Genomic DNA, 72,089 nt, shown 5'->3' with positions numbered 1-72,089 from the left:
TTGGACTCCCTTATAGTTGGTGGGTGGGGCAATTCTAGAATGACCTTGATTTTACTGTTGTTAGTGGAAATCCCATTTTTGGACACTATATGCCCTAAGATAACTCCGTGTTTAACCCAGAATTGGCATTTGAAAGGATTCAAGGAGATGCGATATAATCTACACCTTTCAAATATTTTTCGTAAACACATCAAGTGCTCATTCCAAGAGGAATGAACACAAAGATCATCTAAGAAAGCTTCACAAAAGTCCCTTAGATATTCCTTAAAGGCTGTGTTTATCAATCGTTGGAATGCTGCAGGTGCATTGGTCAAGCCAAAAGCCATGACGCGAAAGGCAAACACTCCAAACTCCATGATAAATGCTGTTTTAGCTTGGTCCTCTACTGCAATTGTGATCTAATTGTAACCAGAGTACCCATCTAAAAAGCTATATGCCTCCTTGCCTGGAACTCTTTCAAGCACATGTTCAGAATACGGCAAGGGGTAATGATCCCTTCTGGCGGCTGCATTAACCTTTTTGAGATCAACACACACTCTGAGTTTCCCATTCTTCTTTGGTACGATGACTATCGAAGAAACCCATTCTGAGTGCTCAATAGGGTATATGAATCCACATTTTATAAGCTTTTCAATTTTCTCTTGTACAATCTTTGCGTACTTAGGATTCATTGGGTAGGGATGTTGTTGGACTGATTTAGCAGTGCTAATCATTGGAATCGTGTGTTGCACCACCGAGGGTGGAACACCCTTCATATCATGATATGTCCAAGCAAATATGTCTTTGAATTCCTTAAGAAGCTTCTTGAGTGTAGCTTCCTCCGTCTGGGTGAGGTCTTCAGCAATAAAAACTGGGTTAGACTTCTCACCTGGATCTGCTAGTTCTATCTCCTTAACTATTGCCGGGCCATCGTAGACACCGCTACTCCCATTGGTAGGCGTTCATTGGGCTTTTGTGTAGACGACTTTACGTTCCCCTGTGGTAAATGATTTGAAATGCTCGGGTGCGGGGTGTAAGTCTATCGGTTCCTGTTGTGCCAGGTTTTTTTCTTTTAATTCCGCATCCTTTTGTTGCTGAGCCAACTCTTGGTTTTGCGCCTTCTGGAAGTACGACTTAGTTTTGGTTTCTCTTCGATTTCTAATTGGGCGACGTCATGAGGTTGCGGAATACACCACATGACACTTTGGAGGTATTGTCCCCAATTATCCGCCAACTTTCGATGAGCATCAATAGCTCCTACATAACTAAGCCATTATGTGCAGTGGATCTCTCTTTGTTTATTTTGCAGTTCGTACATTAGCTCGATAGCGTTGTTGCTTATGTCTCATTTTCTTCTTACCAAGTTTTTGATTTTTGTTTCTGTCAGATTCGGACTCACTTGGTCGATCTTCACTTGTGTCCCCCTCACTTTCGAATGAACTGCAGGAGGTCACTGTCCTAGGCCTTGAGCACATTGCTTCCACACTTGGGTGAATATTTTATTCATCCCCCCCATTAGGCTGAGAGTCAGTTTCTTCTTGAGATTCAGACGACTCAGAGTTGCATTGGTCAGAGTCTTTGCTACTATCAGTGTTAAGGGAGTTTGCCACTTTCATGTTTATTGGCACTAATGGTGGCATATCTTGCCCCTCAGGCGTTACCCAACTTGTGCCTCTATTTCCCCATGTGTCTATGGTTGCCGCTAGGTGTACCCAATCCACGTTATCCGACTCAGTCATACCCCGTAGGACATCCATATAAGGAGAATCTTTCACATCATCAGTCTCTTTTTTGCATGTATAGCGATACCTTAATGGGGCGGAGTGAATAGTGGTATCCGATTGATTATCGATGATAACCTTGCTTCCTAAAGGATGCGTGCGACCATTCTCAAGATCCTTGAATGACAGAGTCTTGGAATTGTAGGTAGACATGGTTTTTCGACCAATCATGTACCATTTGTGCTTCCCTCATGAAAGGACATCCTAAGATCATTTGATATGACATAGGATGCTTGGAGAAATCCATTACAATGAAGGTATGTCTTACCTTGTATCCCAGAACCTTGATCTTAAGGTCCCTTAACATCCCAATAGGTTTAGCAATAGTTCCGTTTGCCATCTTAACCACTATGTTTGTGACTTCGAGGTGAGGTCTCCCCATCGATTCCCAACAGTTTTTAGTCACAATGCTCACTCCAGCACCACCATCGAGGATTCCCTTTAGAGTTAATCCCTTGGTAGTAATGGGGAGGGTTGCATTAGATTCGTCACCTTCAAAGTATTGTCCCAACTTGTTAACATGTATTTCAATGACCGAGTCTTCATCTAGGTTGGGTTGTAGATCCTAATGTTCCCCATCATCTTGAAGCGTGTCGGGTCTATCCATATTTGCAAATTGTGGTAACCCCACCTTCAGTTCTCCATTGAGAAATGCCCGAAGAGCTGAGAATAGCTCAGGATCTCCGTATAACTTGGAGATGATCATGGTTCTTATTTCAGAGGGCATGAAATCCATTATCTTGGACACATTCAACGGTACTTTTTGAGATATCGCCCCTTGACTAGGGATTGGTGAAGATGGAATCACTTTCTCTTCGACGGGGTCAGGCATTCCCTCACTAAACATTCCTTCCAGCAAGGAGGGTGTTTGCCCACTTCCTGATGTCCTATCCTCACTTTCTTCCCGAATGATACTAGATATAGCTAACGGTTTATAGCTCCTGTGAGGCTGAACTTGTGTAGGAAACACTGTGTCTGGAATAATGATTCTTCTAGGGTCTGCTGGCTCCAGTTCTCTTTGTGTTTCTTCCACCAAACCCCTTAAGTGTTGCACTTGTTCAATCTCCTCAACTGGGTTTGGGTAAGTTCCAATCTTTTTCTTGAGGATTTTTGGCCCACGTGGCTTGTCTTGGGGAGTCTCAGTCAGTTTGGGTGGCCGAGAGGGCATTAGCTGACTTGGTTGTGGGGTCGAGGAAGTTTCCTTTTGTTTCCCCTGATTTATGTATTCGCCTGATTCTCCTTCATTGAGCTCCCGAGTGGGGTCTTCCCTTAAGGTAGTGGCTTTGGTCCCCATGGTTTCTATTGAATCAGAATCATCTTCAAGATCATTCATATACATGGGGTCGTCTCCTATTCCTATGTTAGTCTTTGAACTAGGCTTGGAGCTCATGGCATTCAGTGATCTCTTCGGCCGCGTTTTCTTTTTCTTTGCTCGAGCAATTGATGCAGTATCCCTCTCTTTGAGAATGTAGTTTTGATTTTGAAGCATTGACCGTGTAACTACATTCGTGGGTACAACAAGTGTGGTTCCTTGTGCCTGGTTGGTGACCTCAACCAAATTCAATGGCGTAATCTTGGGTGCACTAGGATTATGTGGACATTGAGCAATCAAATGATCTATGCCGCCACAACAATTACATGTAAGTACTGGCATTCTCGATGTGCTCCCTTGATTTGGTTGCATTTGAGTAGCGATCTTCTGTAGCCTATTAGGGCACTCCGCTACACGATGCGGTCCACCACAATCGTAGCATTGAAGAGGTGGTCTCCTTGCCAAGGTATTAAGGTTTTGCCCTCTTGTGGCGAGAGCAGCCGCATAATATACAGGCTTGACTTGCCCGAAATGATTCTCCATGTAGTATTGGGGAGTCATTTCAAACGTATCAATCCCATATGAAATAGTGGGGTCTATCTCCTCTTCATAATCCCCACACGCACTATGTGACTCACAACCCATCCGGTTTACAGGGGTAATCCTTGGATGTGGAGGTTGTGGTCCTAGCATTGGCGGTGGTAACGGCACAGACTGGACTACATTAGGGTTCCTTGGAACTATGTGCTGTGACGGTTGCTCAACAGGTGGTGCAGGCATCAGCGCGGGTACTTGAGGTGTGTTTGACCAGGCTAGTGGTGCCTGATTCGCCAACATACGCTTAAGTACTAGGCAATCCTTAGACTGATGGCCATACTTACCACATGCATTACAATTCCCATTGAATTTAACTCTGAATGTGGGACATTCACTCGTACTATGTGGTCCTAAGCAAACCGAACACCATTGTTGCTCTCTTCTTGGGTACATATGGCTATTTTGAGGAGCTCTATTACCCCTAAAGTATTCTTGGAGAGCCTTAGTAAGGTCGGTCATAGACATTTCGGATATCTTGGGCTCCTTGGCAATAGGTTTTACCGTCATTGGCTCGTGCCCAGATACTTGCGAACTAACGAATTTTGTCTCCGAAGACACCTTTTTACCTGCAATCATCAAGTTGTCTTCTAATTGGATTGCATTGGCAGTGACTGCTTCCCACGTCGTAAGACCTCTAATGACTAGGCCATTGTATATGTCCTCGTGGCGCAATCCTCGGATGAATCTATCAAGCAGTTGGTTGTTATTGAAGCGCTCATCGGGAGTGCAGCGAGAATTTAGATGCTTTAATCAACTAATAAAGTCTCTCATTGACTCCTCTTTCTCACGTTCAGCTTTTTGGAGTTGAGATGCTACTCCCCAAAGCACACCCTCATGTATGTATTCTTTCAAGAATAATCTCTTGAGAGTGGGATAGTGAGTACGCTCTTCAACCCTTAAGGTTCGATACCAATCTCTGGCTTTTCCACTCAAGGTTAAGCCTAAGGCTTTACATTTATGTAGCTCATTGTGCTCTTCCAAGGAATCACACACGTGCTCAAAAACTTCAATGTGCTTCCTAACATCCTCGTTACCCCACTGAAGTTTTGAGTGAGCTTAGGCACTTGTACCGCCTTGCTTCTGGGTTCTCTCTCAGGCATGCCCCACATGTTTTCCGCAATAGATTGTCCGATCGTCTGAGCAAACGCTGCAAGATCACCTAGGTGAGCACGCATAGCCGGTGGAGGCACTTCTGGGATAGCCTGGTTGATAGGAGTTGGCGTTTGTCTTGGTATGTATGCACCTGACGTAGGATATGATATGTGACTAGGCCTAGCTCCTCTTGGATAAGGGTTGTGATAAGGCGGTCGTGGAGCATACGCCATTGGCATACTAAGAGGCGTAGGAGCTACATGAGCATAAGTAGCGATAGGTACATATGGTCGATAGGCACTGGCACGCACTGTTGTAGGTACTGTTCCACTAAATAGCGGTGTCATACTAACTACCGTGGTAACAGGTGCGCTTTCTGTCATGCTAATCATCGGAGTGGGCATTGTGGATTCCCTAATGGAAAGTTGAGCCAAGGTTGGAAAGCTAAAGTTATTGCTCGTGGGCTCAACCTGCATTGAAACTCCAGGCGAAACAACATACGAAGGATCTATGGGACTCACCGAGGGAGTCTCCAATTGTGACAGGGTTGGTTGTTTGGCCTTGCCTGTATCCAAAAATTTCATAGGGCCAGTGGAAACTAGGTTCACTCCCCTATTTTGCCTCTCGAATTGGATAATTCTATGAATAACCTCACATATCATTTGTTGTTGCTCCTCTAGATTAGTGGCACTAGATGTAGATCATATGACTTCTAACCAACCTACATGGTATGTGTAACCCGTGTATAGGTCAGTCAGAGTCTCCATGTGTAGATCATATTCCGAATTTTCATTGAGAAATATCCCATCTAGACTTGGAGTCCCAACGGTTCTCTTGAAGTGGATGCAATGTCACTTCTTATGGATTGGCTTCTAGGGACCTCTACTTTAGGAAGCGCGTCAGAAGGTGGTAGCTCCGTAGGGCCTTCATTAAACGAAGTGGGTAGAATATCCACATGGACACTCTTTGGGAAGGTAGGGTCTACATGAGATGTGAATGGCGAATCCACAACCCCTTCTTCTTCATTTACTTCGCTTGTCGCATGTTCAAAGCGTGTAGCTCTACTAAAGGTCTCTATTAGGCGACTAAACATGCTAGATCCGGGTTGTGGAGCCCAAACTGGCATGTTTTGGCTTGCCTCCTCAGGGTTCTTGGTAAGGTGCCCCTCCATGGCTTCTGAGTCAGAGGACGAGTCACTATCCGCTATTCGTGGATCTTGGGTCGCATTTCCTTGGGTTCCAGCTGAAGGCCAAGATGCTAACGTGGAGGGATGGTGTGAGCCTACGTAAACTAAAACGCTTTCTAGTGGCTCAGACTCTAGCACCCAACCAGAGCATAGATGCATGTGACGGGTGTACCTTACAGGCGTTGGTAACTACCCTTGAAGCCCACCCAAGTGGTTTCTCGGGTGTTTCGCACCCTGTTTTTACTTATTTTTATATTGTTTTCAACCCGTTTTTAATCCCCTTACTTATGGTCGAACTTGGACTAGGGCATGTGATAGCTCGAGACGAGCGTATCGTTCAAGGGGTCCTAGCGTGCTTTACAGCACAGTGTTTGCCTATCCGGAGCTCCTATGGTCCTCAGAACAGTCTATTTGCTTGTAGGGGGAGGGTGACTTAGATCTAAGTGACGATGGCGACGGTGCACGTAGAGGGCGATGTAGATTTGAGCGGCGACGGTGCACACAAAGGCGGCTGAGGGCGGTAGCGGACAAGGGCGGTGATGGATCTAAAGGCAACTGCAGAGGTGGATGAGGGTGGTGGCGGCGACGAACAGTTGAGGGCGACGGTAGGGTGGCTGAGGGCGAAACCCTAACCCTAAACAGCAAAACCCTAATGCATTAAAACCCTAATACCAATACGTTGAAGCTCAAGCGCTGAAGGGCAGCATGGGGCAAACCCTAACAGGCTCTATGATACCAATGTTGGGTAGGAGGAAAGCTAGCCTGCACACACACACACACACAACCTCAAGCACAGAGAAACGTGAGAGTGCTGGAAAAGATGTACTCAATAATGATATGAAATGAAAGTACAAGTGAGTACTAAAAGGCCTAGGGCTAGGTGCCCAACACATATAAGTGTGTTCACATGGGGAAAAAAACCTATGTCTAGTCCACAGGGAAAAAGTGCCCGTGAGTAAGCTGGGTTCACACGCCGAGAGTGGACATGACCATGTGCCACATCCCAAATTCATCTTGCGAGTTGGAAAGCCAAAGTCTAGTCAAATTTACCAACAAATCTAGCAGCCATGACAGCTAAAGTATCATCATGGATGAGTAAGTAATTTAATGCTTAGGTTTCTTAAAACTCTAAACCTAGCAACAATGTACATATGTAATGTAAAAATAAAAAACAATTGTCTAGAAAATTAATACTAGGGATTGAAATAATGTCTTTAAAAAAAATTTCATTCTTCTATGAATTTTATTACAAGCCGTGAAGATGGACTTCTCATGGGTAGATTATGCGAGTGCCCCAATCATTGACTCCAATTGTACAGAGTGGTTCTACCAAGGGGAGATAAGTATTCCTCCATTCCAAACCCATTCTTGTTCCTTTTATGCATCATTAGGAGGAAGGTGTTATAGAACTTTTTTGTTCAAAGTTTCATCCTTTTGCCCCATGTTTAGTTTGTGAGATTCCCGTAGATTCCTTATTATGCTAGCAATGTAGAACTTACTTTAGATGCTACGGAACAAGACTCCTTCAATCACATTGGAAGGAGAAACCCCACAAAGACAAGATTACATGAATGTACTCTACTGAGTGGGAGGACTCTATTAGGTAAGAACTAAACAAGAAGAACTTGTAGAACAAATAGAAGATATGCAATAACTCCAATGTTTTATGAAATAATGCTACCACCTATATGTCATTTTAGGAGCATATTGCAATAATTCCTTGAATAGTTAACTGAAGGTGTCCCCGTGCCATTCTATAGACAAGAACTCACACCATTGACTCGTACTACAAATGAAGAAACCTATGCAGTAGAGATCAATGGTGATGAAGAGGATGCACATAGTGAAGTTGATTCGGAACCCACATATTGATTATAGCTATATGATAATGAATTGTTGTGGTGAGGGTGTTTTTTTTATAGGTTCAGCATAGACCACGACGAGTGGACTACATAAAAAATTCAACACTTCAAAACCTACCAGGTGCATTCGAAACAAAAACTCTCAAAATAAAAAAACATGTTTTAATCATTTTTCAAGTGCCTGCATTATATCATTTTATGATTGGTAATATTCCTCTAGTTATTAGTTTAATGAGCACAAAAAATGTATATTATTCCTAGAGAAAAGGTCCCAGTCCAATACTTACATAATTATGCCAAAGGAGTATGCCAAGTACTTCCCTCATCTTTAGTGTGCCATCTCTAACTAGAGTAAAGACTTCTTAGGTAATTTGCATGGGTGAAAATACACTTATTGTTGGTAGGCTTGGGCAGCATGAATTAAGACATTTAATGGGGTTGATATTCATCCAAGTTGTACACTAATCATGCATAGGCTTGTTAAAGGATAGGTTGAAATTGAAGTCTCTCCACATTGATTTGTGTATATTTTCCTTGATTAGATGGTCTAATCCACACCTTGAATATGTAAAAGGTGTGCATGTGGTGGATTTGGCACAATATTCTAGAGAGGGAATTCTACTAGTCAATGGGGTCCATGACATTGGAAACATTATATGAAGCCCTCCTTGATGTAGAGTTAATATCCCTTCCTTTATATTACGCCATGGTTGCACCTTGTACGACATAGAAATCTGGCAAAATATCTTGTGGTCCTCATAAAAGTCATTGTTTATCTCTAACTTGTAAAACTCTTCTCCTTCTTTGGGTGGCTCCTCAATTAAAACCTAATTAACTGAAGTCGGCTTTGGTGTAGGTGGCTATGGTGGTAAGACCAATGGTGGCATCAATAAATTAGGATGGTTTTGCACATTCTATTTTAGCGGAACCCAGTGGTGCTGGTAAAGCTAAAGGTTGCCTTGGAGATGGCAATTGAGCATTAGCAATTGAGCAAGTGATTGAGGTCAAGGATACTGGCACATGGTGTTATCATGATCATCCCAAAAAATGCATATAATGAGCACAATAAAGCAACTACATGGGCTGCACAAATGTGGGCATTCAATACTTGTATGGTTTTGTCTACATATTAAGCACTAGATTAACTCTCTTTGGGGATAAAGATGTGCATTGCTTGGTGGTTCTCTCACCTCTTTTAGCTTTAACTTTTCTAATATGGTTGTGCTTAGCTCATCTACAATCATGCTTCTCATGAGATCCTAAGTTATGACGATAGACCCAAGATGGTGCAACCAAAGATTAAGATTGGCTTAGGAAATTCTAGCATATTTTCTTCAAAGTCTATGACCATTTTGCAACCAACATCCCACATTGCCAACCTGGAGCACATAAATCAAAATCTTTGAGTCACAAGATCTTTTTAAAAGACATGACAATAATTGATTATCAATTAACCTCACTCAAAGTTTGGACCAAGAGTTCAGATGTTTTAATCATAAGACATAATCTTGTAACTCATGCTCTTATTGCTTAATATTATGGAGCTCAAAGTTTGCACCAAGTGTTTAGATGTTTTAACATAGGACATAATCAAGAGTTGAGATGTTTTAATCATAAGACATAATATTGTAGCTCATGCTCTTATTGCTTAATGTTATGGAGCTACTCCATTTATTACCAATACGTGTAAAACTTGGCATAAATACATTTTTTCAAAGCCAATGCTTGGAGAGGTCCACAAATTTTGCAAGTTGACTCAAAACGATAACCCATAAACTTTCATAATAAGTTATGGATTCATGTGTATTTATCTTGGTGGACTCCCTCACAAACCCCCTACCTCTTTCTTTATCCATTTTCAACAAATAAGGTGGGGTTGCCACCGCTAGTTCCAGGGTCTATCTATGATGGTTGTCTTGGAATTGGTCTTATCAGGGCCAATACACCTCTTTCCCCTTACAAGCTTAGGATTGCATTAAGGTGTATTCAAAAGATTTGAAACAATAGGGGTGTGGTCACTTGTATCCCTATGTTAGTGAGACTCGAGACTCTTCTTAAACTTGCAATAGCCTTGCTTGCATGTGTGCAGTAATCTTTGGGATATCCAACAAGTTATTGATGTCAGTTTTGGTCTATAATTGCTTTGTGGTTTCCTTTATTTTTTTAGAATTGAGCTTCCCATTATCAAGTTGAGTAAATGTATCCCAACCATCTCTTGAATCTTATAAGACTAAGGTGGCAACCATCATCAAGTTGAGTAAATGTATCCCAACTATCTCTTGAATCTTATAGGACTAAGGAAACATCCCTTCATCAAAAGCTTGAGCCAAAACTTGAGCTTCGGTGCATGCAGCCGCATCAAATTCAAATCCAACATTATTAAGGGATCATATAGATTCTAAATGCTTCTATTTTTCCATTGCTCATCAAATGCTTGAGCCAAAACTTGAGCTTTGGTGCATGCAGCCGTATCAAATTCAAATCCAACATTATTAAGGGATCATGTAGATTCTAAATGCTTCTATTTTTCCCTTGCTCATTTCTAGGCTTTTCCTTTTGCTTTGATTTCTTCTTCCAAATCTTTTTCCTCCATGGTAGGGAAAAAAGCTTTACCACTCCTTAAAAAAGCATTGGCGACATCCCACCTCTAATCCTAGGAGTCATTTGGAATGTGTCAGAGGCATTATCAAGGGTTGGACCTTATGCTATCATTGTTGGGCCCTACACTATCATTGTTAGGAGGGGGTTTAGTTGGGGTTCCTGACCCATTTGTAACATTTGGTAGACCATCGCTCATTTCTTGACCATAGGTAGGATCATAATCATTTGTCATACTTCTACACTACTTTGTGATAGGAGGATTCGAGATGATGAGATGCAATGTTGTCTGGAGTGGGATTGTCATCAATCACTATCTTGGATCTAAGAATAGATATTATTTTCTTAGCAAGCAAAATGACACCCAAATTCCACAAGAAGTTTAGAAGTATTGACACTACTTTTTTGGGCTCTCTAGAATGTTTTTCTCATGAGCATGAGAATCTTACGTACATGATTCTCATGTGTGAAAATTCAGGTATAGATTCTTACGTACATGAGAATTAAGATCACTCAATGTTATAAGCCAATTTGATGGTTTGTTTAAGTCAAAACCTTATTAAACAAGGGACTACTTATTTTGGGGCTCCTTTTGTATGTCATTATCATCACTTTAATAATAGCTAATATGTGAGCGTTTCTTCTCCTTTGCTAATATGTCAACACTTTTTGTCCTTTCATGTTAGCATTAAACCATGATGGTTGCCTCCCATACCTATTTTGATAAACATTAATGCCAATTCCTTGGAAATCTACTTCTTGGTTGATGTTTTTTGTTCCTTTCTTATCTAAAATGGTATAACCTAGCCATTCCCTTGGAAATCTACTGCCTTAGGTTCATGCTAATTTGTTCCTTTCTTTTCTAAAATGGTGTACCCATAGCCATTATAATGATTGATTTTATAGTGTCATACTCACTTGTTTGCCATAGTGTTAAATTAATATCACATTGGTGCATTTTTTAGCAGCCATCTAATCAATATAATTTATAACCTTAGAAGAATTACATTTGGTTATAATGTAAACTATGGCTCTAAGACCTTGAGCCATCGACCTATGCAAGGAAAATCTCGTCCTCGTCATACTTATAGCTCATTGCCTCGATCTCCCCCTCTATCTACCTCCCCTTCTCCACTTGTTGTGGACCTTATAGCCTCCACCCCCCTTTTGTGTGTGTGTGTGTGTGTGTGTGTGTGTGTGTGTGTGTGTGTGTGTGTGTGCGTGCTTGCTTGTGTGTGTAAGATTATAAAACCTTCCGATTTATAAGACCATAAAGTCTTCCTATGTTGGAGGATTCAAATTGTGCACAATCTTGTGAAGGAGCAACACTTTCTCTTTAAAGCTCATGGGACTGTAATCTTCATAGCTTCTTCCTTAAAAGATCATATATGCAAGAAAATTGAAAGAGAGAATATGCCATACAGTGGCCTTTAAGTTGTCACCAATCCCCTTACATGAAATTCCTTTTACAACTTTACCATTATGCCTTGAAGAATTTAAGAATTGCTTGTGAGGACAACATATTCATTTAATTTTTGAGTGCCTTGCCAAGTTACCAATGCAAAAAACACAGCCATAGCATGGTTTTATTAAATCCCTTAGATGCACTTCCTGGCCTACACTTTACATGCTAAAGTAAGGTATCCATTCCTAATCCTAGTTAATATCCACTTCATGCCCAAAGTTTATTGCTAGAATTTCAATGCAATTTCATTGTAAATTTTGATGATGAAGGAATTTTCTAATTGTGATAGCCAAAGTGTGTGTTTTTAGATGGGTTGGAAATGTGTGTGCAGCCCTTGTAGCTACAACCACCACCAATTTATTATTCTACCTAGATATATCCTAGCTTTCTTCTTGGGTAATTCTTGATGTTAACTAATTTGGTGTGCAACTAGCTATAGCATAGATTTTTTCTACCTTTTAAGATGGTTCAAAATAGAGACTTTCCAAATTTAAAACAAGATGCAAATTCCATGGTGCCCTACCAATAGTAAATTTATCTTGAATAATTTTACATGATGTGCATGAATCTATTCATAAATTAGCATGAGCTTATTAAGAAAATTATGTCAAATTGAAAATGCTCCTTACCTCCTTCAACAAGGAAATTATAAGCATAGAAATATAAAGTCAAAATTACTTATGAAACTCATGAGTCACAAGGTAGGCCAATTCAAAGTATAAGTGAACGCCACAATGTTGTATACTTTAAAACTAATTCTATTGAAGAAGCCTAAAAATTGCATTTGTCGCATTGATGTGTAAAATTTGTTGCTTGTCAAATCCCATTCCCAATGGGGATGAACAATGAATAGGCAAAAATGAAACCTACTGATGATCTATTAGTTGCATATTGGCTCTCCTTGAGAAGATTAGCCATCGACAAAGCATATCCTCCTATATCCCTTTTTCTTGAATTGATTTTTATTCTACGATCATTGATGCCCTTATAATGATGGATTCTAACGCTATTTTTCAACAAGCATTACCTTAGCTAGATCTACTAGCAAAAGAGAACCCTAGCTCAATCTCCATGTAGAAGAAAGCTTTACTCTAGCTCAATCGGCCTGTAAAACCCTCGATACAAAAGAAAACTCTAGATTCAAAAGTAGTTAACTCAGCTTTTCTATAGAAATCTAAGTATATTCATACAAGAAATCCCAGTTTCTTCAATGCAAAAGCACTTATGCTTTCTAGCGTGCACCTCAATACTAGCCTTAAGGCCATAATCGCCTTTGATAAGACCATCTGCCAAAGCCTTTTTCCAGCTTCGTAATGATGCTTACCTCCTCCACCATTGTCACCATGCTACTCTTTAAATTATCCTCTAGCATTTCAAATCACACAAAACTCTTTGTGTTAACAACCAGTGGGCTCTAGCATGCTAGATGGAGGCCTTGGTATAAAGACCTTGTAAGGCAAAGGCCTTTTTCACTTACAGAGTTATAAGCTGAGCAGTCTCAACTATAGTATTTATTTCACTAGCATAGTTGTAAGAAGGAGTCTCGATAATCGTGTGTGTAGGTGCCAAGTGGATATTGCAACCCACCTTGTTTGTGAAGGCCGTTATTTTCTTTTTCACAACTTATTGGGCTTTCCATTTTTCTTGTATTTCCTTTAAATTCTAATCGATTCCTTTCATGTGCTATTATATTATATTTAGGTGAAGTGACAATCTATTACCTACAAATGTGGTAGAGGACAAAACAAAACAAAAAATGCAAATGCTACAAAATCTTTTATGAAGACTCGTGCTTGCCTTCTTATTGAAACAACTTCTCTCCTTGGCAACCCGCCAGTTCAAAATTCAAGTGTTAGGCACTTTTTTTTTGAAACTTGAAATTATATTAAAGAAAAGTTTGTTCTACCAGTATGACTATGCTTATTACAAAATGAAGCTTTTTGACTTGAGAAGCTCAACTCAGCACTATGCCTAGATTCAGAGTGTAGCTTGCAGCTTGATGAGGTCCAGGATGTAACGGGATAGCTCTTCATCCTGTGTCACTATAGCCATGACTTCCCTCTTTTTAAGCACTATCTCATCTTCTATTTCCCTAATGACCTCAACAGTGTCTTCATCCACATCATCCATTTTATCACCAGAAGTTCATTTAGCTCTTCAATCTCAGCCATATGGAGTCTTGGGGTAGGAGGCTTCCATCGCCCTTATTTGCTTAGCTCCTTACATGAAGGATGATGGGAAGGGAATGCCATGGGGCCAGAGAAGATTGCACATTGAGATGATTTTCCTCAAGAAAGGCTGTTGTTTAATAGATGGGGTTCTATTGCATGGTGGGAAAAGGGGGCTCCTCCACCACATCCCACACCTGCCCCTGCATGCCAGGAGTCTTGTCCATTGCACACTTGGGAGAGGTGGCATTGATGTCGAGCGCGCGATGACAGAGTATGGCAGCGGAGGCGAATCTGCAAGACCGCCACTAGGGCATCGATTCAAAGGCATTAACACAAGGGGAGCGCCTAACGACCTCCCCCACGTTTGGTTCCGTAGAAGGCTAATGGGATAGATAGTGAGTAACGAGGGAGACTCCAGCCATTTTTGAGAGGGGTCGAAACCCTAACTCCCCCCGTCATCGCTCTTTCCTTCTCCCCCCAAACACTCTTTTTTTGTGTTAGGCACTTTCAATGCCCTCCAATTCCTTAAAATGAGTGAAACGTGAAAAAGGATAAAATCGAGCATTGAGAAAAGAGAGAGAAAAAAAGAAAAAAATTACATTAATCAACACTCATTTTCAATTGCCACCACTTTGAGAGATGACAAAAAATGCAATTAATCCAACTAAAGGCATGTGATTTAGCTTTTATAATCTAATCTTAATCTTTTAAAATGTAACAAAGAAAAATTAAACGGTCCAGATTAATTAATGTTGACCAAAAAACACTTTGACTAAACCATGAACCCAACTTCTTAGAATGTCTTACTTTGGCCTTCTCTTATGAAAAATTACTTTTTTTTGGCTCTCTCTCTCTCTCTCTCTCTCTCTTTGCTTGCTCCTAAAGGTAGTGTATGGTGATCCATTCACTTGTTTGTGATAGTTTTGTAATCATTTCATTATTTTTGTTTATTTATAGTGTCATTTACCTTTTTGTGATGTTTTGGTATTTAGTATCTTTTTTTTAATAGGCAGTATAGATTTGTGGGAGTCACATTAAAACTTCATCATTTACATGCATTGGGAGTTTGACTTTTCTTGTGCAACGTATGGTGACCCATTTCCTTGTTTGTGATAGTTTTATAATCATTTCACTATTTGAAATGTCATTCACTTGCTTGTGATAGTTTGAAATGTCATTCACTTGCTCGTGATAGTTTTGTATGTAATACCTTTGTTTTATTTACATGCATTGTAGATTTGTAGGAACAACATTCTAGTGATTTGTACTGGCAAAAATTAAGAAAAACTGGCTGAGATTTTAAGTAGATCTTATTTTAAGGAATGATTTTTCATATATAGCATAGAGTAGAGATTTAGGAAACAAAAATGGGATAGATTTAGGAGTTGTCCTTGTTTTGATTAGTTGAAAATTATGCTTTTTTTCGAGCACTACGAGTCAAAGGGTGATTTTGAGTTATTTGCACCCAAAATTGTGGAAGGGAAGCAAGTATGGGAGATGAAAAGAGGAGTTTTATTTTTGAATTTTAAGAGAGAGAGAGAGAGAGAGAGAGAGAGAGAGAGAGAGAGAGAGAGAGAATATTGCATAAACAATGCATTAATAACATTAATTGGAAATTCAGCAGCAATAAATAATAAAAGCCAAAATCAAATTAATTGGAAATTCAGCAACAATAAACTTAAATTGGCCAAAATCACACTACATTGCTGTCACAGCCAGCTCGGTCTATGAGCTAGTTATTTGCGAACATGGGATCTGGCGAAGGAGCCACAGTCATCGATGGCAAGGCCATAGCCAACACGATCCACCAAGAAGTAGCTCAGGAGGTCACGTATCTATGGAACAATTATGGCAGGGTAAGGGTCTTATCTCTCCACACAGCTTCTCTCAGCAAATTGTTTTATGGGATGAATGGATTTGGCAACAGCAACATGGACTATAAGAGAAATGGATTTTGGATTTTACAGATGTCTGCTTTTTTTGTTTGAAGAGCAGGTGCCCGGGCTTGCAGTGGTGATTGTTGGGGACAGGAAGGACTCCCAGACCTATGTCCGCATGAAGAGGAAAGCTTGCACTGAGGTGGGCATGAAGTCCATCTCAGTGGACCTGCCTCCTGATGCATCGGAAGAGATGATCCTGGATCATGTCATGGAGCTCAATGCAGACCCTGAAGTGCATGGTACAGTCTTCTCACCCATTCTCAACTGCAATCTTTCTGCATTTTGCTTCTTTTCACCCACATATTTCCCCATCGTTGTGGTAAATCTTCTTGTGCATTTTGATCCCATACTTATACACCAACACATGCCATAGGGTCGAAACATCAGGCTGCCAATTCACAGCCTGAAATAAACGGTGTGTGGGTATTGTAAGCATATGGACAAAAATCAAAGTCATGCCATGGGAATGGGTTTGTCGGTGAGCTTGTAGGGTGGGGTAGAACCTTGGATGCCTTCACCTGCCGGCACTCCCATTCCAGCATTTCATGCTAGGTCTAGTTCATGGCAAAAAAAGCTGATTTTGCATGCTGTTGTGGGCTGAATTTTGGATTTGTGCTCTTAAATTGGTTCCTTGGTGCTATTCCTATTCCTATTCACAGATCAACATTTTCAAAGTTCTTATCTAGGTATTTTTTTGACCATACCCTGACTGGATAGTCTTATTTTGAATTAGACATTCATAGAGCTGGAAACAAAAATGCACCATGCTACTGTACAGACTTATTTGCATTTTGTTTATTTTTAGTTTGATCGAGCCCAAAACAAAAATGCACTATGTTAGTATACAGACCCATTTACATCATATTTATTTTTACTCTTGAATCATCTCTAGCTCTTTGCTGAAGACCTTAAAGCTGTGATATTGATAGTGATTCCTCCTAAATCAATTACCTTAGTTGACACACATTTCATTGTGACATTTAGACAACATGATGCACATGCTGATGGGCTCCCCCGTCACTGCCTGTCGTCCCCCCCTTTTCTTGCCTTGATTCGCCCTCCTGCCAGCACGCAATGCGCCTCAGCCCCCAGCCCCTCCACGCTGCCTTCGCCATTTTCTAGCCTGCTGCCCTCCCTTTTCAGAGCCTCCCGCAGCTGTCTTCCTGCCGTTGCGTCTTCTTCCCGATTTTGGCCAGCCCTCCGGCGTCTGGTCTCTTTCCGGCCGCCTCCTGCCATCTTGCTGCTCCCCTCGCCTGTCCTTATCCCGCCAGCAACTGTTTCATTGGCCCGCCCGCCCGCCCGCCCACCCTCCTTCCATTGGCCTTTCTCCACAATCCTCCTCTCTGCCTAGCCCTTTCTTGTTTTCCTCCCCCTAGCCTTTGTTACGTCCCAAGTAAGACCTTCAAGTTGTCAAAGTCACGCAGCAGCAACACGCACACCACCTTAGGGCACTGAGCAACGTTGGTGGCTGGGCTCCCATCTCCTAGCCATTGCTCCCCCCCCAAAAACCCGGTCAGAGGAGATATCTATGACAAGGTGCCACCACACCCTATATATGGCTCTTTGACTTCCCATGCTCTTGCATATGGGATAATCCAAGTTAGGTTAACCTTAGCCTAGGGGTAGGCATCTTAAGTAGGGGTTAGTAGCTTTTATAAAACATGCTATATTTGGCTCCTGGTTTATAGGAGGCCTATAATCATGCTTAGTTCCGTACGTCGCACGGATCTGGCCGTACGCACGAATCGCACCGTACGGTACCATACGGATCCGTACGATCAGGTACGAATTTTTCCTGTTTCTGGCCGTTGGAAGTAGCCATTTTTTGCCCGTTTTTTCTGGCCGTTTTCCTTTCATCTCTCCTGAGTCCTTCTATAAAAGCCTCAAGGACCAAGCCTCTCCTCCATCTACTCCAAGCCTCTCCTCCACCACCCTCCATCTACTCCAAGCCTCAAGGACCAAGCCTCTACTCCAAGCCTCTCCTCCACCCTCCTCCACCCTCCTCCAAGCTCCTTCCATCCCACTTGAGCCTCTACTCCAAGTTCTCTTCCTCCAAGCTCTTCCCATACTTCATCTTCTCTACGCTCTCTCCTCTACTCCACGCTTTAGCCCTTCTCTTATCCATCATGCCTCGGGAGAAGCATGAGGCTTTTGATTTGCATTGCCTCAATGTGGAGAAGGACACCAAGAAGTCCAACTCCCATCATTGGACATGCCGATATTGCGGCAAGTCATACACCAGTGGAACAACAAGGCTTCTCCAGCACCTTTTAAAGATTGGGGGACAAGTTGCCCCATGCAAGGAGATTCCGCAAAGCATTGCCGATGACATTTCGTGGAAGATGAGCGGCGGCTCAAATTCAAGTAGAGGAGCATCATCAACACACGCACCGGCACCACCAGCAGCACCACCATTGGCACATGATGAAGTAGCCACCGGCTCTTTCATTGGTGTATCCTCCACTGCCACTTCCACGGCGGATGCACGGTCCGCCTCCGCACCGGGCAAAAGGCAAAGGGTGGTGGAGCGTGAAGGCGTGCAACCCTCTCTCCACCAAGTCACAGGTAGTGTGAGAGGTTCGGTTGCATTCCTTAAGGAGCGACAACGCCTTGGGGAGATAGAGATTGCTCGCACCATTATTGAATGCAATCTTGCCTTCAATGTACTCCAAAAGGAGCAATGGAAGAAGATGGTGACGGCGATTGCAAATGTGGGCCCATGTGAGGGGTGGACGGGGGTCTCTTACACGGCTATGCGCACGAGGAAGATTGATGAAGAGAAGGAGAGAATTGATCAAGCCCTTGACCCGATTCGAGCTGCATGGACGAACTATGGATGTTCTATTCTCACAGATGGATGGAGTGATCAAAGGAAGCGTGGCATTATCAACATCCTTGTGTCTTGCCCGCTTGGCACATACTTCTTGCGTGCGGTTGACACCGGGAGAAGGGGGAGAAAGACTACCGGGAGTTTCATCTACCGCCATATTAGGCAAGCGATCATAGAGGTAAGCATTATTTTACTTAAGTGTGGCTGATTTTGTCATTTGTGCAAAGCCCTTAACTCATATGATTTATCTACCATGTAGGTTGGGGCTCAAAACGTGGTGCAAGTCATCACCGACAATGCATCAAATTGTCGACGCATGGGCCGCTTGCTTGAGGAGGAATTCCCCACCATTGTGTGGACTCCATGTGCGAGTCATTGCATTGACTTACTCATGGAGGATGTGGCGAAGCTCGGGTGGGTGAAGAGGATTGTGCAACAAGCTACATCTATTGTCAACTTCTTCATGCTAAAGGTGAAGGTGCTTGCTATGTTTCGTGAGCATAGCAGGCTTGACTTGAAGAAGCTATGGGCCACCCGCTTTGCCTACATGTGGCTGGTTTTGGAGCGTCTATACGATGTGAGGCCCACCCTTCGCCAGACAGTTGTTTCCACCATGTGTGATGGGGAGAAACCTGAATTAGGGTTAGAGTTCATTCATGGGAGACATACACAGAGAAGCAAGGGAGAGAGAGAGAGAGAGAGAGTTGTGGGGATAAGTCAACTCAAAAAAAAGCATGAGTGTGTGACTCCCCTATCACACATGTATATTGCACTAGTACACATAGTGCACTTAGTACATTAAAAGTACTAAGTGTACTATGTACTATAACTTATGGGCTTGTACACACTATAAGGGTGGGCATAACGCCTTTACCCCAACAACCTCCCACTTAAAGGCAAAGTGCCCTTAAATGAAGGAAAAGAAAAATCAGCATGTACATGATAATATACAAGGCCATATCAAGGCTGAAAATGGCCTCATCCAATGCCCATCAAGTGTCTGCAATGAGCAAACCGCTCAGGAGGCAAACTCTTCGTCAACAGATCAGCCGGGTTGTCATCCGTATGAATCTTAACAAGCTGAATTTGCTTGTTCTCTATCACCTCTCTGATGAAGTGATACTTCACATCCACATGCTTCGTCTTTGCATGAAAAACAGGGTTCTTTGCCAACTGAATGGCACTCTGACTGTCACAATGCAACAATGGAATATCCCCTGTATAGCCCAAATCAACCACTAACCGAGATAGCCATAATGCCTCCTTGCAAGCCTCTGTGGCTGCAATATACTCGGCCTCTGTAGTAGATAAGGCAGTGCACTTCTGCATCCTGGATATCCATGACACAGCACCTCCTGTGAATGTAAACACATAACCGGTAGTAGACTTCCGGTTATCTGGATGACCGGCATAATCCGAATCCGTGTAACCATGCACTAATGCATCCTGTTTGCCAAAGCAAATGCACAAATCCTGTGTGCCCTTCAGGTATCTCATGACACCTTTCACTGCTTCCCAATGCTTCTTGCCAGGGTTGGCCATGTATCTAGAAACCACTCCCACTGCAAATGCAATGTCCGGCCTAGTAGCAACCATGGCATACATGAGACTGCCACAAGCTGAAGCATACGGAATCTTGGCCATATCAGCCCTGTCTCTATCTGACTGTGGGCTGTCCATAGCACTGAGTTTCACATATGGAGGCAAGGGAGTACTAGCTTTCTTCCCCTCGTCCATATTGAACCTCTGCAAGACCTTGCCAATGTATTCCTTCTGAGACAAATACAACACATGCTGATTTCTGTCCCGAAGTATCCGCATACCCAAGATGTGATTTGCATCACCCAAATCCTTCATATCAAAGGTTTGATGCAGCCTCTGCTTCAAGGCATCCATCTCTTTACGAGATTTCCCGGCAATCAACATATCATCAACATACAAAATGAGGATCAATAGACTGCCATCCAAAGATTTCTTGGTGTACAAGCAGTGATCTATGTCACTTCTCCTGAATTTCTGAGATTTCATGAATGTATCAAATTTATGATACCATTCTCTTGGTGCCTGTTTGAGCCCATAAAGACTCTTTTTCAGCTTGCATACAAGCTTCTCCTTTCCACTTACTGCATAACCCTCTGGCTGCTGCATATATATCTCCTCATGGAGATCACCGTGAAGAAAAGCAGTCTTCACATCCATCTGAATCAAGTCCAGATCATCATGTGCAACCAAAGCCAACACAGCTCTAAGTGTGGTCATTTTGACCACTGGAGAGAAGATCTCCTCAAAGTCCACACCATATTCCTGCTTGAAGCCCTTAGCCACTAACCTGGCTTTGTATATTGGCTTTGCATCTGGTGCAACTTTGAGCCTGTAAACCCACTTGCATGGCAAAACCTTCTTGCCTGCAGGCAAAGGCACCAACTTCCATGTTCCATTTTTGTGCAGAGAATCCATCTCTGACTTCATGGCACGCTCCCATAGAGCTTTGTCTGCCCTCTGTAAAGCCTCTTTATAACATGAGGGCTCCCCACAGTCAGTGAGCATCAAGTAGTCAACCCCTGGAACAAACCTGTCAGGGGCTCTGGAGGGTCTAGTGGACCTCCGTACCCAATGACCATCATTTGCAGGTTGCTGTCCAGCCTGCATATCACCCATTGGTGGCTCCTGTTCCATGCCATAAGGCTGAAAAATCATGCCCGGTATCTCCTCTAACTGTGGTATATCCATAGGGATATCTTCTGCCATATCTGGCTGTCCATTTGGACCATTTTCAGCACCATTTAAGGGCTGGTTTTCCTGCTGTAATGGCTGATTTACAGCCCTTTGTTGTTGTCCATGATGTCCATCATCATCAAAGATGACTCTGCCAGGCTCCTGTTGCCTTGCAGGCTCCTTATACATGCATGTTTCATCAAAAATGACATCATTGCTGCGTATGATCTTTCTATTCATGGGATCCCAAAGTCTATACCCCATTTCACCTCTGTCACCATATCCTAGGAATATGCATTTGTGAGACTTAGGATCAAGTTTGGTGCGCATTTCCCTGCGTATGTGCACGTACGCAACGCAACCAAACACTCTCAAGTGCTTGTATGACGGAGGCTTCCCTGTCCATACTTCTTCTGGCACTTTTCCACCAAGCCTCGTGTTAGGTGACCTGTTTATAAGGTGAACGGCTGTCATAACAGCTTCAGCCCAAAAACCATGAGGTAATGCAGCATGTGACAACATAGAACGGACCTTCTCCTGAATGGTCCTGTTCATCCTCTCTGCTGTCCCGTTTTGTGGAGGATCATAAGGAGTAGAGAGCTCCCTCTTGATGCCTTTAGCATCACAAAAGTCCTGAAACTGTATGGACATATACTCTCCACCATTGTCGGAACGCAAAGCCTTCAGTGTTTTGCCAGTTTGATTCTCAACATGAGCAACAAACTTCTGAAACACTGAAAATGTATCACTCTTCAAACGAAGAGGATAAACCCACACCTTGCGTGTGGCATCATCAATAAAAGACACGAAGTATTTTGCCCCTCCCAAAGAAAGCTGAGGCATCTCACATACATCTGTATGCACAAGCTCTAACTGAGCATCTTTCTGTCCAAGAGCTTTCTTGTGGGGGCACTGTAGTTGCCTACCATATATACAATGCTCACAAAACTGAAAACTTGAAAACTTTAGAGAAGGCAAGTAACCCAAACGAGACAATTGCTCCATTCCTTTGACACTCATGTGTCCCAACCGGCTATGCCACATAGAGATTTCCGGCAGCTCGGTTGCATTTACATTAGCATGGTGACAAACACCTGCATGCATAAAGTAAAGAGTGTCCACCTTAGAGCCTCTGGCAACAACCAGTGAGCCCTTACAAATCTTCCACTTTCCACTACCAAATGTGGTAACATAACCAGCATCATCAAGCTGTCCAGTAGAAAGCAGATTCTTCTTGATCTCAGGCACATGCCTGACATCATGGAGCATAAGCTGTGAGCCATCTGAAAATACAAGCCTTACATCACCTCTGCCAAGAATCTTGCATGCATGGTTATCACCCAAATAAACCACTCCTTCATTGCCAGCAGTATACCTGACAAACAAGTCTCTGCAACCTGTGACATGAAAGGAGGCACCTGAATCAATGATCCATAAGTGCATACCATGACCACCTGTAAGAAGTGAATGGGCATCAAGTGAAGACGTAAAGAGGACCTCATCCTCACTGCCACCTGCATGTGACACATTGATTTCTTCAATCTTGACTCCACTTTTGCCCTTTGGCTTTACATCTTTGGCTTCATCCTTCTCTTTGTCTTTGCCTTTTCCCTTTTCCTTTTGATCATTTTTCCATTTGTAGCATTGCTTTTTGATGTGTCCCTTCTTGCCACAATAATGGCATTCCAAATCCTTTTTGGAGCGAGACTTGCTCCTTCCCCTTTCTTGGCTTTTCCCCCTTTGCTGGGATCTCCCACGTGCATTCATTGCATTGGACTTGCCAACAGAGTTGTTTTTCCTGTTCATCTCTTCTTGAAGAAGAGCACCCTCAACATCTGCATATGACAGCATAGCATTCGAATTGCTAGTGGCTGTCCTGAATGTGTCCCAACTCTCTGGCAAAGTGCATAAGAGAAAGGTGGCTTTGAACTCATCGTCCATTGCCAACTTTTGATTTATAACTTGGCTGACAATACCATTAAACTCATTGAGATGGGCTGTCATAGACGCCCCTTCCTTCATCTGAAGACCTATGAGTTTCTTCAACCAATACACTTTGCTTGAGGCACTTTGCTGGGCATACAAGTCCTGCAATCTCTGCCACATTCCCCAAGCTGTCTTCTCTTCACGAATGCTGAAAAGTAATGAGTCTGACACAGACAACATGATAGTAGATCTTGCCAGCTCATCCATATCTTCCCACTCTTCAGCTGTAAGAGAAGCGGGCATCACACCCCTTTCTTTGATAGGCTTGTGCTGCTTTTTCTGGAGCAACACATTGTAGCACTGGGTTTGCCAAATATCATAATTATGCGAGCCTTCAAGCTTCTTGATGTGAAGCAATGAAGAGCTCTCACCTGTGGTTGCCATAGCAAAATGCAACCTGTAATGCCTGACTCCCTGCAAATGTGCAAACACTGCACCCAAGATGTGCAAACACTGCACCAAAAGCACACAAAGTGCTCACAGTTTTTCTCCCAAGTTTTATCTCCCACTGCGGAAGCAAGAATGCAACTTTTCTCCCACTTTATGTGATGAAAACACCAAAATCTGGTTGCTGCAGATTTTGGACAGCACCTCAAATGTGCTCTTTTGCCCTTCCAAAGTACTGTACAGCAGTACTAAGCGCTCACCAATGATGTACCAAACCTGTACCGGCAATTTCAGCAGCTGAAATTGAACCTTTTGGTCACTCAAAACAGTGTACAGCCTTGCCAAAACATGCACAAAGCTGTGCCAAATCTGTACCAGCAGGTACAGTAGCAATAAATGCTTTCCTGGCTGTCCAAATGAGTGAAAATCAGACTTTTACAGTCCTGTACACTGCATAAAACAGTCCCGAACAGAAATTGGGCAAAAGCCCCTTGACTGCAAGCTGATTTCTGAGGATTCAAGGCATAAATGTCTTGCCTGCTGCTTTGCCAAGCTCAACAAGCATGAAAAATTTGAAAAGCCCCTTGATTTTGAGATCAATTTCTGATCATGCATGGTACATTGGCGCACATGAAGGCATCCAGAGTGTTCACGATGCTTCCCCTTGGCCACATATACATCAAATACATGAAAGCCCCTTGATTTACAGGCACATTGAGTGCTTGTAAGGCATCAGCACATTATCCATAGCATCAAATGCGATTGCCTGCATGCAAATCAACCAAATCGGCACAAAAGCCCCTTGATTTGCACTGCAATTTGCTGCAATTTGCTGCAATTTTGCCCAAATGTGCGATTTTTCACATCATACAGCATGTATGAGTGCTTAATTGCACAATTACATCAAAAGCCCCAAATTTCGACATCCAATTTCCTGCAAATTGATCTTGATTTGACCAATTTCCTGCAAATTTATCCTGATTGTGACCAATGTCACCCAATTTTGCCAATTTTGCTCAAAAATTGAGCAATTCGACACCTGTACCTGCTCAATTGTTGATTGTACTTGCTCAATTGCAAATCCCAAAAAAAAAATGAGGAAAATACCTTGTTGTTTTCTGATTTTTTCTCTGATTTGCAGGCGGGTTTTGTTGTTGCAGAAAAAAAAAAAAGGTTGAAGAATTTGGTGCTGCTATTGATGCTGATGCTGATGCTTCTGCAGCTGTAGCCGATGCACGGGCTTATGAATGCTCTCAGTGCCAGCTTCAAACCCAAGAGCTCTCATGGCAACTTGAAGCTCTTTTCAAAGCAGTATGCTTCCAGCTACCAGTGTATCTAAGTAATCCCTCGTGACCTTGCAAGCACAGCTTCATCCATAATGGATCTTCATTGCAAAATATGTAGAAGACGCTGCTGACACAAGAGAGAATTGCCAAGTATTTAGCTGCGAGGAGCTCCAGGACGTAGCTGATGAGCTCATCAGAGAGCGTATGAATACGGCCAAGGGCGAGCGACCTGCGATCGCCAGGCTTCTCCAGTTGTGTGAGACTTTGCCTGTTTGTGTGCGCTGGTACGCAATCTATCTAGCCTATGCGCTCGCTGCTGAACGCCACTCGCTTCGCCTAGCGCTATTGTTGACGCAGCCTCCGACCGGTAGCCAGCCAACACGTCGCCTTCGCCCAACGCTTGTGTATTCGCCTTCGCTCACGCCTAGCGCCAGTGTATTCGCCTAGCGCCTTCTATGCCCAGCAGCCAGTTGACGGCTTGATTCAACGCCCGCCACCAAGATAGAACTCCACGCTTCAGTTCGCTCGCCTATCTTCTTCGCTTGATTGGCTGCGCCTGAGTGGATGGGCAGCCCACGCTACTGGCTGGATGGCCTTGACTTGGGTGATGGGGCAGCACTATCTGGCCACAGTGCAGCCTATGCAGCAGAGAGATTCAAAAGGGCAAAGGCTGTGTGAAACGAGAGCTATGCAGCAGAGAGATTCAAAGGGCAGAGGCTCTGATACCAGTTGATGGGGAGAAACCTGAATTAGGGTTAGAGTTCATTCATGGGAGACATACACAGAGAAGCAAGGGAGAGAGAGAGAGAGAGAGAGTTGTGGGGATAAGTCAACTCAAAAAAAAGCATGAGTGTGTGACTCCCCTATCACACATGTATATTGCACTAGTACACATAGTGCACTTAGTACATTAAAAGTACTAAGTGTACTATGTACTATAACTTATGGGCTTGTACACACTATAAGGGTGGGCATAACGCCTTTACCCCAACAATGTGGAACGAATGGGATGAGCACGTCACTGAAGAGGCCAAAGCCATGCAACGCTTTTGCCTAGAGGAGAGATTTTGGACTAGAGTTCGAGTAATTGTCATTGCTATGACTCCATTCTATAGGCTCTTGCGGATGACAGATTGCGAGGGGTCCACCATGGGCCTTCTTGTCCACCTCTTTAGAGCTGCCCTTGTGGAGTTGGAGGCTTGCACAGACATTACATTTGACGAGCGAGCACAAATCATGGAGATTGCAAAGAAGAGATGGAGGTGGATGCACAAACCAATCCACGGGTTTGCAGCATTGGTACATCCAGCCTACAAGTCTCCAGTAGTTTGCACCGATAGGGAGCTTCGACAAGATCGGGATGCATATATGCTTCGAGCTGTGCTAGTTGATGAGCACAATGCCTTTCTAGAGGAGTTGGGCTGTTATGTTGATCAGAGAGGTCAAACCTCCTTTTCGTCTCCCACTTGCTAGAGGAGGGAGTCACTTGTGAAGCCCCTTTTTTGGTGGGACAATTTTGGGTATGGACTAGAGCATCTCCAACACATAGCCTTAAGGGTCCTAGCCCAGGATTGTTCTACAGGTGCATGTGAGAGGAACTGGAGTTCCTATTCTCTCATACACACGAGGATACGCAATCGACTGAGCACACGACAGTTGGAGCGGTTGGTCTACTGCCGCACTAACTTGCGCATGATGCAGGGCATTCTTAGTATGGGTAGTCCCAAGCTAGACTCTAACTTGTCATGACTCATAACTTTTAAGTTTTGTGTACACTGTACAGACTCTAACTTTTGTGCCTTAATGTGTGGGTCAATGTTGACACTTTCACGTTGACAAGTGAAAACTTTGCAAGTGTCAATCAACAACCTGATGAGGAGGAGGAGGCAATATTCATGGAGCTCTATAGTGAGCTTGTGGCAGCAGATACTCGCAGCACCAGGAGTCGGCATGGACGGGGCCGAGCAGTTGGAGTTCATAGGCCTCCGCCTTCGACATCGGCAAAGGGTGGCCTTCGCACATATGTGATGTCTTCCAAGGCCCGGTGGTATGGGACATCTAGGGCGGAGGACGGAGGAGAGTCGGAGGTGAATGGGGAAGATGCTAGATATCTCCTAATTGACAATCTCGGCCACCTTGGCCGGATCAAGTCGGATGCCTTTGGCACTGATTATGTATCCAAGGTAGTGAGCGATAAAATTCCGACTTCTTCTCATTGACATAGAGCTCGTTGCTTTTGAGTAACTTAAAGACTTTCTCCACATCAATGTCATGCTGCTCAACCGTAGCTGAAAATACCAGTATGTCGTCTAGAAATATGAACACACACTTTCCAATTAAGTCTCTGAAGATCTACATCATCATGCGGTTGAATGTGCTGGGGTGTTCATCAAGCCAAAAGGCATGATCGCAAATTCATTAGTGAGCCCGTTCCGTACGGAAGGCTGTCTTGGGATGTTCCCCGCAACAATCCTAACCTGGTGGTAGCCACTCTTTAAATCCAGTTTCGAGAACACCTTGGCACCATTCAGCCTCTCGAGAATGTAATCTATTCAAGGCATCGGGAACTTACTCTTGATAGTCATCTTATTGAGGCTGTCTTGGGATGTTCCCCACAACAATCCTAACCTAGTGGTAGCCACTCTTTAAATCCAGTTTCGAGAACACCTTGGCACCATTCAGCCTCTCGAGAATGTAATCTATTCAAGGCATCGGGAACTTACTCTTGATAGTCATCTTATTGAGTGTAAGATAATCGGCACACAATTGGGAAGACCCATCTTTCTTTCTAACAAACATGATCGGGGCTGCAAATGGCGACACACTAGGGTGTATGAAGCCAGATTGCAACAGATCTTGGAGTTGGTGGTCCAACTCCGATTCCATTGCCTTGGACAGGCGGTATGGAAATTTGCTTGGGTAGGAGGAGGTCTATCTTGTGGTCCTCTGGTCTAGATGGGGAGAGTTGGGGAGGGAGGTTGTCTTGAAGAAAAATATTATGGAACTTTTCATGGAGAGTCTAGTACTTCTCGGAAGCATGGGGCATCGTCTGGGCAGCTTGGATATCTGGATATAAATCATCGCATATTGTGCGCCTTTCCAGATTTCTCGTTTAGCCTGCAAGTGGCTTATGAGAGGAAAGTTCGGGATTTCTTGCTCACACTTGACGGTCACTGGGGCTTTGGGCACATTCAGTGTAATCCGAAAAGTGTGCTTGTCCCAATTAATATTTGGTTGGAACTTGTGAAACCATTGAATTCCCAAGATTATGTCTGCTCCTGCAAGCGGGGCAACCAATGCCTTGGATCACTAGCTTGGCACCTTGAGCTTCAAACTTGATGCTCATTGTCTTGCTTGTGCTAAAATCCTCAACCTTCTTGTCTACCGAAGTCAACAGGAAATGGGCGCGTTGAGCGGTCTGTTCCATGCCCACATTCTCCGTGCTGCCGTTGTATCAAACAAGTCAACGACTCTCTGGCCACCTATGTAGCCAAAGGTCTTGAGCAATTCATTGCACTCATACTCCTGGTCTTGAACGTCCTTCTGGTTATCTTCGAGCTCTTGGCTAACAATTGCACCAACCAAAGAATTGGGATCCGAAGAACTAGGGACGACTGCTGGGGTCTGTGTGGGAGCAAGGCTCACCATGGAAGCCGTGGAGGCTGGGGTGGTCATCTGCGGAGTGGTAGTCTTCTTTGGACAATCCTTAGAAGTGTGTCCTTTTTTTGTGACAAAAGAAACACCTACCCTCCTTCTTGTACTGAGCTGTCTCGTTTGCACTCAGTTTCCCTTCGGTCTTACCTGCTTAAGCTTTTTGGTGTTGAGTAAGCTTGGGCGCCTTGGTCGAGTTCTTGAAGCCAGAGGCTCCTGTGCTCTGCCCTGCGAAAGACCCTATCTTGTTCTGGCCTTTTTCCCCTAGAGGCAGGTGCCTTGGGAGTGGAAGGTTGGGAAATCTTGGGCTTTCTGCCATTGTACTTCATTTTAGCACTCTGCGCAAGCGAGAGTGCATCCTTGAATGTTACATGCACGGAGGCTGATCATGGTAACGCGCACAACAACAGGGCCTTATTTATACCTTTATGTGATGAGAATCTTTAGTATCCAATACAGAGAATAGAGAGAGAAGAGAATGAGAGTGTGAAGTAGACGACACCTTATTGGGTCCCAAATACCCACTAGTCTCCTCCCCCCCCCCCCCCCCCCCCCCCCCCCCTTGAAAGCAAGAGTATTTGCTTATATTATTCTTTGAAGAATGCTGTACAATGCTTGAGTAAACAAGCGATATGAATGCCGAATACAAGTTGATCAACATTATAAACTGGTGCTGATGCCTTTCGTATTGAGATTTCTTTGTACATGCTTAGGGCACTTTTTGATGCGCTTTGGAATCCAAGATTTTGTATTGTCTTGGTAGTACCCTTGTGCTTGCAGTAATCTTTTTGGTACCGACACTCGTTGAGATGTTAGAGTTCTTTGAGGAACTCACATAGGCTTTTGTGGACGGTGTTGTGGAGTACCTTTCTTTTTGCTTGGCCTTTGAGTGCTGTATTAAGGAAGAGGCTTTGACTGTCGAGGCACCTAAATTTGATTGGCACCTTCGTAGTAGCCTTGAGCTACAAGTAGCTGCTTCTCCACCCACATTTTGATACCATTAAGATATCTTGATCTTGGCTATCTTGGTGGAGTTTTATTTTTGGTTGGAGTGGAAGTTTTGGGGCCCTCCTTGACATTGGTTGGCATTGAGGTTATGGTTTTGAGACTCATCATTGTTGTTGACGATGAGGCTAGAGTCTCCTGTGTCCAAGGCTCTGCTAAAGACTCTTCGGGCCATTGATGCAAGTCCAGATAGCTGTAGGACTGCACATATGCTGGTTGAATGCTGAAGAGGTTCTTCCTTGTTAGCCTAGAGAGAAAAGGATGCTGAACTGCTGTACACTTTTCTGAATTACTGAATGATGAAAGAGGAATGAGGCGACTGCTTATACATGTCATTAGTCTGCTGGTCGGCTAGATGGTATCTCTCGGCCAGTTCCGCTGGACATGAAAAATGCCTAAAAATAGCATTAAATGCTGTGCATAGTTCCTGCTGCCCACACTACTGTTGGCCGACTGCTCCACGACCTTGGGGACACATAGGTACTGGCTGACAGGGCTCACGAGGCTTCCTCATGCTGTCGGCTGCCTCAAGAAGAGGTTCAAGGTTGTAAAACAGCCCTTAACCTGCCAATGAAACGCCAGCCATGGGCTGGTCAAATATGCTATTTACATGCTTCTAGTGCAAAACCTAGGCTAAGGCTGACTCTACATGCACTTATCTGATGAATTCTCCGAGTGGGTTGAGAGGACTGACGCTCGACTGACCTCTAAGGCTCGACTGACCTCTAAGGCTCGAAGATTGACCTATGTAGCTCGTGCCTGACTATCCCTGGATCGAGGGCTCACAATGGGGTCACGACGTACGACAAATATTCCTACAAAACGTACTACTTTTGTACAAAATGTTGCACTGATGATCATGCTAGTGTGTCACTGTGTACTCTAGTGTAGGGTGCACGTGACATTCCCTCCTACTTAACTTGGTGGTAGGTTCAGGGCTTCCAAGTAGTCTGCCAACAACTAGGGGTACTCTTGAAAAAACTCTTCATCCAGCCATAGTACTTCATGGGTTCCTCGGTCTTTAAACTTTGTATAAAACAGTCGTATTCTTCGACTGGATCCTTGCTTCCATCTGTGGAGGAGAATTTGCTCTGGCTCTATGACTTCTACCTCATCGATTATATTTGGTTGTTGCTCTTGTGATATATCCTTCAATGCTGAACTTACATATGGCTTCAACCAAGAAACATGAAAGACATTGTGCATGGTCCAACTTTCCGGGAACTTTAACTTTAAAGAGACATCACTTAACTTTTGAATGACGGGAAATGGGCTGAAACTTCGGAATGAAAGTTTGGGACAACGCTTGCCCACTTGCTTTAGCCGTTGTTTCATGATGCGGAGATATACCCAATCTCCTTAAAGTTGACATCTCGTGTGGATTTGTTGGTTTGCCGGGTATATATAGTTCTTGAGCTTTGGCAAGGCGTTTCTTAACTGACTCCATGATTTTCGAGAATGTCTCAGTGGTTTCATTGGCCTCAAGGGATGGTGACACCTGTCTCATCAAAAGAGATGAGAACCAACGACCTAATGCTGCCTCATACGGCGTTTGGCCAATACTCGATGAGTGAGTATCGTTTAGGATTGCTTGAACTAATGGAAGGTATTGTTCCCATTTTGCCTGCTGGTCATGGCAGTATGATTTGAGAACGTCAAAGACCAAGTGATTGTATATTTCTGTTTGGCCATCTGTTTGTGGATGGAATGCATTGGACAACTGCAACTTAGTCCCAAAGTTGTCAAACAATGCTCTCCAAAAATGGGACGTGAATTTTGGATCTCTATCTGATGTGATAGTCCGTGGCAAACCACCAATGGGATACCAAAACCGAATGAACAAGTGAGCTATGTCCTTGGCTATGGCTGTTTGCTTGCATGGAATGAGCATGCAAAACTTATCGAATCTGTCCACAATTGTCATACACTGTGTGTTTCTAGGAAGAGGGCATACGAAGTCTATATTGATGTCATGAAGAGGTCCCTCAAGAATAGGCAAAGGCTGAAGTAACCCTGCTTGTTTTGTATGAGGAACTTTTACCTTTTGACATATCTGACATGATTGGACATGTTGGTAGACATCCCGTCGCATCTTAGGCCAATAGAATGACCTCTCTAACTTCTCCAAGGTACTATTGATACCCTGATGACCTTCGACAAGAGAATCATGGGCATCATGGAGAAGGACTTGACGCTTTTCTTTGAGTACACAAAGATGGTTCTTGAAAACCAACCAAACATCTTGTGGCGCGGTTTTGAATTGAGGGCCAACTTATATTTAGTCCCGAACTCTTCCGAATATTGATACTATGCCTTCATACTGTTCAAGTCTTTGCCTTGAATTTTTAGCATAGTGGACTCCTGCAATGTTTGGATTGTGCCTTTTCGACTACGAGCATTGGCAACAGGGTTGTTTTTACCAGGGACGTATTCAATCATTCCCCCAAATTGTTGGAACAATTGACTCCACTTGGATTGCCTGTCACCCTTTTGGGCACTAGGCATGGTTTGCAACCATTTAAGTCCCTGGTGATCTGTCTTAATTGTGAAGTCCCTCCTGTAAAGGAAGTGCTTCCAATGTTTAAGAGCGGTCATCACCCCCAAGAGCTCTTTGTCATACACCAAATAATTCTTCTTGGTGTTATTCAACTTGCGGCTATAATAAGCCATTGGCCTACCATCTTGCTGTAAAACAGCTCCAATGGCAAGTTATTTGCATCAGTAATCATGTCGAAAGGATCATCCCATGACGCCAACTTCAAAAATGCTGACTTAGAGGCAACTTTCTTCATTGACTGGAATGCCTCTAGAGTTTTCCCTATGACAGTCACTTTCTGACAACAAGTCTTTACGCCCTTAGGCAAGTCGGTGAGAGGTGCTCCAAGGTCAGAAAACTTGTCCATGTGTGTGTTGTAGGCCTGACAAAGATCCACAAATGAGCGGATTTCTTGTGCTGTAGTGGGAACATCCCAACTGAGAATGTCCTGTACTTTTCCAGAATCGAGGCTAATACCTGATGAACTGATGATGTACCTGAGGTAATGGATTTTGAGTACTCCAAACTCACTCTGCTTGGCATTGATAAAAAACTCATTGGCCTGCAAGAGTTGCAAAACTTGTGTCACATCTCGCTCATGTTGCTCTGTAGTACCTGAGAAGATAAGGATGTCATCTAAGAAGATGAAGATGCATTTGCCAATGAGATCCCGGAAAACCCGAGACATCATTTTGTTGAACGTCGCTGGTGCGTTGGTGAGTCCAAAGGGCATCACCACAAGTTCATAGTGGCCATGCTCGGTCCTAAAGGTGGTTTTTGGAATGTCGGCCTCAAAGATTTGAACCTGATGGTAGCCACTCTTAAGATCTATCTTAGAGAAAATTTTTGCACCATTGAATCATTCTAGGATGTACTCTATTTTGGGCATGGGGAATCTATTCTTAACTGTTCGCTTATTGAGTGCCTTGTTCGATATATTAACGTCTACGAAAGGCCAAAGTGGCCTATGAGACCAAAACATAGTACACAGCTGATGGTGTCTCATCAAAAGGAAGACAAAAAGGACTAAAAAAGTCCTAAACAGCTATGAAAGAAAAATACTCCTACTGAGGTACAACAAAAGTGTATAATATCTACAATTCGCATAAGACTGGTGTAATCTGCTCATCTCAGTATCTCTCTCATGGGGTGCTGTAAGATAGAGAAACTTAAGTGGTGGGGCAGTCGTCTCCTGTGGTTGGCGGGTGATGATGGCTCTAATCCACCGGTGATGAAGTGGCCGTGGACGAAGTCTTGGTAAGCGTGGGCGTCTCGCTCGACAAAGTGCCATGGCTCTGTCAAGGGTGACTCCTTCCGAAGGACGTCTGGCTCGTCGAGGGGGTGGTGGAAGTCCTGGTCGTATCTGCCGAGGTGGTCCTGGCCTTGAAAAAATCTGTCATGGCTCGTTGGCGGGGTGGATCCTGGTGTGCTGTCCTGGCTCGTAGGAGAGCCTCTTGATGGCGTTTGAGCTCCAATAAGAAAAGCCCCAAACACGTCTGACCCTCAAACTCCATCACATGTCGTAATGGTCCAAAACCCTCCTGGAAGAGACACCAGTATCTCCCTCGTATCTCATAGTACACAGTTGAATGGGAGAATTAGGGTTAGAGTTATTCATGTGTGGGAGACATACACAGAGAGAACAAGGGAGAGAGAGAGAGAGAGTTGTGGGGATAAGTCAACTCATGGGAATGAGTGTGTGACTCCCCTATCACACATGTATATTGCACTAGTACACATAGTGCACTTAGTACATTAAAAGTACTAAGTGTACTATGTACTATAACTTATGGGCTTGTACACACTATAAGGGTGGGCATAGTGCCTTTACCCCAACAACCTCCCACTTAAAGGCAAAGTGTCCTTAAATGAAGGAAAAGAAAAAATCAGCATGTACATGATAATATACAAGGCCATATCAAGGCTGAAACTGGCTTCATCCAATGCCCATCAAGTGTCTGCAATGAGCAAACCGCTTCGGAGGCAAACTCTTTGTCAACAGATCAGCCGGGTTGTCATCCGTATGAATTTTAACAAGCTGAATTTGCTTGTTCTCTATCACCTCTCTGATGAAGTGATACTTCACATCCACATGCTTCGTCTTTGCATGAAAGACAGGGTTCTTTGCCAACTGGATGGCACTCTGACTGTCACAATGCAACAATGGAATATCCCAAATCAACCACTAACCGAGATAGCCATAATGCCTCCTTGCAAGCCTCTGTGGCTGCAATATACTCGGCCTCTGTAGTAGATAAGGCAGTGCACTTCTGCATCCTGGATATCCATGACACAGCACCTCCTGTGAATGTAAACACATAACCGGTAGTAGACTTCCGGTTATCTGGATGACCGGCATAATCCGAATCCGTGTAACCATGCACTAATACATCCTGTTTGCCAAAGCAAATGCACATATCCTGTGTGCCCTTCAGGTATCTCATGACACCTTTCACTGCTTCCCAATGCTTCTTGCCAGGGTTGGCCATGTATCTAGAAACCACTCCCACTGCAAATGCAATGTCCGGCCTAGTAGCAACCATGGCATACATGAGATTGCCACAAGCTGAAGCATACGGAATCTTGGCCATATCAGCCCTGTCTCTATCTGACTGTGGGCTGTCCATAGCACTGAGTTTCACATATGGAGGCAAAGGAGTACTAGTCTTCTTCCCCCCGTCCATATTGAACCTCTGCAAGACTTTGCCAATGTATTCCTTCTGAGACAAATACAACACATGCTGATTTCTGTCCCGAAGTATCCGCATACCCAAGATGTGATTTGCATCACCCAAATCCTTCATATCAAAGGTTTGATGCAGCCTCTGCTTCAAGGTATCCATCTCCTTACGAGATTTCCCGGCAATCAACATATCATCAACATACAAGATGAGGATCAATAGACTGCCATCCAAAGCTTTCTTGGTGTACAAGCAGTGATCTATGTCACTTCTCCTGAATTTCTGGGATTTCATGAATGTATCAAATTTATGATACCATTCCCTTGGTGCCTGTTTGAGCCCATAAAGACTCTTTTTCAGCTTGCATACAAGCTTCTCCTTTCCACTTACTGCATAACCCTCTGGCTGTTGCATATATATCTCCTCATGGAGATCACCGTGAAGAAAAGCAGTCTTCACATCCATCTGAATCAAGTCCAGATCATCATGCGCAACCAAAGCCAACACAGCTCTAAGTGTGGTCATTTTGACCACTGGAGAGAAGATCTCATCAAAGTCCACACCATATTCCTGCTTGAAGCCCTTAGCCACTAACCTGGCTTTGTATCTTGGCTTTGCATCTGGTGCAACTTTGAGCCTGTAAACCCACTTGCATGGCAAAACCTTCTTGCCTACAGGCAAATGCACCAACTTCCAAGTTCCATTTTTATGCAGAGAATCCATCTCTGACTTCATGGCACGCTCCCAAAGAGCCTTGTCTGCTCTCTGTAAAGCCTCCTTATAACATGAGGGGTCCCCACAGTCAGTGAGCATCAAGTAGTCAACCCCTGGAACAAACCTGTCAGGGGCTCTGGAGGGTCTTGTGGACCTCCGTACCCAATGACCATCATTTGCAGGTTGCTGTCCAGCCTGCATATCACCCATTGGTGGCTCCTGTTCCATGCCATAAGGCTGAAAAATCATGCCCGGTATCTCTGGTATATCCATAGGGATATCTTCTGCCATCTCTGGCTGTCCATTTGGACCATTTTCAGCACCATTTAGGGGCTGGTTTTCCTGCTGTAATGGCTGATTTACAGCCCTTTTGTTAGAAATAATGTCCTGACATTATTATGGGCAGTGGCCAATGTATTAGGACCGGCCGAGCACTTTTTACTCACTTTAAGTGAGGTTTTTTCCCCGCGCCCAATAAGGCGCCCAACTTACCGTTATGTGAAACGGGCACCAGTTAGGGCTATTATATGCCCTAAGTTTTGTAACAAACTTATCTTCATTATTTGAGCTCCATCGTTTTGCTCCTTGCCTCCACACGTTTTGTTCTGTTTCTTCGTGTGCTCCACACCGTCTCTCACACTCACAATTGGTATCAGAGCAGGTTGTTGTTCCTGCTCCCGCCTTCCCTACTGCTGGTGAAGCACTTTCGTCGCGAAGAAACAGGTCTATTGTGCTGGTCGCCTGCTTCTGGTGCTGAAAAACAGGTCGCCCTCCTTCTACAGACCTGGGCGACTGCTTTCTGTGTGTCTCGGGCACTGTTCTGGTGCAAAAAGCAGTGCTGGTCGTTTTTCTACAGGCCGTACAGCATCTGTGTAGCACGTGTGGCTGCTGGTTGCTGTTTTTCAGTCCGTACAGGTCTGTACGACCAGTTTTGGTGCTGTTTTCTGATAGTACAGCAGTCGTACAGCAGTCGTACAGCCCTATCTGCTGTTTTCTGTCCGTACAATTCTGTACAGCACCTGCTGGTTGCTATTTTTCTGTCCGTACAGCCTTCTGTACCGTCTTCTGCATCAGTTCTTACCTCAGCAATCTGCAGCAGCAACTCGGGTGAGTCTACCTGCTGAATTTTGGAGCTTAACTGTGAATTTTGTCAGCAAATCAAGTCAGAAATTTGGGGCTTTTGCTGTTTTTGTGTTGCCTGCACAATCTGTGACAGCTCCCACAGGTTTTTTGTGGGAATCAGAGAAATTTGAGCCACCAGAAATTTGGGGCTTTTGTTGCTGTGCTGTCTATCTGTGTGAAACAGACAGTCTCGAGCAATATTTGTGGACTCTTGTGCAGTTAGTCTCTTTTGCAGGTTACAGTTTGCTCTCATGGCACAGAACACCGCTGATGTGTTTGGGTTTTTAGCCCAGGAAGATAAGTTGGATGGAACCAACTATTCTCTGTGGAGCTTTATGATCAGGAATCTGCTAGTTGCAAAGAATTTGTGGAATTATGTAAGTGGAGCTGAGGCAAGGCCTATGCATGTGGCCCCAGCTACCCCTCCACAACATGGCAGGCAGCAGGTTGTACCACCAGCTCCTCAGGCACCTACACAGGAACAAACTAGGTGGGATTCCAGGGATGCTCAGGCACTCTCTTTGATTGCACTTTCAGTTAAGAGGTCCATTATTCCGCATATCCGTTCATGCAGGACATCTCAGGCTGCATGGGATACTTTGGAGCACATGTATCAGGCTCGCAATGAGGCTAGAGTTGCCTTTTTGAAGCGGGAACTATCACACTTGTGCATGGATGAGGGTGATTCTATGCAGGATCATCTTACGAAGATTCAGGATTTGAGAGAACAGCTCTTGAATATTGATGAAATCATTTCTGATGCTGAGATGGTCACCACTACACTTAACTCTTTGCCGAGCTCTTATTTGGGTTTTCATACATCTCTTCACTTGTCCATGAGGGGTAATCCAGTCCCTCTATCCTTTCAGGATTTGGTTGGACTTTTGCTGCAGGAAGAGCAGACTCGGAAAAATGTCATGCAAAGAGGTGGTGAGCAAGCATTATTTGCCAAGAACAAGGGCAAAGGAAAATCTGGTGCATATAAGCCTAAGTCAGAATCAAGACAGCCATCTAGTAAAGAGAAGGATGATGCACAGAAACCTAAAAAGAAGGGTAAGTGCCATTACTGCAAGAAAACAGGTCACTATATTCATGAATGTCCTAAGAGGATAGCCAAGGAAAAGAAGAAAGAGTCTGGTAATTCAGTTGAAGACTCTTCAGATGTGGATAACAAGAAAGATGATGCCACAGTCAATCTTGTGGAAGAGGATTGGTGCTTCTTTACTTGCAGCTATGATCCCTCAAATCAGGTACATTCACTCAGTGTGAGTGAAAGTGGTGATGTATGGTTCTTTGACAGTGGTGCCTCAAGGCACATCACGTCCAGAAAGGATTTGTTTGGCAAGATGGTACCTTCTTCATGTGGCAGAAAGGTTACGTGTGCAAATAATGCTTCTTATCCAGTTCAGGGCACAGGGGATGTTATGCTTACAGCCATTAATGGCTCCGAATTTCTCCTTCAGGATGTATTGTATGTGCCTGGGATAAAGAAGAATCTTCTCTCAGTGTCTTCTTTTGCAAAGAGAGGGCTGGTTGTTTCCTTTGAGGATACTAAATGTATGGTCCGTGACAGGGAAAGTGACTTTGCTTTGGTTGCTACAGGGACCTTATGTCGCGGTTTGTACCGTCTTGATCCTTATGAGAGGCACAGTGCATGTGTTGTTTCTACCTTTACATCTGCTATGCAGGATGCAGAGTTGTGGCATGCCAGGTTTGGGCATGTAAATTATGGCAGTCTCATGGCACTTCAGAAGCTGAAAATGGTAGATGCCCTACCTAATTTAGAGACTCCTCCCAGACATGTGTGTGAGGGATGTATTTTGGGAAAGATGCATCGTCAGGCTTTCAAAAAGGATAGAGTTGTTAGAGCTGTCCGCAAATTGCAGCTCATTCACAGTGATGTATGTGGTCCAATGAGGACACAATCCTTGGGAGGTCATTGGTATTTTGTTACTTTTATTGATGACTTTTCCAGATATGCCTGGGTGTATGCTTTGAAGAACAAATCTGATGTCTTTATGCATTTCCGACATTATGTCAACATGGTTGAAAATGCAACAGGACAAAAAGTGCAGACTCTCAGAACTGACAGAGGGGGGGAATACTTATCTAAAGTATTTGATGCTTTTTGTTTAGAGAAGGGCATAGTACACCAGTGTACTACACCATATACACCTCAGCAGAATGGTGTGGCCGAACGAAAGAATAGGTCACTCATGGAGATGGCCAGGTGTATGCTGAAAGCAAAGGGATTGCCACATAAGTTTTGGGTGGAAGCTCTTATGTGTGCCACTCATGTGTTGAACAGGTGCCCTACAAAGGCACTCAGATCTGTTACACCCTATGAAGCTTGGTTTGATCGGAAACCTAGTGTTGATTATTTTCGTGTGTTTGGTTGCTTGGCTTATGCACATGTACCACAGGAGCTTCGTGGGAAGCTTGATGATAAAGCCATAAAGTGCATATTTGTTGGCTACAGCAGTCAAAGTAAAGGGTACCGTCTCTATAATCCTGTCACACGCAGGATTTTTGTGAGCAGAGATGTTGTTTTTGCAGAGAATTCAGCACAACCCATTGCTGAATTTAAATTTCAGCAACCTCAGGAGTCTTTTGATGTATTTGAAGGGTTGATACCCATTGGCATAGGAACCACAGCTGATATACCGGCTGAATTTCAGAATTTGCAGCCACCACCTCGTGTGTTTGATGCTTTAAATCAGCCCCAGGCTGAGCCTAACATACAGCAAGCAGAAGAGGATATTGTTGTACAAGAGAGGACAGCTTTGCAAGAAGCTAGAACCATTCCTCGTTGGGCTATACAGACTCTTCAAGAGAGTAGACTTGCTGCTCCATTACCAGGTAGGACACGTAGGAGTACACGTGAGGCTGAAAGCTCTCACTTTTCAGAGTCAGCTTGGGTGAGTTCTATTATGGATGAAGAGGAACCTGAGAGTTTTGAAGAAGCAAGTGAAAATCAGCATTGGATGCAGGCCATGCAAGCTGAATTGGATTCTATTGTTAAGAATCATACATGGGATTTGGTGGATTTGCCTCCTGGCAAGAAGGCAATTGGTACAAAGTGGGTTTATAAGGTTAAACGCAAACCAGATGGTACCATTGATAGGTACAAAGCAAGGCTGGTTGCTAAGGGCTATGCTCAGAAAAAGGGCATAGATTATGAAGAAACTTTTGCCCCCACTTCTCGGATGACCACCATCCGTGTTGTTGTTGCTATGGCTGCACATTATGGCTGGTTTGTACATCAGTTGGATATAAAAACAGCCTTTTTGAATGGTGATCTTGAGGAAGAGGTTTATGTGATACAACCTCTTGGTTTTGCTATGTCTGGTCAAGAGCACAAGGTGTGCAAGTTGAGGAAAGCTTTGTATGGCTTAAAACAAGCACCGCGTGCCTGGTATGCAAAGATTGATGCATTTTTGACTAGCCAGGGGTTCACCAACAGTCCAACTGAAAGCACCCTCTACATCAAGAAAGATGGGGGGGATATTTTGATAATCATTCTTTATGTAGATGATATGTTGCTCACAGGTACTGATGCGGATAAAATTTCAGATTTTAAATCCGAACTCAAATCTGCTTTTGAGATGTCAGATATGGGTATGTTGCACTATTACTTGGGCATACAGTTCATACAAAGTGAGAAGGGTATCGTTATGTTACAGTCGAAGTATGTACAGAGACTGTTGGAAAGATTCAAATTTCAGGATTGTAAGCCTATTTCCACTCCTATGGAACCAGGGCTGAAACTTACAGTACATGATGGCAGTGAATCTTTTGATGCTATTCTCTATTGTCAGGCTGTTGGGTGCCTGATTTACTTGTGCAACACCAGACCAGATATTCAGTATGCAGTATCCCAGGTGAGCAGATATATGCACAGCCCACGGATGCTTCATTGGCAAGCTGTAAAGCGTGTGTTTCGTTACTTGCAAGGCACCAAGTCTTATGGCTTGATGTTTCCCAAGGGGGGTGACTTGCATTTACATGCATACAGTGATTCAGATTGGGCTGGTGACTTCGACACAAGGCAGTCTACCAGTGGTAATTGTTTCTTTTTGGGACACTCATGCATTTCATGGTTGAGCAAGAAACAATCTACAGTAGCTACCTCGTCTTGTGAGGCTGAGTACAGGGCAGCTTTCACAACGACAGTGGAATGTGTTTGGCTACGTAGACTCTTGGCAGATCTTCATCCTTTATTGGAGGAGCCTACTCCGATTCTCACTGACAGTCAGAGTGCTATTGCAGTAGCACGGAATCCTGTGTTTCATGCACGAACGAAACACATAGAGATACATTATCATTATGTCAGAGAAAGACTTCATGCAGGGGAGATCAGCATGATCTATTGTCCAACACATGACAATGTCGCAGACATTTTCACCAAAGCTTTACCTCGAGAAAAGTTTGAAGCTTTCCGCAAAGCTTTAGGCTTACTTCCTTTTGGTGATTGACATCATGCCTTGTACCCACATTGGCACTGCAGGGGGGTGTTAGAAATAATGTCCTGACATTATTATGGGCAGTGGCCAATGTATTAGGACCGGCCGGGCACTTTTTACTCACTTTAAGTGAGGTTTTTTCCCCGCGCCCAATAAGGCGCCCAACTTACCGTTATGTGAAACGGGCACCAGTTAGGGCTATTATATGCCCTAAGTTTTGTAACAAACTTATCTTCATTATTTGAGCTCCATCGTTTTGCTCCTTGCCTCCACACGTTTTGTTCTGTTTCTTCGTGTGCTCCACACCGTCTCTCACACTCACACCTTTGTTGTTGTCCATGATGTCCATCATCATCAAAGATGACTCTGCCAGGCTCCTGTTGCCTTGCAGGCTCCTTATACATGCATGTTTCATCAAAAATGACATCATTGCTGCGTATAATCTTTCTATTGACAGGATCCCAAAGTCTATACCCCATTTCACCTCTGTCACCATATCCTAGGAATATGCATTTGTGAGACTTAGGATCAAGTTTGGTGCGCATTTCCCTGTGTATGTGCACGTACGCAACGCAACCAAACACTCTCAAGTGCTTGTATGACGGAGGCTTCCCTGTCCATACTTCCTCTGGCACTTTCCCACCAAGCCTCGTGTTAGGTGACCTGTTTATAAGGTGAACGGCTGTCATAACAGCTTCAGCCCAAAAACCATGAGGTAACGCAGCATGTGACAACATAGAACGGACCTTCTCCTGAATGGTCCTGTTCATCCTCTCTGCTGTCCCGTTTTGTGGAGGATCATAAGGAGTAGAGAGCTCCCTCTTGATGCCTTTAGCATCACAAAAGTCCTGAAACTGTTTGGGCATATACTCTCCACCATTGTCGGAACGCAAAGCCTTCAGTGTTTTGCCAGTTTGATTCTCAACATGAGCAACAAACTTTTGAAACACTGAGAATGTATCACTCTTCAAACGAAGAGGATAGACCCACACCTTGCATGTGGCATCATCAATAAAAGACACAAAATATTTTGCCCCTCCCAAAGAAAGCTGAGGCATCTCACATACATCTGTATGCACAAGCTCTAACTGAGCATCTTTCTGTCCAAGAGCTTTCTTGTGGGGGCACTGTAGTTGCCTACCATATATACAATGCTCACAAAACTGAAAACTTGAAAACTTTAGAGAGGGCAAGTAACCCAAACGAGACAATTGCTCCATTCCCTTGACACTCATGTGTCCCAACCGGCTATGCCACATAGAGATTTCCGGCAGCTCGGTTGCATTTACATTAGCATGGTGACAAACACCTGCATGCATAAAGTAAAGAGTGTCCACCTTAGAGCCTCTGGCAACAACCAGTGAGCCCTTACTAATTTTCCACTTTCCACGACCAAATGTGGTAACATAATCAGCATCATCAAGCTGTCCAGTAGAAAGCAGATTCTTCTTGATCTCAGGCACATGCCTGACATCATGGAGCATAAGCTGTGAGCCATCTGAAAACACAAGCCTCACATCACCTCTGCCAAGAATCTTGCATGCATGGTTATCACCCAAATAAACCACTTCTTCATTGCTAGCAGTATACCTGACAAACAAGTCTCTGCAACCTGTGACATGAAAGGAGGCACCTGAATCAATGATCCATGAGTGCATACCATGACCACCTGTAAGAAGTGAATGGGCATCAAGTGAAGAAGTAAATAGGACCTCATCCTCACTGCCACCTGCATGTGACACATTGATTTCTTCAATCTTGACTCCACTTTTGCGCTTTGGCTTTACATCTTTGGCTTCATCTTTGTCTTTGTCTTTGCCTTTTCCCTTTTCCTTTTGATCATTTTTCCATTTGTAGCATTGCTTTTTAATGTGTCCCTTCTTGCCACAATAATGGCATTCCAAGTCCTTTTTGGAGCGAGACTTGCTCCTTCCCCTTTCTTGGCTTTTTCCCCTTTGTTGGGATCTCCCACGTGCATTCATTGCATTGGACTTTCCAACAGAGTTGTTTTTCCTGTTCATCTCTTCTTGAAGAAGAGCACCCTCAACATCTGCATATGACAGCATAGCATGCGAATTGCTAGTGGCTGTCCTGAATGTGTCCCAACTCTCTGGCAAAGTGCATAACAGAAAAGTGGCTTTGAACTCATCGTCCATTGCCAACTTTTGATTAATGACCTGGCTGACAATACCATTAAACTCATTTAGATGGGCTGTCATGGACGCCCCTTCCTTCATCTGAAGACCTATGAGTTTCTTCAACCAATACACTTTGCTTGAGGCACTTTGTTGGGCATACAAGTCCTGCAATCTCTGCCACATTCCCCAAGCTGTCTTCTCTTCACGAATGCTGAAAAGTAAAGAGTCTGACACAGACAACATGATAGTAGATCTTGCCAGCTCATCCATATCTTCCCACTCTTCAGCAGTAAGAGAAGCGGGCTTTACACCCCTTTCTTTGATAGGCTTGTGCTGCTTCTTCTGGAGCAACACATTATAGCACTGGGTTTGCCAAATATCATAGTTATGTGAGCCTTCAAGCTTCTTGATGTGAAGCAATGAAGAGCTCTCACCTGTGGTTGCCATAGCAAAATGCAACCTGTCAATGCTTGACTCCCTGCAAAATGTGCAAACACTGCACCAAAAGCACACAAAGTGCTCACAGTTGTTCTCCCAAGCTTTATCTCCCACTGTGGAAGCAAGAATGCAACTTTTCTCCCACTGTTTGTGATGAAATCACCAAAATCTGGTTGCTGCAGATTTTGGACAGCACCTTAAATGTGCTCTGTTGCCCTTCCAAAGTACTGTACAGCAGTACCAAGTGCTCACCAATGATGTACCAAACCTGTACCGGCAAGTACAGCAGCTGAAATTGAACCTTTTCCTCACTCAAATCAGTGTACAGCCATGCCAAAACTTGCACAAAGCTGTGCCAAATCTGTACCAACAGGTACAGTAGCAATAAATGCTATCTTGGCTGTCCAAATGAGTGAAAATCAGACTTTTACAGTCTCGAACACTGCATACAACAGTTCCGAACAGAAATTGGGCAAAAGCCCCTTGACTGCAAGCTGATTTCTGAGGATTCAAGGCATAAAAGTCTTGCCTGCTGCTTTGCCAAGCTCAACAAGCATAAAATCTTGAAAAGCCCCTTGATTTAAGATCAATTGCTGATCATACATGGTACATTGACGCACATGAAGGCATGCAGAGTCTTCGCGATGCTTCCCCTTGGCCACATATACATCCAATACATGAAAGCCCCTTGTTTTACAGGCACATTGAGTGCTTGTAAGGCATCAACACATTATCCACAGCATCAATTGCGATTGCCTGCATGCAAATCAACTTAATCGGCACAAAAGCCCCTTGATTTGCACTGCAATTTGCTGCAATTTTGCCCGAATGTGCGATTTCTCACATCATACAGCATGTATGAGTGCTTAATTGCACAATTACATCAAAAGCCCCAAATTTCGACATCCAATTTCCTGCAAATTGATCCTGATTGTGACCAATGTCACCCAATTTTGCCAATTTTGCTCAAAATTGAGCAATTCGGCACCTGTACCTGCTCAATTGATGATTGTACTTGCTCAATTGCAAATCCCAAAAAAAAAATTGAAGCAGAATACCTTGTAATTTCTGATTTTTTTGTTGCAGAAGGGTTGATGAATTTGGTGCTGATGCTTATGCAGTTGCTGCGCCGTCTGTACCATGCTGCTCGTCCAGCCCCGTACTAAACATGCTGTATACCAGCTCGCCTAGCTTCGTACAGTACTCTGCTGAGTACTGTAGCCGTACAGTCATCCATACGGAGAAGTGTCAAAGAAATTGATGCCGCTGCGAGCTGCTTCGTGGACAGAAGCTATTGCGTCTTCCTCCTTCACGTTCCCGAAAACGTTACCGAGGGGGGAGGCACCAAAGCCAAGCTTGCTGACAAGTAGCCCCGTGCGGCCAAGCTCGCTGAAGCCCTGTTTGTGCGCGCTGGCCTTCGCCTAGTGGCTAACGCTTGCCAGCCGATTAGCGATCAAACGCCTTGGCTTACGTGTCCGCCTGGCTCGCCTTCGTGCTACCAGCCATCCTATGCTGTCGACCGACAGCGCCTTGGCTTACGTGTCCGCCTGGCTCGCCTTCGCGCTACCAGCCATCCTATGCTGTCGACCGACAGCGCCTTGGCTTACGTGTCCGCCTGGCTCGCCTTCGCACTACCAGCCATCCTATGCTGTCGACTGAGGTGCGCCTGTTGTTGGTGCGCTGAAGTGCGCCTGCTGCTTAGCGCTGACACGCCTTTCCCCACTATAGCGCTACAAGCTTCGTTGCTCGAGCTGGCCTTCACGATTACACGCCTGCGTAGCCTTCGCTTCACACACCTTGTGGTCACACGCCTTGCTGCTGAGCGCCACTCGCATAGGTGGCCAGGCGCCTTGCTGCAAGCCTACGACTGGCTGTGTGGCTGTCTACACACTGTGTGCTGCTACTCTTGCACTGCCTGCCACACTTGTTGCATAGCTCAGCAGCCAGGAGAGAAATCAGCGCCTGTATGGTTTTGCAGCGACTCTACCCAACAGATGCGACTGAAATTCAGTCCGCAATTGCTCTTGCCTTTGCCTGTGCTCTGATACCAGTTGAATGGGAGAATTAGGGTTAGAGTTATTCATGTGTGGGAGACATATACAGAGAGAACAAGGGAGAGAGAGAGAGAGAGTTGTGGGGATAAGTCAACTCATGGGAATGAGTGTGTGACTCCCCTATCACACATGTATATTGCACTAGTACACATAGTGCACTTAGTACATTAAAATTACTAAGTGTACTATGTACTATAACTTATGGGCTTGTACACACTATAAGGGTGGGCATAGTGCGTTTACCCCAACAACAGTATATCGGCATATGTAGTGCTCCTCTGACTCCACGTCCTGGTGACATAGCTGACAAATGCGGTCTTCTAGCTTCATGCCCTCGTATCTGCCAGTCTCTATCCTCAGCTGATGTGATGAAGTGCGGATCTGTCCAATGGCACTGCGAATGCCATGTGAGAGATGGGTGTCCATGTATGTAGACCGTGTCACAAAGCCATCTGGGGAGATGTGTAGAAAATGGTCCCAATAGTGGGCCATCTTCGTGCCTAGTGGTAGGGGGGGGATGGACCACGTCCTTTCTGCATCTAGCCTCACGATGTCCATCCTGATCACCCTATTTTGCTCAGAGTGACTAAGGTCCAAGAAGGGGCAGTCCAGGCTGTAATCAAATGGAGGGAGTGCATCAATCGTCATGCCATGTAATCTCAGCCAGGTACACATCTGGGTGTACCAACATCATGTATCGTCGTCTGCTGCTAACTGCTTGGAAGAGATAAGTGCTAGGTGTGGGTATCTCTGCCTGGGGAGCTCCCATATCCTTTGAAAAAATGTCACTGACTGGAACAGGGCTTCGGGAACCACTGGTGCGGCTCCTATCTCTACTCTGACAATATCATGAGGTACCGATGGTTTGCTTCGAATCATGCGTGCGATCATAGTCACCAGTGGTTTCTCTAGTACTTGCCATCCATCATAGAAATCTCTCTGGTCCGACCTGGTCGACAAGCGGCTCCCTCCTCGTGTGGTAGAGGTTGGGTCCCTATATGGGTGAGCCATATAAGAGTGTAGGTGTGACCAATGTGTCAAACAACCAGAGTTTGTTGCGTGGCTCCTGAAACTGAATGTAGGCACATTGTCTCTCTAGTGTCCCTAGGGCTGCATATCCATGTGCCAATCTAGCCTCTGTTGCTTGCCTCATAGAGAACTGTGGTTCGCTGAATGTGACTCCTAGGTACACATATGATCATGTGTACTCCACTGATGCACCTCTAAAAGTGAACTGATGGTCGGATCTAGTCACCCAAGCCTGTGCGGTATTGAAGACCATAATCTTAGTCTTCCCAGGGTTCACTGTGAGGTCCCTATCTACACAAAACAATTGCAAAGCATCCAAATGCTGTTGCAAACCCTGAGGGGAGTCTGCAATAAGTACTATGTCATCGGCATATAGTAGTATGGGTATCCAAACCCCTGCCAGACTGGCCCCCTGCCCCCCCATCCTGTCAATGTAGTCGGATATCTCATCAATGTAAAGTCCAAAAAGGGTGGGTGACAGTGGGCATCCCTGCTTCACCCCAATGGTGCTAGTCACTGTATTCGACATGCCTTCGGGAGTCCGTACTCTGCCTATCACCGCCTCATATAATGCATAAATGCCCCACTGCGTCTCCTCGGGAACACCAATGTCATGCAATGTCCTCATGAGTCTGGCACGTGGCACCGTGTCAAAGGCTTTGCGGAAGTCCACAAAGCAGCAATATATCCTCTTCCCCCGTGCTCATCCCTCCTCAATGAGAGCCCCGAGGGTAAATATGTGATCCAAAGTCGTGAAACCTTGTCTGAAACCTGCTTGCCCAGGTGCTCTGAGTCCATGTGTCTTAGCCCATCTACTCAGCTCTCGATCCAAAATAGATCCGAATATCTTGGCCAAGCAATGGCCAATCATGATGGTCCTGTAGTTCCCTGGTATCATGGGGTCACCACTCTTAAATAGAGGTACAATAGTATGTGCCAACCAACTGTCTGGGAAACCTTCGCAAATGGCCCTGTTAAACATGTGTACTAGCAGTGGTGCCAATACATCTCTGGCATGTGAAAAATGTTCTGCCACCAGACCATCCTGGTCTTGAGCTCTTCCATTACGTAGTCTGTCAATAGCATCCAAAACCATCCGAATGGTGACAAAAGTACTATGATCCAGGTGAGTCGCTGACGGATGAGGGATTGGGGGCTGCCCTGGTACTTCATATAAAGTTCTTGCATATTCATGCCATGCCTTAGGTGCTGTGATAGGTGTGGGTGGCTGTCGCTCATGGAACATCTTCCACGCCCTCTTGCTGTCCTGCCCCAAAAATAGTTGGTATATCTCCATCTCAAGCTTGGCCAGGTAATCCCGCTTCTTCTTCCGCACAAGGCGTTTGAAGAGCATTCTAGCATGTCTATGTGTGTGGATGCCAAGGGTGATCTCCTGCTGCAAGCGGTCACGAGTCTCGCGACATTCATCATCGTACCAACCATTCTGTGGGGCCGTATGGTGAGGAGGGGTAGAAAGAGGGGGGGTATACGGGAAAGCATATGCTGCTGAACCATGTAATACATATGCCAACTCTTTCGTAAGCTCATCAAGTGGACTGCTTGGGTCAAGAGCGAACATACCATCATATACTGCACTGCCATATGTTAGAAGTCATCTCTTGTCTATTTTTATACACCAGGGCCTTTGTTGTGGGTGTGCCCGCCCTTATGAGGTGTTTTCTCATTTTTCCCCACTCTCCGCAATTTTTTTCCCATTTTTTCCCATTTTTCTGTGGCTTGGGAGGCAGCCCTGAGATGGCAGGAGGACCCAGTAGCTGGCCAACTGATGGCACTGGTCCACGACTCCATTTATGTGATGGCCGACTGCTCACAACTGGCCGACTGGCTGCATTTGCTGGTCGTGGAGTTTCAGGGCCAGTCAGCTGCCTTTAGCACAGGTCGACTGGGTATATGGGGCCATATAAAATGGCCCCCAGCCCCCCATTCCATTCTGTACTATTTCCGGGATCTTCTTGTGTATATAGAGCAGAGTTACACGCCTCTATCTCTCACACTCTTGTGCTGTGATTTCCTGCACTATGTTTTGCTCTTGTGTTCCCAGATCTGGTCATCATCTCCGCCGCGTATTCTGACATGGTATCAGAGCCTAGGCTCTAGATAGTTCTTGGGATTTGTGTGAGCAAGAGGGGGACTGTTGTGTTGCTGATTGGTGGACTGTTGTGTTGCTGATTGGTGGATTGTTTGGGACTGTTAGGGAAGAGGAGAAGCAAGAGGACGGTGGGCTGATTTGCTGGACAGCCACTTGCAGGTGTTAGTTCTTCTTTGTTCCCACCCACCCACCCTTTTGAGAGTTCATCCCCACAATGGCAGATCTGTTTGAGATGGCCGAGAGGCATGTGAAGATCCCGACACTCCCCACGTTCCCGGTGGACCGTCAGTTGGACGGGAACAACTACGGCATATGGAAGGTTATGATGGAATCTGTTCTGGAGTCTTACGACCTCGTTGATTTCGTCGTTGTTGGGGTTCCACAGTCGGAAGTAGAGGAAGGGGAGCTACCGTCGATTCGAAAGGACCGGGAGGCTCAGACACAGATGTGGGATCGTGTCAACGCCAGGGTCTGCTCGTTTATCTTTCTCAACTGCACACCGCAGATAATCAATCATGTAAAGGCTGTGAACGAACTCCACGGAATATTAAATTCGAATTTTTTTTTCGAGTAAAACCAGGTTTTTACGCCGTGAACCGGACTTCACGAAATATTAAATTCGATTTTTTTTTCGCGTGAAACCTTAGATTTTCACACTGTGAAACATTCAATGTTTCACGCTGTAAACCAGACTCCACGGAATATTAAATTCGATTTTTTTTAACGTTTAAACTTTCACGATCTGAACTTTCACATCGGAATTTCTTTCACGGTCGGAATTTTCGTCGAAATTCCGTTCACAGTCGGAATTCCATTTATGGTTTGACTTTTTCATGTCCTGGCTTTTCACAGCCTGACTTCTTTTTTTTAAAAAATAGTCTAGTGGGAACTACGAATTTCTCTTGGGAGATAATATTTTTAATTTTAAAATGAAAGGGATATGGGCATTTTTTCAAAAAAGTAAGTGGGAATAAAAAAAGTCAACCTTTTAATGACACCCCTTACACCCTTCAAAATGATCCCCAAAATAGATAATTTGACAACTCATAAGCATCTACTCATTGAATGTTCATTAGCCTCAATGAGTTATGTAAAAAAGTAATTAAAGATTAATCTTTTTACTAATCTTTCTCTCTTTTACACTAATCAACGACTTTAATTAACCACTAATCTCTAATTAATTCACACAACAATTGTGTAAATTAATCTAAAATAGAGGATTAATTAGACTCTTAATTATGGTCTCCTCTTTTAAGATAAAATTAAGCAAAGAGAGTCAAATTTCTCCAATTCATGAAAAAATTGATGTAATTAGGTGTTTTGATGCATCTAGATGCTCTCAAAACACTCAAAAACACTAATTTCAACTACTCATATGATCCATTTAGACTCCAATTAACACATTTTCTAATTTTTTGGCCTTTTGAACAAGATTAATCACCCTAAATGACAAAAATCAATCCATTAAGAGAAATTAGTCAAATTCAAGGATTTTTTGATGATTTGAAGAATTTTTTTTAAAGATTAAGCTACTCTTAATACTTGCTAACACTCTAATCCACGTAATTTCAACAAAAAACACACAATTAAACTAAAATTAATGATCTTAGTTCTATGTTTAAACTAAAGAAAGCTAACATTCACTAAGAATTGCATTCTATTGCATTGTGTGATGCAATGGATGTAAACTAAGCCTAATACAAACTATGTGCAAGTCCTAAGAACATGAAAAACCACAAAAGCAACAATAAATCAATCTAAAAATTAAGCAAAAATCATTCTTTTCAAAAACAAAAAAGAGAGCTATATTTTACACCAAATCTCACACAAATCACCATCAAATTCACATGTTTTTCATGGGAAACCATTAATCAAGATAATAGGTAATGAGTTATAAGTAGATTAGAGGCAAAACAATGGAAAAAGCCAAGGGATGGCTCCCTGGCAGCGGCGCCAAAAATATTATGGCTCACCCTAACCCTCCTTTAAACATATCCAAAAAGAGATTACCTGGTGAACCGCAACTGTCGTGAGGATCTTTCCAATGGCTGAGCTCGTAACCCTTGAGGTCTCCAAGCTCTACAACTCCTTGAGAAGCAATTCCACCGCGTCTCCCACGAGCATTGTCACACTGTTGCGTTGCACTACGGGTCCTTGTTTCTCCTCTCACCTCACTTCACTCACACATACTCATTAGCATGCATTAGGGAGAGAGATTAGCAAGAGCAAGCCTCAATTGCACGATGGGAGAGTATGTTGTATTATGAGAGAAATTCACTTATAAACATGGCCATAAGTGTTCACACTCACTTAAACTGTGGTCGGTCGGGCACTTTAGGCTCATAAGAGGCCGCTGCGATTAGGTGTGAGCATGAGCCCACTGGGTCCACTATGGAATGGCCTCACCTTCCAAATACCAACTAGCCAAGATCACTCTGTCAGTATCAATTTTTCTAACTGCAATAAAATAAGCTTCAAATTGATGCAACCAAGAATAAAGGGTTGTGGGATCGATTTTATCATTATACTTACTGAAACTCATCCCTTGGGGAGGATGACTCAAGGAAGCCATTGGTGTCGCTCTTGCATCTAAAGCAACAAGAAATCTTTCATGCTCCACAGGTCACCTGGCGTCTTCTTGTGTATGTTGCCGCACTATCTTCCATCAATCGAATCTCCATTGCTCGCATCTGCAACTAGAGGGTCGAACTTGGCTACGGTTGTAACCCCTTAGAAGGGTTATCCAGTAGAGCATCTGCTATCGGAATGTGGGAAAGAGAAGGAGAGAGGAGACAGAGAAAAAGGGGCTGGAAAACGGGTTCTTTTTTCCAAGGCCAAGATTTGCGCCTTCTGCTCTTCCAATTTGGTGCTCTAGTCTACGATTGCTTGCAACATCGTTTGGAACATGTTGTGCACACTCATGTCTTCCGTCCTCAAAGGACTGCCTTGGTGCTCCTTGTTCTGAAGTTCTTTGTTCTCTCTCTTCATCGAAGCTCACTATATCAAAAGTATGCACTTCCTTTCCGGAACACAATCTGACCATCCACTATGCGTGTTGGAGACTTTCCGGAGGCTAAAAACCAGGGACAGGAATCACACCGAAAGGGGTGGTCCTCGGAGTCTAGAAACCAACCACACAAGTGAGAAAATAAAATTCTTTCTTCTTTTCTGATTTTCTGGCTGAATCGTTACACTTAAAGAAGGCTTTGATACCAATGTAACATGTGGAAGCTCTGGGAGTCTTCTTTTAGCCCTGAACACCATCTTGGAATAACTTGATGCAAAATGCAAGCAAGAGAGATGGAAAGAAGAGAGAGAGATAGCTGAGTTTCAGTATATTCATAGTAAGGTGTACATTCTTGGCTTGCCAATCAAAAGGTATAAATACCTAATCTACATCCTATTCTGTGACCCTACTCCCTAGAGGAGTGAGTACCTCTAACAATGAGCAATATGCACCTTAAATAGGCCTTGGAAAATCTTCATGGACTGGCTGACCTGCCTGTCGGCCACGTCGATCGACAATAAATCCACATAAGCTGCAGCCGACAAAGACATATCACCTTCATGAGCTGGCCGACAGCTCCTGAGTCCTCCTCAAGGTTTCCCTGCCCACACATGCAGCACATGCTCCTGCATCTAGTCCAAAACTGGTTCTAATCTTGTTCTTTATCTTGTTGCCCTTCAAGAATTAGTCTTGGGATCATCATGTACATGTGCATGCTCGTGACATGATAGCATCCCAAGCAGTGACTGGCATTTCTTGCATACGTGCTAAGAAATCCTTAGCCGTGTCAATCTGAATATCCTTAAGTCCATTCAAGATCTAGGCTTCCCGTGCTTCCAGGTTTCTGCGGACACAGGGTTCACATGCAACATTTGATCTTTACATGGTGACACAATTGATTGTGGTTGCCTGGGACACCCGAGTCTAATAAGTGTCTGGCTACCATGTACATCATATCTTACTACCGATGGGTCATAATGACTATGCCTGACAAGAACGGCCAAATAGTGCTAGACATGCACGCCTGTCATGTGCATGCACATGGACATGCCTAATTCAAGGCTAATTCCGGATGGGCAGCAGATAAACAATAGATCGGGGCACTAGCGAGGCTTAGATATGAAAGAGTGCACAGAGCGGAAGCAGAGTGGCACTAGAATGTGCTGAATAGAGAGTAAGAGAGAGAGAGAGATATGGAGAAAACTATGCTGAATATACTGAAGCAAAACAGTCCCAAGCAAGAGACACTACAAGTCTCATAAGTGGGGGAGCAAAATATGTACAAGACTGAATGAATGATGAGAGGCCAGCACCCACTATATATGGTAGATGTAAGCTGGCCCACTGGACTCCGCCTCGGTAGAGGAAAGCGCCACAGTAGGCTGCTTTTTAGTGCTCCAAGAAAGGGCTCCAGACCCAAGTGAAAAAACACAACCAGTGGTCAAACGCCGTGTATCTAGATCTCCAGCCTAGTCTGAGTCAGATCATCCAACAAGAGTGCGTCCTTGGCCATAAAGGATGCCAAAATCCAGAGTGCCACGCAAGTACCGAAGAACTCTGAGAGCACACCGCCAATGCTGCTGACGGGGTTTGGATGAGAAGGAACTCAATAAACTGACTGCGAAGCATATATCCAATCGGTAGTAGGTCAACCATACCAAACAACTGACGAGAACCCGATACTGTCCCTGATCAGTCCCTGGAGAAGCATCAAGTGAAGAGCTTCTCACCAATATCCATAGGAGAAGATACTGGTTTGCACCCAGTCATCTGAAATTCGTCAAGAATCTCCCGAGTGTACTTCTGCTGAGAGAAGAAAATGCCCTTCGAGGTCTGCCAAATCTCAAAGCCAAGAAAATAATGCAAGAGGCCAAGATCCGTCATCTCAAACTCTGTCTCCAAAGCATCCATAACAGAACGGATCCGCACAGAATAAGAACCTGTAAAGATGAGGTCATCAACATAGACCACAATGATAATAATCAACCCCCTCTCAAGGAGGATATAAAGGTTCGAATCTGCGAGAGAACGGCGCAGGCCGAGCTTCTGAAAGAACTCATCAATCCGTTGGTACCAAGCCCGCGGAGCCTGCTTCAGACCATATAAAGCCTTCTTCAGCCGGTACACATGATCTTGTTTGCCCGGAACAACAAATCTTGGCGGGGCTGATCAATATAAACCTCTTGCGTAAGCTCTCCATTCACGAAAGCCGACTTGACGCCCATCCGGAAAACGGGCCATCTATGGTGTCCTGCAAGTGCAAGAACGGTACGAATGGTAGTCATCCGAGCCGTTGGAGCGAAGGTCTCATCGAAGTCAACTCCAGGGCGTTGAGCATAACCCTTGGCAACCAACCTCGCCTTGTGCTTGTCCAAGCTGTCATCAGCTCGGAACTTTGATTTGAAGATCCAACGCACACCAATCACCTTACGCTGCAGTGGCCGAGGCACCAAAATCCAAGTGCCATTCCGTTCGATAGCATCCAACTCTGTTTGCATAGCACGACGCCAAGGCTCATGTGAAAGAGCCTCGTCTACAGAAGAGGGATCAGAAGGACCATTAATGATAGTAGACATAAGAGCATAATTAACAAACATGTTGCCCTCATGAATTTGTTTCCCTGTAACTCTGGAAGAACGCCGAAGAGAACCAGGCGGAGGAGCAGAAGGAAGCTCACGTAACCTAGAATCACGAACTGTCTGATAATACCAACCAGGTACAGATCTGCTCGAACTCGTCGGAGGAGGAGCAGGGTCATCATCATCTAACTCAATATCCTCCATTGGAGGTGTAACAAAAGCAGTGGGAGGAGGAGGAGGCGGAGGCGGAGGCGGCGGAGACGGAGACGGAGACGGAGGTGAAGGAAGAAGAAGCTCACCACCCCCCTCTAAAGATGTAGGAGTCTCGTCGAACACCACATCACGGCTCACAACTACTTTGCCGGCCTGAGGATCATAAAGACGATATGCCTTGGACACAGTGCTATATCCGAGAAAAGTCATGCGCCGAGACTTCGAGCCCAACTTGGAGCGATGCTCCTTAGGCACATGAACATACACCGTACACCCAAATATCCGGAAATGAACAATAGAGGGCTTCTCACCATGGAAAACCTCATATGGAGTTTTATCTGGAAGAGCAGCAGTAGGAGACCTATTCTGAATGTAGACAGCAGTGGAAGCCGCCTCAGCCTAGAAACGCCAAGGTAATGAAGAATGCTCAAGCATAGCACGGGCCATCTCCATAATTGGTCCTATTCTTCCTCTCGGCAACTCCATTCTGTGATGGAGTATATGATGTAGTAAGCTGTCTCTGAATGCCATATGTCTTGCAATATTGCTTAAACTCCTGGGATGTGAACTCACCCCCTCCATCGGTCCTGAGAGCCTTGACCAAGTGACCGGTCTCTTTTTCCACCTCAGCTCTCCAATCACAGAAGTGCTGAAAAGTCTCATCCTTGGTCTTCAGAAAGAAAACCCAAGTATGTGTGGTAAAATCATCCACCATCACGAGCATGTACAACGCCTTACTCAAAGAAGCAGTACTCATAGGACCACATAAGTCTGCATGAATTAGAGCAAGTGATGTCGAAGGTCTGTGTGTCGCCTCCTTCAGAAAGGCGGCTCGGTGTTGCTTCCCCTGTAAACAAGAGGAACAAGCAGTAGACGGAGCCTTGATGGTCGGTAATCCCTCAACCAACCCATCCTTCGAAGCTCATTGCAGAAGCTGATAGCTTAAATGGCCAAACCGAGCATGCCAAAGAGCAGAAGAAACACCAGAAGAAAGCAGAGCGGTCAACTTGTAGAGACCACTATCTTGGACTCCTTGAGCCAAGATACTACCAGTCGCCTTATCATGAATGGTAATCTCATAACGAGAAAAGATCACCTCCGCACCCTGAGCTGTAAGAGCACTCACTGACAAAAGGTTAAAAGCCAAATCTGGAATATACAAAACGTCAGAGAAGTACCTCTTGTCCTCGTCAAAACGGAAGATGGGGATAGTGCCATGTCCATGCACTGGCACAGAAGAAGAATCACCCAAAGTGATCTCACCTGATCTGGTAGTGAAGTCCTCGAACCAATCTCGATGGGGTGTCATGTGAGCAGTAGCACCGCTATCAACAATCCAAGACCGTGATTGAGAAGTCACAAGAGCAAGTATACGCCGAGTACTTGCAAAGAGAAGAATGCCATCATCCTTCTTGGGTTGAGACACCGCCGTTGAGGAAGAGTTCTTTGCTGCTTCATCACGCTTCTGCTTGTGACATTGGGGTGACTTGTGACCCTTCTTGCCACAATAATGACATTCAATGTCCTTATTCTTTGAAGATTTGCTGTCTTTATCCTTGTCGGAATCCTTGGAGTTCTTGTCAGAACCCCCTTTTCCTTTCTTTTGTTGAGTCTTCCCTTTATCTCGCGCTACCAAAGCTCCATCAGGGCCACCAAAGGTGCTTGTCCGCTCCTCAAAGCGAGACTCAAATCTGTATAACGGAGGGGAGAACTTCCTCCCAAGTAACTGGAACACGACGAGGAGAAGAAACAAGAGACTTAAAGTATGCATCAAACCTCTCTGGAAGTTTGGAGAGCAGCCGAATAGCCATGTCCTCTGTGGAGATGTCCTTGCCACAAACAACAAGCTCGTCCCGGAGATCTTTCATCTTTGAGATGAAAGCAGATAAAGATGGAAAGGCAGAAACTGATAAGTTCATAAGTTGCTTTTCCAACGCCAAAATCCAACCCGGAGACTTAATCTCATAGAGATCTGCAAAAGCCTTCCAAACTTCATGTGCAGCATCTGTTGTACGCATGTGAGAGAGAACAGAATTCTGATAGTTCAACATCAGAAAGGAGAAAACGCGTCGATCATTCGACTACCAAATATCAAGCTGTGCCTGAGTCGCACCACCGGAAGCAAGGGTGGGAGGGGTGGCATTGGCCGGTGTAACAAGCCAATCCCAAAGATCCACGCCACGCAAGGCCGATTTCACCTTCACCTTCCATAGGGTGTCTTGGCAGACTCAGCAAACATATGAAGAGAAGTCGGTGCAGCTATCACAAAAGCTTGGGCTCAATCTCAAGAAAAAAATGCACAAACTCTAAAGTAGAAGTATCCTCCACAGGTACCAAAAGTGCCACCAAAGCCTGCAACACCCAAGACCCCCTGTGCAAAGGAGCAAACCCACAAGAGAGGAAAAACGCAGCAAAGGAAGTTGCTGTCCTAAAGAAAACAGGCTGCCTATGTCCCAAACTCCACGTGGAATAGAAGAAAACTGGTCAAACAGTACCCGAAGGCTGTGTTGATGAAGCCAAACTGAAGGGTGCAGCAACCAGCAGGTTCAGTCCAGAAAACGCAGCAAAGGTAGCTGCAGATCTGAGAGAAAAAACGTAAAGGCAAAGTGACCAAGTTCAGTCCAGAAAACGCAGCATGAAAGAGCTGCAGATCTGAAGGAAAACGCACAGAAGGAGGTGCTGAAAACAGTGCTGACTCTGGGGCAGCAAAGAGGTTGCATGAAAGAGTGCACAGAGCGGAAGCAGAGTGGCACTAGAATGTGCTGAACAGAGAGTGCAAGAGAGAGAGAGAGATGGAGAAAACTATGCTGAATATACTGAAGCAAAACAGTCCCAAGCAAGAGACACTACAAGTCTCATAAGTGAGGGAGCAAAATATGTACAAGACTGAATGAATGATGAAAGGCTAGCACCCACTATATATAGTAGATGTAAGCTGGCCGATTGGAGCTGCAAAACAGGCCAACTAGAGCTACTGGACAGGCCGACTGGAAAATGCCAAAAAAGCTGGGAAAAATCCCAAAAAAATACTAGAAAAAGGGGTGGCCAACCCACAAGCAAGGGCCATGCAAAAGGGACCAAATGGGCACCATAAAAGAGCAAAATCTGGGGATGAATGTGCTAACAAGATATAGCTGCCGACTTCATCTGCAAGCTTCTGTCCACATGGCCAATGCAGATGAAGTCGACAGCATATATCTGAGCCTGGCTATGGACAGAAGCCTGCAAATGAAGTCGGCAGCATATATATGAGCCTTGCTAGTGCCCCAATCTATTGTCTATCTGCTGCCCATCAGGAATTAGCCTTGGATTAGGCATGTCCATGTGCATGCACATGACAATGCCCCTCATATGTAACCTTACTCGGAGAGCAGCCAGCCATGGAGGGAGTCCCTTAGATTCTTACTGGTCACAACATTGAAGAACCTTGAATATCAAGTGAAGAAAACTCAAGTGGAGAACAAAGAAGAAGAACCTAGTGGATCTAGACGGGTCATCACATTGAAGAAACTTGAACATCAAGCCAAGAGGTCGGAACCTGAGTATCAAGGTGATAAAAAAATCTAGGGGTAAAAGGGCTTTGTTGGAATCAAATCTACAAGTAATATAGTTAATGGCTATATGAGAATGACAAGCTCTCGAACTTTTTTGAAGGCTAGTTTCTAAAAAAAAGAAGTCACTTAATGTAACACAGTCTAAAAGAGTCTTTAATAAAGTCTAGTTGTAATACCTAAAAAGAAAGTTCATTTGATAATTAATTGAAAGACAAAATACTAGCTCTTGCTGCACTATTTGAGCAGGCCAGATTCTTTACAGTTTGTGCTTGAATAGGGAAATTTATCTTCAACAGCTTGTTGCATGAGAGTGAAGCTGAAAATATTGTATGATCATTCCAACTGTATTAGACCAGGTAGAAAAATTCCCATATAACCTGTAGCATTGTACACATAAGACTTTCACGTTTTGTGTGTGTCACATGTATGTTTGCTTCATGGATGGGATTCTTACAGTGGTTTGCCATACTTATGGCAATGTGATTCAGGTATTTTGGTGCAGTTGCCTTTACCTAGGCACGTGAACGAAGAAAAAATACTTAATGCAATCAGCATTGAAAAGGATGTGGATGGTTTCCATCCTCTCAACGTAGGCAAACTGTGCATGAAAGGAAGAGAACCTTTGTTTGTACCTTGCACTCCAAAGGTTGGCTACAAACTTTGAATTTTTGCCGTACTTATTTTTGTATGATTTTCTTCGTAGGATTGGGACTAAGATATGGCTTAATCTAATCAAGGTGCTTAGAAGTTCTGGGTCCGCATGTGTCAGTTGAGGTGCTCTGAATGATGCTATGTAGCTACTGGGTGCAGGGCTGCATAGAGCTTTTAGTGAGGATGGGGGTTCCAATAGCAGGGAAGAGAGCGGTGGTGGTGGGTCGGAGCAACATAGTTGGGCTGCCAGTTGCAATGCTATTGAACAAACTGGATGCAACAGTATCACTTGTTCACTCAAACACATCTGATCCCAAGAGTATAGTGAAGGAGGCAGACATTGTTGTAGCTGCTGCAGGACAAGCACAAATGGTAAGTAAGGGAAGCGACCTTTGTAAAGAGCAGGGTTTTGGTCTTATCTAAAACAGATTGGATTCTTGTTTACAGATAAAAGGGGACTGGATCAAACAAGGGGCTGCTGTCATCGATGTCGGCACAAATTATGTTGATGATCCCACCAAAAAGTCTGGTCACCGGCTTGTTGGTGATGTTGATTATTCGGAAGCTAGAAAGGTAGCTGGTTGGATCACTCCAGTTCCCGGAGGTGTTGGTCCAATGACAATTGCCATGTTATTGAAAAACACGTTAGAGGGTGCTAAACGTGAATTTGTGCAGCCAGCTGATTAAGTGTATTGGTAATACGGCTGCTTATGGCAAGTTTACCCTCACAAACCTAGACCATTTGCAACGGCGCTTTTGGATTGGTTTTATTCAATAATTCAATGGTTGCTTCAGGTTTTACCTAGGGCGTCTTAATTTGAGTTCTATATGCTTAGTTGATGGTGTCTCAAAGAAGGCTTCAATTAAGGCAGTCTAGGATGGCCGCAATTCAAATTTTGTCATAATAAATGTATATATTGTTGGAAATTATTTCATCCCCAGATGGACTTTCCCATGCATATTCACGCTTGTATCTGGCTCGATATGAAGCCTTGCATTGGCATATCTTAGCAGAGATTTTTCAGCATTTTTTCTACCATTTTTCTAGTATTTTTTAGGCATTTTTACCATTTCTTTGCTACAGCCAAGCTGTCGGCCTTCTACAACTGGCCGACCAACTTCTCTCCCACATATATATAGGTGGCTTACCTTAGCATCATTATCATCTCATTTTTCAGCTTCTGCAGTGATAGGCAGCATCTACGAGACCTCCCTCATGTTGCTCCACATGATGTACTACCTTTTCTGGTGATATTCAGCAATGATCTTCTTTTCTCCTTTATGCTTGCTGTCCATATACAGTGTTGTACAGTTCTTGCAGCATTTCTGAGTGGGTATCTCACCATAGTGCCCATTCTTTCATATATGTGTTCGGACATGCATACATGTTACTACACCATACATGCTCGGACATTTATATATGTGCTCGGACATGCATATATGTGCTCGGACATTTATATATGTTACTACACCATACATGTTCACCTGTAGGCCAATATTTTTGCATCTGTGATGCATGCTTGTGTAATGGCACACATTCCACATGCAAAACGGCACAAGGATGTGCAATGTGCTTTACACATGATTGGTCTCAACTTGAGAATGACCTAACAAGGGAACACTAACCCACTTGACCTGCACCAAGGGCAGAGGCTTCACTAGTGTTGTTGGAAGTTTTTGGTGGGAGGTTGATGGCACATGCTAGAGGATATCTGTTGAAGCATATTTTACAGAAGGAGAGAACATTTTAGCAAAGGTGTGTCTGCAAAGTTGCACTGCATGTCCTTTAACCGAAAAACAATGAGAATATAAAATAGAGATGAGTACAATAGAGAGAAGTTTAATACGAGTAAACCGATGTGACATTTTTTGATAGACTATGCTTTGTCAAAAAACGCCTATGCTTTGTTACATTCCACTAAAGACATGCTCTTTCTACCAAGTGATTAGCTGCTTGATTTTATCCCTCTCAGATTATTTTGCCGGTTGTGCATTTGTAGGCAACTTCAATGATGATTTTCATAAAAAGTATTGAAAAGATGACAATAAAAGGAGCACTTTTTGGTAGGCTGGAGACTTATGGTGGTTGATAGACTAACCAAGGTAAATCATAGAATTTGAAAATACTTTTTTACTATCTCCCCATTTTGCAAGCTTCTCTCTCTCTCTCTCTCTCTCTCTCTCTCTCTCTCTCTCTCTCCCAATAAAGGCAAACCCCTTCTAGTGAAATTCTTATCCTATTTTTTAAGTTGGCGAGGTCATTCTCTAGTGTACATAGGTGGTTAATCATAGAAGGTGGCCATGGGTGGAATCTAGGCTAACTCATGCCAATAGGAAGCAACACTTAAGATATTCCTCCATGCAAGTGCAGAAGTGTTGATCTAGCAATGAAATGCAGGTTAAAGCTAACAAAATGCAAAGAGCCCTAGAGAAAAACAGTGAAGATATGTTGGTGGAACTACAGGTCATGGATGACCGCATCAAGGCATTGGAGGAGGAGTTGCAAATGTTAAGAGATGCCTAGAAGCACGCCAAAGAACTGTACATTTGTAAACAACTAGCTGCCTGCACAATTTTCAAGCCTCCCCATCTTACAGGGTTTCCCATAACAAGAATAAAGTAGCATCTACATGGTGGTAAACTTGACCAAGTATTTTGTAGTGGTGCCAAAATCAGCACAATTACAATTCTCCTCACAAACTTGGCTAGCCTATGCATGTGATGAAGCTTAGTTTAGCATTTAATGCATGTCAAGGTATGGGCCATGGCAAAAGGTCCTCAGAAGGTGCACACCAACAGGGTAATGTCATGGTGTGCACCACCAATAAGGCAAGTGTGTAGCTTGGTGCACACCATGCACACATATGGGGACTTTGTGAGATTCAAACCCACAACCTCTAACCACAAGGCAAGTGTATAGCTTGGTACACACCATGCACATGTGAGGACTTTATGAGATTCAAACCCACAACCTCTCACCATATAAATCTCTTATAGCCACTTCAGGCAAAGCCCATCGGTGTGCGTAGCCTTGTTTTCAAAACCCATTATGTTAAAAAAAAAGGGGGGGGGGCATGGGACCCTTATGGGTCCCATTTTTGGTGGCATGTGTTGCTTGCTTCCATATATACAACCCTAGCTAGCTTATTGATCAACTTTATGATAAAGCTATAGGAAACATATAATAAGCCTATTGTGTTGCAGACAAGATGTCAAATGATGGAATAAACTAAATTGTTGCAGAGAAGCTTGACAAGAACAACTTCCATGCTTGGAGGTTTAGATTGATCAATTTCTTGATTTCCTGATGCAAAAAGGTTATTAGGATTACATTAAAGGTGAACATGAGGAGGCACCGGAGAGACCAGAGATTAATCCAACTGCTCTCTGCAGATGTAAAAGAGTTCAAGGATTGGAATCAAGGAGCAAGGAAAGTCATGTAGTATTGGCTTTCTATTAGTATACAGGACACCATGATTGGGAATATATAGGATGCCAAGTCACCTAAGGAGGCATGGGACACCTTGGTGAAGCTGTATTACCATTAAATTTAGTGAGGTTTTAAAGTAAAATTTTAACAGTTTAATAGGGAATCATATATAGTATAATTGATAATATTACTTTACACTTTATCGTAATAATAAGAAAATATTTTCTCTATAAGAGACCCGCCTTTGTTGGCCAGAGAGAAGGAGATGAAAAAGATGAGAATGAAAGAGAGGAGAAACAAACTAAATTGATAATACCTTATAATCATTTTTTAACATAAAAATTTGTTAGCAAAAAGTGCAAACTATACAACACTAAGTACTACATTTTCTAAAGATAATTTATATCAATATTACTAGTTATTATAAAATAAGTATATCATAGTGAGTAATATTAGTATTATTACAAATAAGAGAAATATTAGAATATTAATTACTAAGATTACAATAATTAATAATTGCTATCGTACAAAATATTGATGATTTTAATGCACGTGTTTAAAATAAATGTAAATAACCCTTACTATGCAAGAGGTACTAGAGTAGAGTTAGAAAAAAAAAAGTGCATTGAAAGAGAGAATACAAGTTCAAAACTGTTGATTGATAGAATTAAGTTTGATCCAAAAGAGTTTGTAAATGTATTTGGAAAGCTTGATGTAGAACTAACGAAGTAGCGAAACCTGTAAATGTATTTGGAAAGCTTGATGTAGAGCTAAGGAAGTAACAAAACCGTCTCTTAGAATGGAGACGATGAAGCTAATGACAAAAGCGTTTCTCTGTTTGAGTCTCAGAATGAGCTTGCTTGCTTTTGACGTCGGCTCAAAAAACAAAAACTTGATGTAGAGCAGCACAGACACTGGGGGAAAATCTCTTGCGCCCATCCACCACAAGAGTATTAAAACATGATTAAAGTAGGTGAGCATTGTAAGCTACATAGTTTTTTTCATACTCGTATGGAAAATATTCCATACTTCCATACCCGTATGTGTATGGTCACGTATGGAAAAACTTTTCATACTTGAGCCAAAAAAGAAAATGTTTTGCATAGAGATTAACTGTCAATGTGTGAAAGTCATGACAGATGAAACATGGTCAATTTGTGAAAACCATGATAGACCATCTATCATGGCTTCCACATATTTTAAGTCTCTCATGGTTCATTTCTTTGAAAATGGCATATTTTCAAAGACCGTCTATCATGGCTTCCACATATTTTAAGTCTCTCATGGTTCATTTCTTTGAAAATGGCATGTCTAGACCCTTTAATTTAAGAATCAAGCATGAAATCCCACGTATGGAATTTCTCCAAGGTTTGAACCATACTTATTTCATAGTTCCAGACTCATACACGTATGTCATATGGTTGCCGTATGAAAAAACTATGCCTACAGGTGACAAGTTTTGGCATTTTCTCACTCCACACTTCCTAGTCCCTACTTACGTAGCATGTTACATGATACATCATTGATCATACATGTCTGATGTAAACAAGTTACAGTAATATAAAGTCCGGAGTTTGGATTCTAGCTCCACATTATTTATGTTTTTTCTCATCCCAAAATCTTTGTAGTTTCAAGTTTCTTTGGTTTTTTGTGTCATATATAGCATGTTTTTCTTTAAATTTAGGGTGCTGTATGGTATCCAACGTATGCAATTTCTTAGGGGTGTGAACTGATTTTTTCGTACTTCCATACCCGTATGCGTTTGCCGTATGGAAAAACTATGGCAAGCTACATGCTTGCAATACTCTGATTGTTATCTGCAACACAAAATCACACTCAAGGTTGAACTTGGGAAGACAAGGATAAGGGACTTGAATGGAGACATCATGCTTGGTTCCTTTGCAATGGGAGCTTGGAAGGGGAGGACTACTTCCTGAAACCTTTCCTGTAGCCTGTCAAGCCTGCTCCATGGCCTTGTGGAGTTCTTCTTCCACCTCTTTCAATTGGTCTTCCTGAGTTTGTGTTTGTAGCTGTAGTAGTTTTCCTCTAGCCCCCCGTGCCAAAGCCTTCTGGTGTGCATAGCTTTGTTGTAGTAGCTACCGACATACTGGATACATTAAAAATCTCTAATCTCTAATCTCTATGCGCCACTTGTCTAATGGTATGTTACTTTAGGTCAAAAACTGGTTTTTCTTTTTTCTTTTTTTTCCCTTTTTTATTATAAGTTTGGCTAGAATTAGATAGAACAACACACACACCCTACACGCCACCGCTTTGGCAGAGGGAGGGCTCGGTTTTTCACATTAATTGGTTTTTCACATTGATTTGGTTTTTCATGCCCATGCGATTCTTTTTTCACTTTTTTTAAACTCTGTGAAAATCTTCCCAAAGTCACGTTGTGATTGTAGGGATTACCTTGCTAAGAATCGCAAGTCCTTATCTATAGAATGTTACACTCTTATTCATGAAAATCTAAGTTTTTCATGATTCAAATTTCTGGCTTTTCACTTCAATGAAAACCTTAAGAACTTGTCATTAAGGAAACATCTGAGACATAAATCATCATTGATCATCAAAGGACAAGATTGTGCATCAAAGAAACCTCCAAGCTAAAAATTCTAATCTTAGTTTTTCACGTGGTGAAAAACTCAAGAAGCTGGGGTCTTGGAGAAAAAACATCATTTGCAAGGTGGAGTTATCACTCTAAAAACTCTAGCCTCTTTCATGCCCATTAAAAACTAGTTAGTTTTTCATCCCGCTCTCCGAATTTGGAGAGATGTTGCACTTCCATACACCTTCAATGTTCTAGTTTATGTTGCCTTCGGTGTCTCTCTTAATTTGGATGTGGGTGTTGTTGTAGCTGTAAGAGACATTAGGACATTTTGGAGTTTATTCGTAGGCCCTTGTAAGAAAATCATCGATTCTTATTTTCTCTCTCTAGAAAAAATCTTGAAATGCTAAAATAAAGAGAACGTAAAAGTCATAAAAGGATAGTCTCTGAGCTAGAGAGGTAAATTTTCTCCTAGGCGGCCATCTTAAGGTTCGTTGGAACCTTCTTTAAAATGATACATTCGAAACTACAAGAATAAAGCTCTTTCAGGAGGATATTATTGCACGAAAGACAGTTTGGAGGGAATTAGAACCTTTATCTCCAATTTCAAAAGACAAATACAAGCCTTCTCTCACCATAGCGAGTCATATTCTTTCACTTTGCCTCATATAGTATACTTACTCATTCCTAGAACACTCCAATGGAGAACAACCATGTACACACTCATTCTATTGAAGAGTCTAATCATGAAAGCGTTAAGAGAAAGTACCATATGCACATTGATCTAGATAGTGCATATGCGCCCATTCAAAAACGCAAAAGTGGACAACTATTGCTCTCATCAGATGTCAAAGATCATATGAGGTTGTCGGGGAAGCAACACATAGACCTTTGGTGTAATGGCTCCATCTATCCTATTGACCCTCGTACTGCTTCACATCCTCCCTTTTCAAATCCCACAACTCTCTTGTGTTTTGCAGGATGGCGCCAAAGGCTTACTAGGATATTGCAAGTCAAATTCTTACATCCAAGAAAGAGAGAGGCATTATTCACAACACTTAGCAAATGAGCTTCTTGTCTTGTTTGGTGAATGCAAGACACAGAAAGTTAGATTGGAAGAACAAGAATATCAAATCAACAGACTAAGAAGTGACCTCCACAAATATAGAGAAAAAGACACAATCATTGGACCGCGCATAAGGAGAAGAAAGCTCAAAAATGTCGAGAACTTGAGGCTCCATTCTGGAGGCCTGAAGAAGAGAATCCAAGCCATAAGGTAAGATTGCACTCAATGCATTCCCATTCACATGTCTTTTATGTTAGCAGTTAATATTATTTTATTTGCTGGGGCTGCTTTATGATTTACATGTTCTCTATGTTAGTAATGAGTAGTGTTGTATTTGTAGGGTTGTCATACATCCTGACAAAGAGAATATCAATCCCAATCTTAATCCAGCAAAGCAACTAAAACCATTCGTGACATCAAGAATGGCAAGGAAAATGATAAAAGAGAAGAAGTTCAAGGTGGTTCAACGAGATATAGTGGATGAATTTGTAACCAACAATATAGTTTCAGCTCTGCTGCTGCAGATATTCAATCTGCCATGGATTCAAGTGGAGTCAGTCAGGGTTATAGAGCCATCCAAAAGTGAGTGTCATCACTCCTTGAGGCTAAAGGCATTAAAGCAAAGCTACTTCTAACACCTACAAAAGTTTGGAGACATAGGGAGGAATTAAACATAGAACAACTTCACTATAAGAGAATGGTGGAGTTCTATGATATTACATTTGAGGAGAAGGAGGTGTACTTCAGTTTGTCATCAAGCTTAATGAGTGCAAGATTATCAAGGAGAAAAAGATGGAAAGGGTCACAATAACACTTATGAATAGGGCTCTTTGTAATTGCAGTAGGGATGATCCAAAGTATTTTAGCATACAGTCCAAGACAACAAACATCTGGTGGCTAGGTTCATTTGAGGTCAAGAAAGAGGACCATGAATCCTTGTTTTGGGTATTTCATCAGACACATATCCCCAATCTCATCAAAGAACAGATGAATGCATCCAGGATGCTCCATCTAGAGAAAAGGGGGGACTTTCAAGTTCAATGGCATCTTGTGGGTGACTTGAATACTCTCAAGTGCTTATTTAATTGCAACAAAGAGGCCAATGCAAAGTCTCCATGCCTTTACTGCATGGACTCCACAAGGGTGATGGACTCTAAGTGGTGGAGACGACCACCGAACAGACAAATTTTGGATGAGAACTTTAAACCAGTGTTTGAGATTCCTCTTTCCAATGTGCATATATGCACGCTTCATGCTTTGTGTCATATCATAGAGAAATTGGTATATCTCCACATTGGCTTTGCTTGGAAGATCAAGAATGTAGCAGAGAGGAAAGAAGCCATCCGTGCATTGGAGGAGGTGCTATCAGAAATTGGACTACATGGAGGTAATGTCCAGATTCTGAAGAATACTAAAAAGTCATCTAATGAAAAGGAAGTTCCAATGAAGCCTTCTATTGGAGGTGTTAAGGCAAGAAGATTTCTTTCCAAGCCAATGAATAATCAGCAACACAAACCTACAAAGTTAGGAAAGCAATATACAACAACCTATACAAGCAGAATCGAATACCAACAGTGGAAAAAGTTTCATAATGCAATGAAAGATCATGAAGGTGCTTTAAGGAATGTCAAAGCAGATGTTTGGCATTCAATTAATACTTTGTTCTAAATGTATGAGAAAGTCAACTACTCCCAGCAAGACAAAAAGATCTTTAAAGAAAACTGACAAGCATTCAAAAAAGCATTCAAAGCTGCTTGGACTAACACCAACATTACACACTACATGGTATATTTCTAGCTTATTGTTGTTTCCTAGCCCTTGATACTAACTTACATTGTATGTTTTCTTACGTAGCATATTCTCTACAACCACATGCCTTACTTTATCAACAAGTATGGAGATCCTAGCATTTGGAACACACAAGGGCTTGAGAAATCACACCATGGCTCGAAATACATATTTCAGGCACACACAACATGGTGGTGGAAAAAGCAAGGCAAACAGCCTACAAGAAGTATTCCAATGGTTCTATAGAAGGATACTACAACAACTACACAAAAAAGAAACCTTGAGGTCATCCAAACTGATACTACAGACACTCAGACATATGGAAAGGAAGGCATTGAAACGTTCTGAAGCATTTAAAAACTTAAATGCCATACAAGCACAAAACAAATGGAGAAAACAAAAGATTTTTGTTAATCATCGTTGGACAGATAGATGCAACACATAAGTCTTTTACAATGTATCTTTCCATTCTAATGACTTGCAATTCCTGTGGTCCTGGCTTTCGTTTATACCTTAGCAAACGGTACCATGCCATACTCTTCTAGTTCCTTTGGGTCCTCTATGCCTATAGAGACAATGTTATTGCAGCATATGTATGAAAGTAACCCCTTCGGGTGCAAGCATATCCAGGGTAGCATCCAAAAATTTCTAAGGCAATAGAATTCTCTATCAAAATAATCTTCTCATAACTTTAATGAATAATTATTCCACCTAGGAAGAACAAGGACAATGTCTTGAATAAAAAATTTGCAACTCTCCCTTCCTGGCTCATGGCATTGTGGTAGATTATCATCTTTGCCTTAGACAATTTGGGTAGGTACTGAGAGAGAGCTGCGTCTCGGCCACAGTACTTCCTTTTATGCCACTACAAGAATTTGTCATTGACTTCAAATGTACTCTGCAACACAAAATAATTAAGGAAACATAAATCTACATATCACATTCACACACACAACACACACATACAAAGAGAGAGAGAGAGAGAGAGAGAGAGAGAGAGAGAGAGAGAGAGAGAGAGAGAGAGAGAGAGAGAGAGAACCGGAGTATCATCTGTCACGAACATTTGGTCTTTCCAAAGGTTAATAGAACTTTTACTATCTTCTCCTACTCTGTTCATCCATTCCTTTGTGGAGTCATTCAACTTATCATAGCCATATTTGACCTGAAGCTCCATGAAGGTTTTATTGTCTAGCACAAAGCCATCATCTTTGAACTTCTATGCTTTGCCCAAACACATGCTGAGACACTCTTTACTATTGTAATTTTCCTCTAATGCTAAGTCATCACTATCATCTTCTAAGACAAAACCACTGCCCTCTTCCTGAAAATTGGCAATAGCACATAGAGAAAAATCTTCCCTAAGACTGAAAATATTCTGAATGTTAGATAAGAGTACATAACGTTTGTTATCCAATAAGAATTCTCGCAGCACTGGCAATATTAGACCACACTGGTCCACTTTAAAGAGATCTACATCTAGAGGTCTCTGTATTGTGCACGTCTTAAGAGCAACAATATTCATAGACTTCGCCTCCTCTTCCTCCTATACTAACTGTATCTCTTCCTCAACTTCTACCTCTTTGAAAGGTAACTCATCTTCATGGGGAATCTCATCCCTTGAATAGTACCTTCATAGAGCAGTTCTTCACCCCTTTCAAGAAGCTCTTTGTAGAGGTAGTGCAGGTAGCAAAGGAATCCAAATGGCTCATACAACAGCCTGCAGCAACTCATGTGCATGGTACAAGTAGGCTTGTAGGAAGATGGGAGTTCCTGGTACTTCTTGTATAAAAAACTGTTTGCCTTCTTACTTCGTGCACAATCCAGCAAGTGCACATAAGCCTGATTACTTAGCAGCAACCTTCCTTTGGATACTAATTTTTCAAAACCATCCCTGTGTTTCGACGATAGGTACTCTGCATGCTGGTCCAAAATTGACTCTACTGGCAAAAGCTTGTGCTTGTTAAACTCTCAGCAATAATGTGAAAGTCATCAGCAGCTTCAGCGTTACAAAAAAAATCGAAAAGTTTCTCATCAATTAAGGCAAGATCATTGCTCTCAACAATTTCCTCCTTGTCCTTCATGTTAGTGCTATGAACTTGCTCCTTCTTCTGCTTCTTCTTCTTCGGCATCTATGTGTCAGCAGTTGGCCCTTTCTCCTCCTTAGCCTCCGTTGAGAAATCGAAATCCCTCTTAATAGAGAGCCTCTGGGCGAGCAGGTCATTTAGAAAGGGACACCAGACTGAGAACACCTACTTTCTCTTGTTCATCTGCCTCCATATCTTGGTCTTCCAAATGGGGTTCCTCATCATTATGATGCTTTACAAAAAGTAAAGGGGGGAACTTGATTCTCTCGACTCCACAATTGGAAATCCTTGATCCTCTGTCTATCCTCTCACAAGTTGTGGCTCCTCTATCTGTGCCGCCATACGTCCGCAGGGTCGTCAGTAGTGAAGCCAATAGATCTTTTCTTCATGGTCATCAACAGCTTTGGAGACTTCATTCCGCACGTCGCTCCTCCCCGCAGCACTAAATTCAAGATCCAGCGCCGTGTCTCCCCGCTTAAGCTTTCTCTATTTTCTGATCAGTAAAACACTGGCAAGAATTAGAAAAGGAGAGACCCCTCTATTTATATTTGTGCGATTTGGTGCGATAACGCATGTCCATTACTCTTACAAGTGCCATATCGCACGCCAAACTGCACAAACCTCTCTCTCTCTCTCTCTCTCTCTCTCTCTCTCTCTCTCTCTCTCTCTCTCTCTCTCTCTCTCTCTCTCTCTCTCTCTCTCTCTCTCTCTCTTTGTGGGTCTACTGTATGTGTGTGTCTGTGTTGTATATGCTTCTCTGTGTGTGCCTCTGTGTGTGTGTGTGTGTGTGTGTGTGTTAAAGATTGTGTCTGTCTGTTCTTGCATGTGTGTGTGTGTGTGTGTGTGTGTGTGTGAAAGATTGTGTCTGTCTGTGCATGCATGTCCGTGTGTCTATATATCTGAGTGTGTGTGTGTGTGTGTGTGTGTGTGTGTGTGTGTGGAGAGAGAGAGAGAGAGAGAGAGAGAGAGAGCAAGCAAACTTACGTGTTGCCATTACTGCCTGCTTACGTGGGAGTGGATTCTCTCTCTCTCTCTCTCTCTCTCTCTCTCTCTCTCTCTCTCTCTCTCTCTCCCTCGGGTTCCTAGACAGAGTGGATGATCTCTCTCTCTCTCTCTCTCAAAAACGAGAATCGTTAATAGTAGCGTGAGGTTAAAACAACTTTATACGAGTCCACGTGTGATAGTAATAACTGACACGTGTGATGTTGACTATTGACACGTGGGGTTTGTGAATATTAAAAACAACACATTATTTATTCTATTTGTAATTGTGCACCTGAAAGAGAGAGAGAGAGAGAGAGAGAGAGAGAGAGAGAGAGAGAGAGAGACACTCACATTCGTCCAGTAATCCATTGAACACGACAAGGCACCGACGGCTTTGGTATGTCTTTCTCTTGACGTACACACACACACACACACACAGAGGGAGAAACATATACAACACACACGCACACACACACACACACACACACACACACACACAACACAACACAAGGAAAAACACATACAACACAGACATACACATACATTACTGCTACAGAGAGAGAGAGAGAGAGAGAGAGAGGTTTTTGCGACTTGGCGCAATATGGCGCTGCAAGCCAAACTGAAGAGCGCTATCGCGCCAAACCGTAAAAATTATGATAGAGGCGTCGCTAGTGCGCACACACACACGCGCACACACACACACACACACACACACACACACATGACATCCACAAATAGAGAGAGAGAGAGAGAGAGAGAGAGAGAGAGAGAGAGAGAGAGAGAGAGAGAGAGAGAGAGAGAGAGAGAGAGAACTAGAGAGGTGTTTTTACGGTTTTGGCACGATATGGCGCTTGCAAGTCTAACACAAGTTCGCTATCGCACCAAATCACACTAACTATGATAGATGCCTTGCTAGTGCAGTCTAACACGTACACACACACACACACAAAGAGGTAGAGAGAGAGAGAGAGAGAGAGAGAGAGAGAGAGAGAGAGAGAGAGAGAGAGAGAGAGAGAGAGAGAGAGACAGACAGACAGACAGAGACAGAGACAGA

At 43.5% G+C, this 72,089-nt stretch overlaps 1 protein-coding gene and 2 pseudogenes across 1 annotated transcript; 2 read left to right on the top strand and 1 right to left on the bottom strand.

The window, feature by feature from the left end:
• The window catches only part of LOC147631232 (uncharacterized), a 13,412-nt pseudogene extending 9,167 nt beyond the window's left edge, over positions 1-4,245 (bottom strand).
• Positions 4,246-15,729: 11,484 nt separating this feature from the next.
• On the top strand, positions 15,730-59,931 carry LOC147631231 (Amino acid dehydrogenase family protein). The gene is made up of 5 exons (XM_086809565.1): positions 15,730-15,899; positions 16,039-16,222; positions 58,970-59,127; positions 59,292-59,504; positions 59,580-59,931. Exons 1-5 carry the CDS (start codon positions 15,792-15,794, stop codon positions 59,817-59,819), a joined length of 903 nt encoding a protein of 300 aa, XP_086665691.1. The 5' UTR covers positions 15,730-15,791; the 3' UTR covers positions 59,820-59,931.
• A 7,235-nt stretch (positions 59,932-67,166) lies between these two features.
• LOC147631230 (uncharacterized) overlaps positions 67,167-72,089 on the top strand; it is a 7,015-nt pseudogene continuing 2,092 nt past the window's right edge.

This window comes from Cibotium barometz, chromosome 15 (assembly GCF_041138505.1).
Source record: "Cibotium barometz isolate CiBa-2024 chromosome 15, ASM4113850v1, whole genome shotgun sequence".
Lineage (NCBI taxonomy): Eukaryota > Viridiplantae > Streptophyta > Polypodiopsida > Cyatheales > Cibotiaceae > Cibotium > Cibotium barometz.
This window is presented reverse-complemented; position numbering and strand designations above follow the sequence as displayed.

What these genes read in the sequence shown, in the direction of transcription:
- LOC147631231 (XM_086809565.1), top strand. Translation starts at nt 15,792, where the DNA reads ATGGGATCTGGCGAAGGAGCCACAGTCATCGATGGCAAGGCCATAGCC. An exon ending in TTGTACCTTGCACTCCAAAG is followed by an intron (nt 59,128 to 59,291) that starts GTTGGCTACAAA and finishes TACTGGGTGCAG; the next exon opens with GGCTGCATAGAGCTTTTAGT. An exon ending in CTGCAGGACAAGCACAAATG is followed by an intron (nt 59,505 to 59,579) that starts GTAAGTAAGGGA and finishes TCTTGTTTACAG; the next exon opens with ATAAAAGGGGACTGGATCAA.